This window comes from Papaver somniferum, unplaced genomic scaffold (assembly GCF_003573695.1).
Source record: "Papaver somniferum cultivar HN1 unplaced genomic scaffold, ASM357369v1 unplaced-scaffold_137, whole genome shotgun sequence".
Classification (NCBI taxonomy): Eukaryota; Viridiplantae; Streptophyta; class Magnoliopsida; order Ranunculales; family Papaveraceae; genus Papaver; species Papaver somniferum.
The window spans coordinates 19483547-19555635 of record NW_020622934.1 but is presented as its reverse complement, the minus strand read 5'-3'; the positions used below and the strand labels follow the sequence as shown (position 1 = coordinate 19555635).

Below are 72089 nucleotides of genomic sequence, written 5' to 3'. Positions count from 1 at the left end.
TCGTGTGATCGTCTATGGATACGAGATCGAGACAATACAACAACGAAGTTTACTTGATAATAGGTTCGGACTTAACCAAACACGACAGGATTGCTATCAAGTAAATAGGAATTAACGTTTTTGTAATTTACTTTAAATTATAATTATAATTGCGGAAAATAAAAGTAAATGACACAGCAAGATTTTGTTAACGAGGAAACTGCAAATGCAGAAAAACCCCGGGACCTTGTCCAGAATTGAATACTCTCGGGATTAAGCCGCTATACAAAATCTAAACCAACTTCGTATAGTTGAGACCAGGCAACTAAACCTATAGTTCACATAGTTCCATCTGTGTCCATGCGCCCCCAACTTGCAATAAGTTACGCACTTGGAACAATTCCTTTGGTTCGTATTCCAAACAGTAAAGGAATGACAAATCTGTTTGGTAAAAACTTTTTTCAATTAACGTGATATGAATTTGACAAAAGGCTCTTCCGTTTATCCCAATAAACTCCTTTGTCGGGTTCTTAGATCAATCTTTCAACAACTACCAAGGTAATTGTTTAGACTATGCAATCAATACTATTAATCACCAAGAAGTGTATTGATGTCGATCTACACAACTATTCAATCCAATCTATCAAAAGATAAACCGATTATAGTTGGATCCCCAGCCGATCAAGTTTTGTGCACACCAAAGATTATGAACTCAAATAAGAAATATTCTTTGTCTTCAAATCTTCTTAGATCTTCAATAAACACATGCACACAAACAACTTGAATCTCTTGTGAGCAATCACACGCAGAACGGAGTCTGTTAACAATGGATTATCACAAGACGTATTTAGATCTACAAATAATTCTAAAGATCTCTCGTCGAAACTTCGATCTAGTTTGAGTGAATCTTATATCAGAAGAGAAGATTTTCAAGCATAAACAAACTAGGTGCAAACAAAGTTCAACAACCGTTTATCAATCAATTCAATCGAAAACTAATAATAGTTTCCCACCAACGGTACTCGTAGAGATTCCCAATCCAAAAGAAGTCTTTAAAACGAGCGTTCGTAAGATATTTCGCCTAATTAGGCTACTGTACTCTCCGAATAGACGGCTCCACCAGTAACAACACAACAAGGTAGTTTTGCTGGGTCTGAGGATTAGTTTGCTCGAAATGCAAACTTCAATATTTATAGACCAAGGAAGTTTGGACACAAAGGAATTTCCAAAACCGAATATTCTCAAATATATGATATAAACAAAAAATCGGTTTTCATAATTCCTGGAAATGCTCTGTCCAAATGATGACCGAAATCTCAGTACAAAAGCTCCAATTAGAAAATGCACATTACTAATTATTAAATTTCTAAAGATATGCAATTAATTGCTGGAAATTAAAAATATATAAAACTAAAAACATTAATTAAAAGATTCTCAATTTATTTCGATAAAGGATTCTCCTTTAGTTATTAAGGAATATCTTTGAACAATAATAGGTAAGAATTTATGCACGTGTTCAAAGTATGTCGACATCTTAACTTTTTAAATACTCTTTCATATTTACAATCTGGGAACCGATTTTCCACACTTACAAACGAGTTTAAAATTGATTCATCTGTATTCCAAGAACTATGTGATTGATCAAAAACATTCAATCACCAAACATGGGTTTCACGGTTCTACCAAAACAAGTTTCGGTTCTACCTCCAAGTGGCTACTAGGATCGGTCACACTAGTTTCCATAAAATGTATAATTAAGTACCAGGATCAGTTACCACTTATTTATGGTACTTACTTGTGATCGGTTGCACAAGTTATGACCTGTTACACCAATTACTAAAACTTGTTAACCTACTACAAGGATCGATTACCATCTTGTGATTAGTCCGAACCAAGTTCTAGGATCGGTTGCCCAATGACTAGAGTTGGTCACACCAACTACAAATATCGATCATACCATCTCAGGTGATTACTTAAGATTGGTTTCACTAATAAAAGTCATACCGATACATAAGTCAGGCCTTGTGAATAGTTTCACCAAGAACATAAACAAGTCATGAGTGGTTATACTAAACACACGTATTAGTAATCCAAATATTTTCAATGAATAACAATACCAATAAGCCTAGCGATTTCCCTTTCGATTCACAAAACAAGTTTATGAATTTACTTCCTTTAAACGAATGTAAAACATTGTTTCCTAGGAAGAAATCTTCACCCATACCCATACACATAATCAAAATAGCATTCATGTGATTATGTCGATGTCTTATTGTTTGAGGGTGAAAACAGTTTCTGCTAATTTTGGTAATTTCGAGTGTGTGGGTGAGAAATGAGTCTAAACCCTAAACAATGTACGGCAAGGGAGTACTTTGATCCGAGAGATCAATCTGTACAAATACGGACTAAACCAAGAAATGGTCGTTCCATACTTTCTTCGATCACAAAGTGAAGGAGAAGGGTTGGTCTAGGTAGGAAAGCGAAGAGAGTGTTGAGACCAGAATAGTTGATTCGGGAAGAGTAGTTGTTTGACGACTTGTATCAGAAAGTGGAAAGCTAACAGATGGGAAAGCTAACAAGTGATTTCTGAGTGTTGTATTCTCCTGACCAAAACTTGTCTTTGGTGGAAATAGGTGAGACCTATTTATACAAGTCGCAACGAAACGTACCCTGGTCTCATAAGAAGTGGAAACGGTTGAATAAATGGAAGAAAATGGTAACGGGTAACGCCTGGAATTAATGTTTCCATAATGAAGGAAACGTTCCACCATTACTTCTTGTATTTACTAACCGCCTCACCCTTTTGACACTTTCCTGTAACGGGCGTAGTGTACTCCGCACGCTGTAAACCGCCAGACCAATACCCTGATGAGCATCCCCCAGTTTGTGACATGTTTTGATGTCTCGAGTGTTTTCGTGGAAAACGTGTAACATGTTGCTATGTGTGGCGGTGGCCAAAGGATTTTGCGTTTGTAACCAAGTTGGTGTCGTGACCAAAGAATAGGCATCGTAGCCAGGTTGGTGCCGTGACCAAGAGTTAGCATCGAATCCAAGACATTTCCACGAGTCGTTTGGTGGCAGGTTTGTACGGATGAGATCTACATCTCAGGAAGAAGGGTAGTCGTAGATTGTTTCAACCCTTCGTTTGGAAACCAGCGGCATGGTTGCAGCGCTTTCATGCTGTTGGCACGACCAAATTAGGGTTTTGGCGTCGTGGCCAAGAATTGGCGACGTGGCCAAGATATTACCACAAATCGTTTGGTGGCAAGTTTGTGTGGCTGAGATTCGTATCTCAGGAGGAAGGGTGGTCGTTGATTGTTGCAACCCTTCGGTTACAGCTAAGGGAATGGTTTAGGCGCGACCGAGCTAGGATTTTGGCGTAATTTAGGCGTGGCCAAAACTAGGGTTTTGGCATAGTTTAGGTGCGGCCAAAATTAGGGCTTGGCATTGGGCCAAAAGTTTCCATGCGTCCGATGGAAAGCTTGTACGTCTGAGATTTGCATCTCAGGAGGAAAAGTGGCCGTTGATTGTTGCAACCCTTCTGGCGGCCAGCGGCATGGCTTTAGCATATTTTAGGAGCGACCAAAATTAGGGTTTTGGTAAAACCGTGATGTTTGGCCTTGCTCCGGAAGTTTCCATGCATTAGGTGGCGAACTTGGACGGCTGAGATCTGCATCTCAGATGGAAGGGTAGCCGTTGATTATTGCAACCCTTCGTTTGGCAGCCAACGACATGTGGTAGGGCCGGCATGGCTTTGGCATATTTTAGGCGCGGCCAAAATTAGGGTTTTGGCAAAACCGTGATGTTTGGCCTTGGGCCGGAAGTTGCCATGCGTTAGGTGGCGAACTTGGACGGCTGAGATTTGCATCTCAAATGGAAGGGTAGCCGTTGATTGTTGCAACCCTTCGTTTGGCGGCCATCGGCATGTGGTAGGGACGGCATGGCTTTGGCATATTTTAGACGCGGACAAAATTAGGGTTTTGGCATCGTGGCCAAGAATTGACACCGTGGCCAAGAGATTTCCACAAATCGTTTGGTGGCAAGTTTGTATGGCTGAGATTCGTATCTCAGGAGGAAGGGTGTCCGTTGATTGTTGCAACCCTTCGTTTTCAGCTAGTGATATTGTTTAGGCGCGACCGAGCTAGGATTTTGGCGTAGTTTAGGCCCGGCCAAAACTAGGGTTTTGGCATATTTTAGGTGCTTCCAAAATTAGGGCTTGGCATTGAGCCAAAAGTTGCCATGCGTTCGATGGCAAGCTTATACGGCTGAGATTTGCATCTCAGGAGGTTGGGTGGTCGTTGATTGTTGCAACCCTTCTTTTGGAAGCCAACGGCATGTGGTAGGGCCGACATGGCTTTGGCATCTTTTAGGCGCGGCCAAAATTAGGATTTTAGCAAAACCGTGATGTTTGGCCTTGGGCCGGAAGTTGCCATGCGTTAGGTAGCGAACTTGGACGGCTGAGATCTGCATCTCAGATGGAAAGGTAGACGTTGATTGTTGCAACCCTTCGTTTGGAAGCCAACGGCATGTGGTAGGGCCGACATGGCTTTGGCATATTTTAGGCGCGTCCGAAATTAGGGTTTTGGCAAAACCGTGATGTTTGGCCTTGGGCCGGAAGTTTCCATGCGTTAGGTGGCGAACTTGGACGGTTGAGATCTACATCTCAGATGGAAGGGTAGTCTTTGATTGTTGCAACCCTTCGTTTGGCATCCAACGGCATGTGGTTGGGCCAGCATGGCTTTGGCATATTCTAGGCGCGACCAAAATTAGGGTTTTGGCAAAACTGTGATGTTTGGCCTTGGGCCGGAAGTTTCCATGCGTTAGGTGGCGAACTTGGACGACTGAGATCTGCATCTCAGATGGAAGGGTAGCCGTTGATTGTTGCAACCCTTCGTTTGGCAGCCAGCGGCATGTGGTAGGGCCGGCATGGCTTTGGCATATTTCAGGTGCAGCCAAAATTATGGTTTTGGCGTCGTGGCCAAGAGATTTCCACAAATCGTTTGGTGGCAAGTTTGTATGGTTGATATTCGTATCTCAGGAGGAAGGTCGGTCGTTGATTGTTGCAACCCTTCGTTTGCATCTAGTGCCATGGTTTAGGCGCGGTCGAGCTAGGATTTTGGCGTAGTTTAGGCGCGGCCAAAATTAGGGTTTTGGCATAGTTTAGGTGCGGCCAAAATTAGGGCTTGGTATTGGGACAAAAGTTACCATGCGTTCGGTGGCAAGCTTGTACGGCTGAGATTTGCATCTTAGGAGGAAGGGTGGTTTTTGATTGTTGCAACTCTTCTTTTGGCATCCAGTGGCATGTGGTAGGGCCGGCATGGCTTTGGCATCTTTTAGGCGCGGCCAAAATTAGGGTTTTGGAAAAACCGTGATGTTTGGCCTTGGGCCGGAAGTTGCCATGCGTTAGGTGGAGAACTTGGACGGCTGAGATCTGCATCTCAGATGGAAGGGTAGCTGTTGATTGTTGCAACCCTTTGTTTGGCATCCAGCGGCATGTGGTAGGGCTGGCATGGCTTTGGCATATTTTAGGCGCGGCCAAAATTAGGGTTTTGGCAAAACAGTGATGTTTGGCCTTGGGCCGGAAGTTGCCATGCGTTAGGTGGAGAACTTGGACGGCTGAGATCTGCATCTCAGATGGAAGGGTAGCCGTTGATTGTTGCAACCCTTCGTTTGGCAGCCAACGGCATGTGGTAGGGCTGGCATGGCTTTGGCGCGGAGATGTGGCTGGCATGGTATGCCATTGGCACCGTGGTGCGGATGGCATGGTTAACATGCCTTGGCGCGGAGATGTGGCTGGCATGGTTGGCATGCCTTGGCGCGGAGACGTGGCTGGCATGGTTGGCATGCCTTGGCGCGGAGATGTGGCTGGAATGGCATGCCATTGACAGCGTGGTGCGGCTGGCATGGATGGCATGCCTTGGCGCAGAGATTTGGCTGGCATGGTATTTCATTGGAACCATGGTGCGGTTGGCATGGTTGGCATGCCTTGGCGCGGAGATGTGGCTGGAATGGTATGCCATTGGCACCGTGGTGCGACTGGCATGGTTGACACGCCTTGGCGCGGAGATGTGGCTGGCATGGTTGTCGTGCCTTGGCGCGGAGATGTGGCTGGCACGGCATGCTATTTGTATTGTGGTGCGGCAACCATGCCTTGGCACGGAGATGTGGCTGGCATGGTATGTCATTGGCACTGTGGTGCGGCTGGCATGGTTGGCATGCCTTGGCGCAGAGATGTTGCCGGTCAGTATTGAAGGTTCTGCCGTGGAATATAACGTATAAAAAAAAAGGTACCCCAATAATTTTTACGTAGGCATGTTGAATGATTCAATAAATTTCCTAGTGGTCGTAGTGATGTCTTGTCAAATGTAATGTGATGAGTGCCAAATATTGTATATATTTGCACCTTTTTATTGGCATTTAAATCATCATTTGTGCAATAACGCTCCATTTTATCCCATATTCTGTGTTTTCGTTGTTTTCAAGAATAAATACTTTTCTCAATTAATTTTGCATTTTTAGGTACTAAATAAAGCCTGGTTAACTCACGGAGCGAAAAGAGCAAAGAAACGGCAAAGACTCCCGCAGAAAGGCAGCGAAGAATGATGTTTGCAAGAGCCGGATCAACTAGAAGTGGGATTGAAGAGGAATAATTGTCCTTAAAGAAGATATGGGCTTGGCATACCCAAGGCCCAAAACCCTTACTCAAATCCATTTCCTAAGACTAAATTCAAAACCCAAACCCGTTTCCCTTCTTAACCGTCAGATTGGATCCATTCCATCATCTAACGGTCGCTTCATCAGAGACATCGAGATTTGAAGTTCCTGTCTAACATCATAGGACCTAACTCCATCTTGGACCGTCAGTTTTGATGTATATCACATCCAACGGTCGCCCCAAACCCATTTCCATCGCGCCTTTGGATCAATCCATCATCTTCTCATTCTACGGATTCCCCTCACCAATCATCAAAACTTGATGATCACGCTCAACACCACAACATCCAAAGCTATTTCACCCAAAACAAACAACCCCTAAAACCCATCGGGTTCTTCTTCTTCATCCCATCTCTTCTCTGCAGAAACCCACGCCTCCGCCACCAACTCCTCCTGCCGCTTCTCCAACCACCACCAAAGCCATCAAATCCATCAACCACTATAACCCATCACTACCACCATCATTACCTACTTCCTCAACCATTTCATCAACCTAATTCACTAATTTTTCACGCCTCTTCTCAGAAACCCTAGGCGTGTGAGATTAGTAAATTAGGTTGAGAAATAACACGCAATTGGAGCAGCAGTTGGACGACAAGAAGCAATAGAAGCATGGGTGAAGATGATTAAGTGTTTTCAGAGATTAGGTAAGAGTTAATTTTATTTTTTATGAAACCCTAATTCTGAAATTGGGGATTTTTAGGGTTAGTTTGTGTAACTATAAATTGAGACCTTGGGTTGTTGTATAAGGCATGCCCGGGCTAGCCGGTGCACCAAGCTGTAGTAATATATTGTGTTCATCATGTTCTAATTACTTTTGCTAGGGTTGAGATGAAACCATTTATTTACTGTTAAGTTTGATTCATGTTTCTGATATTGTTCTTGTTGTGCTTTACTTGTTTAGGATAAATATAATCTGAGCTTTTCATCATTTTACTTTCACAGTGTATGTCATGCATCCATTGTAGTTAGAATACTTCTGTGATGAATGTGCTGCAATTCATGCCTCATTGTCTGTTATTGATCCCTTGACTAATTGTGCCCTGAAAAGACAGTTAGTGCTTTGGAAAGATACCCTAATTGCGATTAGAATATCCATCTTAGGAAAGGTTTAATTATCTAAATTATCAAATTGATTTGTGATTAGTTGTACTGTGAGAAGACAGCTAATACTAGGGATTAGTTAGTTGGCTTAGTTGATATTAATCCATCCATTGAGACCCTGGATAAACGGAAGACTTGCATCTTGTCCGGTGTCCATAAAAAGGGACAAGAACATTATTGAAACTGAACTGACTTAGCTGAGATTAGGTGGTGGTTTCGACTGCCCTAGTGTCCTTTAATATGCATTCTTGTTTTCTATTTTATGTTACATAACCAACATCTAGCCGTATCGGCAAACAAAACCCCCTATTTGTGTTACTTCTTGTTCTGAAATCAGTTGTAGTGAGACCATAGTTTCCAAGCTACACCCACCTTGTCCCTGTGGATCGACCTGTGCTTTCCCTGTGCTTTCAAGTCCTACCAAGTTTTTGGCGCCGTTGCCGGGGACTCGGTGGCGGCGCTGTTGTTATATTTCTTTGTTTTTATTTCATTGCTCTTTGATGTTTGTTCATTCTCATGTTAGCTTGCTGTTACTTGTATCTCTCATTAACTATCCATGCATTCTTGTATATATTGCACAGCATAGCATATCTTCTTAGCTTGCATCATCTTAGCTGTTCTTGCATACTTAGTTCTCTGTTCTGCATACTAACTTGTCTGCATATTGTTTTGCATTAACATGTTCATCTTAGCTTGTTCATCTTCATTGCTTTTGTGAGCTAGTTCTTAGCTAGTTCTTGCTGTGTAACTTAGTTTAGTTGTGTAACTTAGCTTGTATCTTAGTTTTTCTTAGCTGTTCTTGCACTTTCATCTTTGCATACATATTCTTTGCATACATATTCTTTGCATAACTCTCTTAGCATTTAGTTCTTCCATAACTTACATAACTTGCATTCATCTTGCATCTTGCATATCTTAGTTTGCATCTTAGCTTTTCTCACTTGCTTACTGTTAGTTGCATTCTCATTGCATTGCATTCTCTTTGCTGTTACTTGCATTTTCTTGGCATTCTCACTTGCAGGTGCAGCTGCAGCTGTTGCTGCTGTTGGAGGTGAAACTGCTAGGCTTGCAGCCTGCCTGGTGTTGTTGCCCTGGTACTGTTGCTGCCAGGTCCTGTTGAACAAAGTTGTTGGTGCTGAACCTGCTGAGCCTGCTGATCTGCTCCTGCTGCTGAGCCTTGATTGCTGCTGCTGTAAAGCCTTGCTGAACCTGCCTTGCCTGTGTTGCTGCCTTGATCCAGCTGGTGCTTCGGGGCCTGTTTCCAAGAGCTGGGCCTGATCTGCTAACCTCTTGCAGCTAGGCTGTGAGTTGCAGTTGCTGCTGGTCTATTGCTCCTGCTGCCCTGCCAGCCTTGCCTGCTAGGCCTGCTGAGTTGCCTTGACTGTAGCCTGAAACCCAAGGCCAACTGGGTTGTTGCTGTGTGAGCTGACCCAAAGCCTGTTGTTGGGATGTTGCTGAAGTTGAAGTTAGAACCAAGCCCAACTGGGCTTTTGCAACAAACACAAAGGGACCAAAGCCCAACTGGGCTTCCCTCCCAAAAGGTAAGCCTAAACCCATTAAGAGAACCCAAATTGTGGGCTTCCATTTTCTGTTGGGTTTGTAATTTTAATTATTTGTGGGCTTGTAGTTTTACATTGATGTGGGCTTGTGGTTTTAATTGATAACTGCTGTGGGCTTAGCAATTGAAAACTGCACTGTGGGCCTGTGGGCTTGCTTTAAATTGAAAATTGAACTTTTGAATAGTTTTTAAAAGCCCAGCTGGGCCTCAAAACCAAAGTCTCCAAACAAAAACAATGGGCTTCCCTTTCAAATTTGAAACCAAAAGTTTCAAAACCCATTGGAACAAAACTTTTTGAAACCCACTTCCAAACCCAACAGTGGGCTTACCAAAAATTTAAAGTTTTAAAAACAAATTTTGGGCTTCACCAACAGTGGGCCTACAAAATTCAAAGTTTTAAAACAACTCCCAAACCCAACAGCTAGGGCCTTGTCACCAAAACTCTTGCTCCACCAATGTGGGCTTGCTCCCAATCCTAAAACCAAAAATTTTGCTCCTAATTTAAAAAAAAAAAGAATACCCATCAATGTGGGTTTGCTTCCAATTTTAAAAACCAAAGTTTTCTTTTTATCTCCCAATTAAAACCAAAATTTTTCTCCCTCTTTAAAAACCAAAATTTTATCCCAAGCAAAACCAAATTTTCTTTTTAAAACCCAACAAAACCAAAATTTCCCAATTTTAACCAAAATGGGCCATTTGGGCTTTACCTTTAAAGCCTAAAAACCAAATTTTTGAAACCCATAACTGAAAAGTGTGGGCCTTATTTCTCTTTTTGAATTGTGTGATTGTTTGATAAACATAACATGTCTGGATTTTGGTCTTCCACTGGGAATAAATCTATTAGAGAAGCTTACGGGCAAGATTCACCTTATGAGCCTCCCACAGACCATGATGTCAATAGTTATAGGGATTATTATTATGGACCTTCTGTAGGTCATGAACCTTAATATGCAAACCCTAATGACTATTCACACATGTATCATCCACCATTGAGTGAAAATGAACATTTAGACAATATCCAACTCACACATTTGTCACTTGTGAATCAATTAGAGGCTCGGATCACTTCTTTAGAAATGCAAACACATTAGAAATCTGTAGCATCTAGTTCACATAGACGACCTGAAATCTATGCATGTACCTTATGTGGTAGTTTAGACCACCCGGATAAATATTGCTATATTTTGCATGATTATAGGCAATTTAGAGAATCCCATGAAAATCCAAATTATGAAATGCCCACAAATTGTGAGGTTGGTAGTCATTGGGACCATAATCAATCCTTTGAGGGTTGCAATCAATCTTTTATAAACCCTAATGACCATGCACACATGTACCGTTCACCACAATTTGAACATCAAGAATTTTGTACTCCCATGAATTTAGACTCCACCACAGAAGATTTCAGACTCAGTGAGCAAAACTTTGCTAGATCTACATCACGAATTCAGGCATATTTAGATCAGATTTTGCTTCACCTACAAAAGGAGGAAATTCATGAGGAAATGTATGTTGTCCCTAATGAAGTGTCTAGTCCCATTCATTTAAATGATGTTGAATATGAACCTAATTTAGAGGAACATGAATCGACTAATAACACCACCACTGTTAATGAGGACCAATATGCATGTTACCATGATGATGATTATGATGATAATGATGTTATGTTAGAAGAACATGAAATATTGTGGAACCTTTTGGTTCAATAACATATGGCTTCTCGCCCTCGACCTTCATGAATGTTGTTTCTTCTAATACTCATAGCAAATCATATGATTTTGATATTGATATGGTACTTGTACAATTGTTCTTCGAAGATGAGCATGACATAGGAATAGTTGAATCTTCAGTAGACACTAATGTTAATATGCATGAAAACAAATTTGATGTGTCTGATTCCTTGCCTAAGTCACAAAATGTTATTTCTTCCGATGTTGATTTGAGTACTACGGACAATCATGATACCGATTTAGGTCTTGATGTTTTGTTCGATGGATGTGAGCATGATTTACCAATTTCTGATTTAGGGGAAGTATGTGTTGGTACTATTGATCTTATCCATGATAAGAACTTAGAAGTGCCAACTTTCTTACCTAAATCGCATATTGAGATTATTCCACCCAACCTAGATTTGGTTTGTAACAAAACTTTTAAACCAACTTTTCTGAAAATTCCCAACCTAGAATTGGAACTGTGTGCCTCCCAAGTCCTTTTGGACTATTTTGCATCAAAATACAACATTTTTAAAGAGCCACAGTTGGAATTAATTTCTCTGACCATCCCGCAAAAAGTCCATTTTGAGTTAGACCTTGTGAATCCTGAACCCCTAAAATTAAAAGATTTTGTGCTTAAAAATAAACCTGTTGAAAAATATAGGTTTGTGGGTGATTCATCTGGTTTTTCACTCTCACTTTCATTTCAGTCCAATTTTTGTTGTTTGAAACTGTCTATGTTTCAACACTTTGTCTTTTGGGTTGATCCTCAACTCTTTAGACTGTATGTATATAGTGAATTGTTTGTATATAATATGGTAGGTAATGTTTAGTGGAATCATATGTTTCTTGTATATATTGTGCTAACCCAATGTGAATTCAGTTGAGTTACTGTTGGGTTTTGCCTTGAATAATGGAGTTCAAAACTTGCTTTCGCCAATATCCGGTAATCTCTTTCCTTTTTCTACGCTTAGCATCGTTCTCATGGTATGTGTTATAATCATGTTTATTTTTTGAAACATTGAGGACAATGTTTAGTTTAGGTTTGGGGGTGAAAAGTAGATACCTTGATAACATGCTATAATTGAGAACAAAACTCCTCCTTGTTTTTGAAAAAAATAAAAAATCAAATAAAAAAATTGAAAAATTGAAAAAAAAAACATAAAAATGGAGCTCATTTACCTTGAAATGTTGACTCTTGTGCATATATGTAAACATAAGGATTCTTAGTCTAGATATTTAGGCACCCTGATTCTAGCACAATTCACATAGTGATAAGAAACTTGCACGCGCACGATCTACCAATACATGTATAGCCTCAACCTTGAGGTGTTCTATCGGAAGTTTTAGTTGCCAATCACTTTAGAATACTGAACGAGACTTGACTAGCTTGTTCTTTGGTTGGTTGGGATAGAAGGTAGAGGTTACGTTAAGAAAAACAACCATCGAATTTAACTGGGTGCATCAAAAAAGGCTACCTCTTGCAAAGAGTCGTGTAATTTTTTGTTTCCTTTTGTATATGTATCAAAAGTGTTACCATGTTAAAAAAAAAAAAAAAAACGATGTATATATTCAGAAAAATATCAAAAAAATCAAAAAAAAATAAAAAAAATTCAAGTATTTATCAATTCCATCCTCTCTTGTTCCAAAAATAAAAGAGAGTAGTCAATGTAAATAAGAGTCATGTAAATAGTCATCTTTTGTGTTTTTGTGTTATAAGCAAGGAAGGGTGTATGCCATTGATGTACAACGCGAGTAATTGTGAAATACCTCCAAGTCATTCACAATTCTCGTAAAGTCCGGACAACTAGCTAGATTTCGACCTCGGTTCTTAGCCTGAGAAACTATCTCTTGGTGATTAGTAGTCATAACATCCAATCTTTATTTACACATGTGTAGATACACTTTACACTCTTATCACATGTCTTTATTTGTTATCAGTGCTAGGATTGTGCCTTTGATAGCTAGATTGACATCTTCATTTTGCTGTGAGCTTCTACTGTCTTGCACATGTCACATTTCATGGAATCTGAGCTTATATTTTGTCCTAGAACTTTGTAGGTACGTTCTAAGCAAACCTTCACGTGACTTCAACTCGTCCACTAGGGACACTTAGTGGTTTAAAAGGCTTATTGCATTCGCTAAATGCAATCGAGAGACCAGCGACAGTGGTATAGGTAGGATTTCCTTAGTTTTGTTTTACTTGAGGACAAGTAAAATTCAGGTTTGGGGGTATTTGATGAGTGTCAAATATTGTATATATTTGCACCTTTTTATTGGCATTTAACTCATCATTTGTGCAATAACGCTCCATTTTATCCCATATTCTGTGTTTTCGTTGTTTTCAAGAATAAATACTTTTCTCAATTAATTTTGCATTTTTAGGTACTAAATAAAGCCTGGTTAACTCACGGAGCGAAAAGAGCAAAGAAACGGCAAAGACTCCCGCAGAAAGGCAGCGAAGAATGATGTTTGCAAGAGCCGGATCAACTAGAAGTGGGCTTGAAGAGGAAGAATTGTCCTTAAAGAAGATATGGGCTTGGCATACCCAAGGCACAAAACCCTTACTCAAATCCATTTCCTAAGCCTAAATTCAAAACCCAAACCCGTTTCCCTTATTAACCGTCAGATTGGATCCATTCCATCATCTAACGGTCGCTTCATCAGAGTACATCGAGCTTTGAAGTTCCTGTCTAACATCATAGGACCTAACTCCATCTTGGACCGTCAGTTTTGATGTATATCACATCCAACGGTCGCCCCAAACCCATTTCCATCGCGCCGTTGGATCAATCCATCATCTTCTCATCCTACGGATTCCCCTCACCAATCATCAAAACTTGATGATCCCGCTCAACACCACAACACCCAAATCTATTTCACCCAAAACAAACAACCCCTAAAACCTATCGGGTTCTTCTTCTTCATCCCATCTCTTCTCTGCAGAAACCCACGCCTCCGCCACCAACTCCTCCTGCCGCTTCTCCAACCACCACCAAAGCCATCAAATCCATCAACCACTATAACCCATCACTACCACCATCATTACCTACTTCCTCAACCATTTCAGCAACCTAATTCACTAATTTTTCACGCCTCTTCTCAGAAACCCTAGGCGTGTGAGATTAGTAAATTAGGTTGAGAAATAACACGCAATTGGAGCAGCAGTTGGACGACAAGAAGCAATAGAAGCATGGGTGAAGATGATTGAGTGTTTTCAGAGATTAGGTAAGAGTTAATTTTATTTTTTATGAAACCCTAATTCTGAAATTCGGGATTTTTAGGGTTAGTTTTTGTAACTATAAATTGAGACCTTGGGTTGTTGTATAAGGCATGCCCGGGTTAGCCGGTGCACCAAGCTGTAGTAGTATATTGTGTTCATCATGTTCTAATTACTTTTGCTAGGGTTGAGATGAAACCATTAATTTACTGCTAAGTTTGATTCATGTTTCTGATATTGTTCTTGTTGTGCTTTACTTGTTTAGGATAAATATAATCTGAGCTTTTCATCATTTTACTTTCACAGTGTATGTCATGCATCCATTGTAGTTAGAATACTTCTGTGATGAATGTGCTGCAATTCATGCTTCATTGTCTGTTATTGATCCCTTGACTAATTGTGCCCTGAAAAGACAGTTAGTGCTTTGGAAAGATACCCTAATTGCGATTAGAATATCCATCTTAGTAAAGGTTTAATTATCTAAATTATCAAATTGATCTGTGATTAGTTGTACTGTGAGAAGACAGTTAATACTAGGGATTAGTTAGTTGGCTTAGTTGATACTAATCCATCCATTGAGACCCTGGATAAACGGCAGACTTGCATCTTGTCCGGTGTCCATAAAAAGGGACAAGAACATTATTGAAACTGAACTGACTTAGCTGAGATTAGGTGGTGGATTCGACTGCCCTAGTGTCTTTTAATATGCATTCTTGTTTTCTATTTTGTGTTACATAACCAACATCTAGCCGTATCGGCAAACAAAACCCCCTATTTGTGTTACTTCTTGTTCTGAAATCAGTTGTAGTGAGACCATAGTTTCCAAGCTACACCGACCTTGTCCCTGTGGATCGACCTGTGCTTGCCTTGTGTTACATTGTGACACTATGCACTTGCAGTTAGACATAGTCGTAGGTACTCTTTCAAGTCCTACCATAAGGTTTTACGATTTTAACCCTAAGCTAAAAATCACCATCAACACTTATATACGAAGCTCAAAAGATAAGCGTTATACTTCGTATTGTATTCCTTAACACTACGTCTAACTAGAGTATAATCATTCACAGCTTCGCAGTTATGTTTTCAATATGCATGACTTGAAAGATACGTTAGGAATGAAACAGTTCAAGTCAAAATATTACTAACCTTAAGAGGAATGATGATGTCGTCGTTGTAGCTGTTTACTTCTTCACATCCTTCAAGTCTTCGAGTAATACTTGTATGTCTCACATCCTAATAACTTTCTAGCAAACGTACCTATACGAAGTTGACTCTAGTAAATAATCTAGCGACTCTTTAAATGAGTTTTGGTTCACTAAAATATGACAACGAAACTTGACATACCAATGCTTGGTGGGTTCAACCGAGCTATGCTCTAACATGTACTTTGTCTGTCAATACAAACTTGTCTGCCAACTCTTTTTGACAACATCAAAGTAAATAACGGCCAAAGATTTCATGGGATAGGGGGCGCAACGTCAATGTTGAAAGATTACACACCTGGGAAAGTTTCTGGTAAGCATGCTGAAAAGTCTGACATGGAGAGGCAGCTACGGATTCTCCAAGAATGATCTCCTGCAGTGATTTAGTTTGAGTGAATGAAGCAATATAACAATAATGACTCGTATCAGTCATCGTATAAATTCCTAAACCACCATCTTTCATAGGCATGTGAAAAAGCGGGGGTCTAAGAACCACACCCAATATTTTGTTTAGGCAATCTATATGGACAAACTCCAATATATTTCCAAGAGAATCAACTAGACAGTCAGACTCAATCAAGGAAAATACGTCCAAGAGTTATATCTCAATTTCTCAAATCAATCTGCAATCGAACAGATGGATGGTACCAAAGACCAAAATCCAAGTGTCAATCAATTTTGATTGAACTACGCACAACCTGTGATATTTAAATTATACGAAATTATACCGCGGAAAAGAAATAACACAGACACCAAAAAAATTGTTAACGAGGAAACCACAAATGTAGAAAAACCCCGCGACCTAGTCCAGATTTGAACACCACACTGTATTAAGCCGCTACAGACACTAGCCTACTCCAAGTTAACTTCAAAATGGAATGTAGTTGATCCCTAACCAATCTCACATCGATCAAGGTACAGTCGCGTTTCTTACGCCTCTGAATCCCAGCAGGACTCTGCGCACTTAATTCCCTTAGCTGATCTCACCTATAACTAAGAGTTTCTACGACCCAAAGTCGAAGACTTGATAAACCAATCTGTCTCATACAGAAAAGTCTATTGAATAGATAAATCTGTCTCCCACAGAAATACCTACGAGTTTTGTCCCGTATTTTGATAAATCAAGGTGAACATGAACCAATTGATACACCGGACTTATACTCCCGAAGAACATCCTAGTAATATCAATCACCTCACAATAATCTTAATCGTATGGTAGCGAAATAAGATATTGTGGAATCACAAACGATGAGACGAAGTTGTTTGTGACTACTTTTTATCTTTCCTATCGGAGATTAAATCTCGAGCAAATCTTAGAGAAGATAGTACTCAATACGATATAATACAACAAGATCAGAACACGTAACTACAGAGAAAATAGTTGGGTTTGGCTTCACAATCCTAATGAAGTCTTCAAGTCGTTAACCTACAGGGTTTTGGAAAAAACCTAAGGTTAAAGGAGAATCGACTCTTGTCGCAACTAATATCACACATGAGGTATGGGGATTAGGTTTACCAGTTACTAGAGTTCTCCCTTATATGGTCTTCAAACCAAGGTTTGTAATCAATGTCACCTTGGTAACAAAACAATCAATATTCACCGTTAGATGAAAACCTGATTAGACTCAAGCTAATATCTTTCAACCATTAGATCGAACTTAGATTGTTACACACAACTGAAAAGTGACTTCATTTAGATATGAGTAACCATACCTAAACCTGTACACCTTTTTGGCTCAACAATAGTTAATCGAAGTTAGACATATGAACACTTTCATATCAACCTTATTCATCTTAACCATAACTAGTTCAAATGACTCAAATGAAACTAGTTCTAGAGTTGTTCAATCGTTTATATTCTCATAGAAGTATACAAGACGCAATTGAAGCAAAATCTATTTTGATTCACTTGAATCAATTCATGAACATTATAGCCATATTTTGCAAAAGATTCCATTCCTTAATATATAAATATATTAGTTCATGAATAAATCGATTTTAGAACATAACCTACTCAAGTATGCAAATGGGTACGCATACCTAAGTGGACGGACATGGTTTGGATTCACCGGTATGCGAACGGGTATGATATCTCCAAACTCAGTTGAATTCCCGGACTTGAACTTTACCGCCAGTACGCATACGGGTATGCATACTAAGTTCCTAGACTTTCAACTAACCAACCAGTACGCATACGGGTATGCATACTATGGTTCCCGGACTTGGAAGAACTTGCAACAGGTAGCATACAAGTACACATACTGTGCTATATCCAATCATGGTTAATTGTTCTAAACTCCCATTTAAATCTTTGAAATATTCTTAGAAGACGGCAACAGCTGTCTCACACAAACTATTAGCTTCAAAGCAATTTTCAAGTAGTCGAATGATCAGTACGAAACATTTCTAGTCTACATCAAATGACTGTTTCACACAAATCATGTAAGATGTTACCAGGCGATTTTCACATGATCATCTTTCGACTTTCGTCAAGAATATAAGATGAACTTGGTTAAAGCGAAAGCTTACCAACACATATTTCGAGAATTATGTAAGCGAGTTAAACTCACCTCGAAATATCATATGTGTATAATAGAAGTCTATATAGCTATACGACTTTTATCTCAAATAGGAGATGGGGTATATAGACTTTTGAGTGATAGATGAGTTCAAGTCTCCACATACCTTTTTTTGATGAAGTTCCACAAGCTCCCCTTAGTAGTTCTTCGTCTTCAATCGATGAACGCCGTGAAGTCTAATGCTCAACTATGTTTTCTATCCTAATCCGAGACATAGCTATAAGTAGACTATAAATCAAGAATTATAGTTTTGGACAACAAAACTTGACAAACAAGCTTGAGATAGCAACGCTTGCGAGTTCGACCGAGCAGTGCTCTAACAACATAGAAGATAAACGTTGCTGCAACAGGCCATAACCTCCCCTATCACCTGTGATTAGTTGATAGAGATGCTGAAAAAGATGAAGATCAAATCTAGAACAAGTCGCAGGTAAGGTAAAAGGGTTAGTAGTCCTCAAGGTAAAGTATAACCGTGAAACCCCAACACGATTATGAAGTAATAACAACTCGCTCTTTGGGTCTTGTAGTTTACGAATCGCCTGCATCAACTGAATAGTTTTATCGACTCTGTGCAAAACAATATTTTTGTTGAACTGAGCATCTAAACTAACTGGACTTTCTAACAACTTCACCCCTACTGCTGGCCTTCCTATATCGTCCAGAAAAACATCAACCGAGCTAGCACGCGGATATGAAGATGGCCAAAAGATATCCGTCTAGTAAATGTTCAAATACAAACCTCTATCTCTACCTTATGCTTAAATAAGTTTCAGCGCTTTTGCAACCTCAAGTGTATCTCCTATGATGGTATTATCATCAAGATACCAAGCATTCAAGTTAAGATTACACTGAAATGTTATTTTAAGCACTAATGGGTGTAAGGTTAATGCAAAAAGGAGAGGACCAAGGGGATCCCCTTGCGGAACCCCTTGGGGAGAGGAAAGCACGTGATCCCTGTAATAAAGCCTTGTCGTCTTGGCATAGCATAGCTCAACCCATCCAGAGATGGATGGTACTTATCTCTAATCTCTTTGATTGAAACGGTCATGTCGACTAAATTAAATACATTAGTGAAGTCAACAAGCATCATGGTGAGATCATTTCGTGCACCATTGGTCTCTACAAACCTGTTGACAGCGTGTAGAGTACTCTCTGCACCACCCCGTAAGCCCACACCAAACTGAAACACACCCAGTACGAAGCCATCTCTTTGCAAACTGAAGAAGCTGCCATCTTGGAGACTAGAGGCCTCCAAATAGTACCTACTGCAATAGGTCTTAAACCACTATTTGGTTTGAGTAAAGGAGTCAGGGGTGCACTGGCCAGATACTCTCCTAAAGCATGAGGGGAATTCCCTGCTAACAGACAGTTAACTACCCCTGTAATAACAGTCAGCAACTCCTCACTAACGACATCAGCAACACCCGAAAAGACATCTAATAAATGCTGAGCCCTTAGGCTATCTCTCCCACAAGATGTGCCTTTTGGGAAGCTCTTAACTGCAGCCAACACCACATCAGCACTTACGACAACCGGATCAACACCAATACACTCAAGAGGAATGAAAGGCTGAGGAACAGACAGATGCTTCTGAGTTAATTCAGCAAGATTGTCTTCATTAGCACGGACAATCCTATTGGAGGATAACACACTAATAGCAGCTTATAATTCAGCAATGTTGGATTTTTCATATTTCTTCTGTTTTAATTCAGCAATGTTTATTAGTATTATTTTGTTGTTTTTAACGGTTTTTAGGTAAAGCGACCAAATATCAGACGCTCCATATCCAAGTGACTGATCATAGACGACACTTAGGGGACTCGTTTGCATACTCCTTCATACAAAAGAGTGTTTGATAGAGTTTGGGAGGAAATATCCTTTTCCCCCACCCATTGTGATCAAATTTGGTGTTTTTTATGTACTTTTTTATTTTGAAAGAGTGTTTTTAAGTTCGAACTCTACCCATAACCCTTGCTCAAAAAATATAGCAGTAGTCTAATTGTTTCAAGTCCAAATATGAAAGTAATATCAGGGACACGGTAAGACCTGAGTTTAAGTTATCAAGCACACAAAGAATTATGTGGTTCAGTTTTAAAAACTACGTCCACATGGATGATATTAATTATTATGCTTTGGCAGATGGATTACAAGAGGGCAATGAATCTCTTGAGAACAAGATGAGTTATGTACGATCGGATGAAATAGCTGTTCAATATACCTTAAACTCTCAAGTATTTTACCCCTGTTACGGAATGCAAGTTCTCCTTTTAAAGGCCTATAACTATGTCGGGCACATATTGCAAGAATATAAAATACAACATCAACATTTGATGTTTGAGATATATGTATGCCCCGAGCAACTGTTTGAGAGATATGTCTGCCCCGAGCAACTGTTCGGTTTCGAGTGAGCTCGCTCCTCTCGCTCGTTAAATGCCAAGATTTATCATTTATAACTCAAGTTTTTATACCCCTAATGTTATAGTGCATCATCATATAAGCGCATGCATGAAGGATCTAAGAGTTGACTAACCATGAATCCAGCCTCGTACTATATTTCCATAAATATAGGTAATAAGCGCTCGATGTTATGTTATTAGTTGTACTTGGTCCATCTAATATTTAGAATTTACCTAAGCGTAACTTATCAAGCGTAGTTTCTTTCTATCACTCACATGTAACCACAATAAGTAAACACTTGTCAGTATGTAAATATTTCTTGCAAACAAAAGCTGACATATTTACAAAAATAAATGAATTAGCCCCCTTAAGATTAAATCCTGGTTTATCCACTCAGTGGATGTCTACCTGTAATAATGTTCAAATTTTAACAGAAATTTCATTTTTAATGTGTCAATTAACGTAGATAATGTTGTTGCCTTAACAAGTTTTGTTTCATATGACGAAAAATGTATAAATCATCTGAGGCTTGTATTTGCATAACACAAACATTGTTCGACGTATTCGGGGATGAGGCCGAAATATATATTTTTTCCTCATCTCCTTCTCTCTCTATATATAAATGCATAATTTCCTCATCCAAGTGGCAATCCCTCTCCCCCACCCGTTTCAGGGATTTTCAGGAGAAGACAATGAAATCTATAGGTAGAGCCACTGTATAGCCAATCCAACTGGCTTCTGAGCTTAAAGTTTTTACAAAATTGAGCTTCCAAGCTCTTTGTTGTTTAATTGCACCCCTTATCGAGATGTTTCTTCCTGATAGCAGGATTTTTGGTCCTTCCCCTGATGCAGAAAATCATATTCTATCCGTATGAATGAGTAATTGCAGTCTTTTACATATACAAAGGACCAAGAAATCACGTGAAATGGCATAGATGATAAAGATAAGACAGAAGAAGTTATCAGGGAGGAAGAAATGAAGAATTCTGGGGTTAAGATGAGTTAAAAGAATAGTAAAAGAGGAAGGAATCAGAGATGAGCAGAGAAAAAGAAGAAAAGATTTACTGATTTCATGATAGTCTCAACAGTACACCATACATCATATATATCAAAAAGGACGGACTTCATGTAAAAGTAAAATTATCATACGCTAAGAGCACCCGACTAATAACTAAGGGCATACAGACAGACAACCCATATCTTAGGGATATTACAAGTACCTACTATTCCAAATGATTCTTTTCCTCAAGAATCAAATCCGGATAATTCTGTTGCATGAAAGTCGTATCCTCCAAGTGGATTCTACTGCGGTTGAGTGAGTTCAATGCACCTGAGCAATAAATTGATGATTCTTCTTAACAGTGCGAGAGGCAAGCGCTTGCAGTGTTTGGACCTTCAGACAACCCTCTGCATCCAAGGTGGGTAGTGAAATTTGAGGCAGAGAGCATATACCTAGCTTGAGTTTAATTTGGGATACATGAAAAACAGGATAAATCCTAGAACCAGTAGGAGTTGCAATTTATAAGACAAAATACCTATCTTAGCTATCACCTGATACGAACCAAAGAATTTGGCTGCCAATTTAAGGTTTCGTCTCAGCTATATTGTAGTCTTTTCTATAGGGTTGTAGCCTAAGGTAAACCCAGTCACTTACTTGGAATGATTCTTCAACTGTATTCTTATCTGCTTGTTGTTTAATTCTGTGGTGAGCTTCATCCAAAGTGGATTTAAGGAGAATTTTGTGTTGAGCTTCGTCCAAGGTGGATTAAAGGAGAATTTCCATAGCTTGTCTCTTCTGCAGGTAGTCTTGAGCTGTAGCATTTGAAAGAAAAGAGTCCAAACTATGATGGGGATCAACCATACAAATCTTGGAAGTGAGTAAACTCGAGACTTGTATAATAAATTTGAACCAACACTCTGCTAGTGGCAACCAACTGACCTACTTGGTTGTTATATAGGTTTTCATATATCTCAGGTAGGATCTGCAGGTAGTCTTCAGTTGTAGCACTTGAGGATGTCTGATGAGAAAACAATCCAAACAGTGGTAGGGAGTAAACTTGAGACTTGTATGAAATTTAAAGTTGAACTACCACTCTGCTAGTGTCTACTAAGTGACTCACTTGAATAGCAGTCCAAACTATGGAGGGGAGTAAGCTCGAGACTTGTATAATAGTTTGAACCACCACTTTGCTAGTGTCAACCAAATGACTCACTTGATTGGTCTATAGCATGTCATATATCTCAGGTATGATTGTGGGTTGGTCTATAGCTATAGAGTTGAATCACCACTCCGCTAGTGTCAACCAACTAACCCACTAGCATTTGGGAATGTCTGATGAGAACACAGTCCAAACTGTGGTGGGGAGTAAGCTTGGAATGGAGTAAACTCGAGACTTATATGATAGTTAGAGTTGAACCACCACCCTGTTAGTGTCAAACAACTGACCTACTTGGTTGGTCTATAGCCTGTCATATATCTCAGGTAGGATAGTGGGTTGGTCTATCCTGTCATATATCTCAGATAGGATTATGGGTTGGTGGTTGGTCTATAGCATGTCATATATCTCAGGTAGGATAGAATAGTGAGTTGGTGGTTGGTCTATAGCTTTTCATATATCTCGGATATCCTCAAGTATGTCAATTAGGATTCTAAACAAGAATTGAAGTCCATGGGCCTAACTAACCTCGAAGACAGGCTTGCAAGGTTAGGGTTGCCTAAGGCTTATAAATTGCAGGAAATTAAACTTTTCATGCTATGTGGGGCTAATAATCTCAACATAAGGTTCCTTCCTGAGAGAATTCAAAAACTTGATGGTTGAGGTGAGAAACTTCAGACTACATGGATGTTATGTAGTCGGACTGTAAAATGGCAGAGATACCCCCTTCTAAAATTATGGAAATTCGAAGGGAGGCAAAAAAAAGAATATTTATTCGCCTTTTCGTCAAACATTGCAAATAGGGATCAGTACCAGTAAACTGGTACAGCGGTACCCATGAACAACCATGTTGTTGTGGTGCTGAAAAACCATTTGACTCATCCAAATTCCGAATTCCAAAGTATCAATATCAATATTTGTACATTTATGGTAGTTCATGTACACCAGAGTATCAATATCCAAACTCATGAGTATGCAAACACCATGGTAGTTCATGTTTCTCCATGGTCTATCCAAATTTCATGCCACAACGCATATCCTAAACTCTTGCCAAAAGAAAGTATAAACGTGAACAAAAGTAGCCCAAAAAGGTGTGCAAAGAAACAACTTCCATGGCTCTAAATATTCGTTCTACATGTACATTCTTGTGATGTTGTAGTATACTCCCTCCGTCCCTAATTAGATGAGCTATTTGGTTTTTAGTTTTGTCCAATAATAGATGAGTTATTTCACTACTCAAGGAGGTATTTTTAAAACTATCCTTTTAATTGATTATTGTTACTATATGAAATATGTATAATTTGATAGTCATGTTTATATTCGTTGCATAGGTGTTTTAAAATGCTTTTCAACGGTATAAAGTTTATAAAAAACCGTGGTATAGTTTAAGAGATAAGTCGTTTCTAAATTTTACTAATTATTACCCATAAGGATATAATTGTAAAAAAATACTTAAATATACTTAACTTTCCTCATTGCCTTAAAATTTGTGCAAACTACAAATAGCTCATCTAATTAGGATAGAGGGAATATAAAAGAACAGACACTCGGTTTATTTGTTTAGACTTGTTATATTCACTTCTCGAGACCAATGTAGTCAATATCGGCCGATATATCGGCGAAATATCGGATATCGCTCTGAAGCGATACATAAGCAGTATATCGGCGATACGATATCATCCCGACAATATCGGCCGATATGAGCCGATACAATATTTTTACGAAAATCCGGTATGGTTAAACTTGTCGTTTTAGGTAAAGATTAAAGGTATTTTAGGTTTTTCAAAGACGGGAAGGGATAAGTCCTTGTTTAATTACAATTTTAGGTAGTAAACTTTAAAGTTGTTGAAGTTACTCTCCTGTTTCTAGTTTGAACTTGTTTAATTATCATTTTAGGTGGTGAACTTTAAAGTTATTGAAGTTATTCTTTTGTATTTTTGATAAAATTGATGGTATCTATTATATCTTAACAAAAAATGTGTGAAGAAAATGTTTGCTATAAAATTATAGTCTCTAAATTTGGAACCGATATTATACCGATATTTCAACGATAATATCCCCGATATAAAGTCGTATCAGTATATCGATCCCGGCCGAGATAAACTGGTATCCGATATTAACTACATTGCTGGAGACTCAAAACCTTTTCCAAATCCTTACTTATTCTTCTTTTTCTTGGTTCCACTTTTTTTGCCTTTTCCTTACATGGTTTAGTAAAAAAAACACAACATCAAAATCTAAAACACTCAACCATTCCAACGAATCCAACCCCACAGAAACTTTTCTTGCATGTTTTCTTGCTATACCCATCACAGCTTCGTAACATCTATATACATTCATATATTATTTGGTTTATTTCATGGACTTCTTTTTCTTGTCTTTGTTTTTGGAATCTGGGTTTTCTCTCTGCAACAACTACAAATTCTTTGACTCTATTCTGGAGTGGTAAGTCTTAAAAGGTTCAAATATGATTTGGTTTTGCTTCTTAGAGTTTTTTAATGGGACCCATTAGAGGGCAGAAGAGGAAAAGGAAAATCGGAGAGAAGAAGGTCGATAGAAGTGGTAGTGGTGGTGGTTCTTCTTCAACTTCATCAGAGAAAGATGAACAACCTAAAGATTGGTGGGATGAGTTTTCTAAAAGGATTACTGGTATGGGTTTTTCAGTTAATGTTGTTATTTTACCATTTGCTGTATGTATTCATGGGTTGTTGTTTTGATTTATGCATTTTGAATGTTGTTCTTGGTTGTTGTGTTTTAGGTATTCTATTTCTGCTCTAAAGTGATTTCACGTAAACATAGTTATACTGAGTAACCATATTAGAGTCTATTGAGTAATGGATATATTGTGATTGATATTCATGGTTATTTGTTGAACATTCGTGTTATAGTATAACTGTGACTTGTATTAGCTTGTATCCGTCGATTTATGAAAAAGAAGCCATGATAGCTTTAGGACTTCGCTCAGATTGTTGTTACCAGGAGGTTTGTGTAGGGGTGAGACATTAATGATTTTGTTGCAAGCAATGATTCATTTTGACTTCCCGCATTCCCTTGGGGTGTTCGGCTTTACAGTTTAAGCTCTCTGTATCACTTTTGAGTTGGAAAAAATACCACATTTTAGGTTAACTTGTGTTTTGTGTTGCAAGCATATCACTAAGAAACAACCGTTTTTGGTCATGTTAGCTCATAGCTGGATGAATGTCATTATTTCCTGACCACACATTTGGAGAAGTATAGGTGAGATAGATGGTGTTGTCTCTTAACACGGAATAGGAATTACAGATAATCTACAGGTAGTTACCCCACCAATAGTTCATAGTGCCAGTGTTAAGACCCACTGTAGGTTTCCTCCACGACTTGACCTCTTCATTGAAGTCTACTTCAGATCTGCAGTAGGTTTGAGACATCCAAGCTTCTGACATTCTAAAAGTACAATGGAGGACAAGGTTTCCTAGCAGTAGCTTGTGGGTAGCACAGAGGATACAGATTTAATATCTCTCACACTAAGCTTGAGAATTGGAATAAGCTATTCTAAGACATGAATAATCAACATTCTTTGGAAAGGGTTAAGAAGTTTAATTTTCATAGCTATTTTGTTCTTCCAGTGATATCAGTTTCAGCAGATGCCTTAATTTTTTTTCTATCTTTGATTTGAATTTTCTCTTAGAGACTTGTTACCAAATGTTATTCATGTTATTCCAGATAAATTTAAAAATGCTGATTTCCTAGGTTCCCACTTCTTGCTTTCCAGCATATGTAGTAAAACTAGTGCACCTTTTGACAATTTTGTACAGTTAACATGCTGGAAAATGGATTTAATTTAGGGTGTAGTTACTTATTTCAGCTTGTGCACAGAATGCTGAACTTTCTCAGGATACTAATTGGTGGCCGTACTGGATACCAACGCTGTCAATCTCCCGAGACAAATATGAACCTCTAGCCCATACTGTGGATACTACAACCTTATGCCAATTTATCGCATAACAATGTCATCTAGCAACTCTAGCCTGATTGAATGGTGACTTGGGCGATGATTGGATAAATCATCCTTACCCTTACCCTAGTCACATTAGCTTATTGAGGTTGTTCTCCTCCAGGGATCATATGACCATGATTGCCTCTGTGTGGTCATTACTCCTTTTTCTTCCTACTTGGCGTTTATTTTCACCTTCTTCCGAACTAAAATGATAAATTTTTGAATTGTGATAATGTAGTGTGGCTGAGTAAATAATAGGAGCATATCATATCACTCTTGTGGCACCATAGATTCAGTATCAGTGGTATGTACCGTTTGTGCATAATGAACATTTGAATGACCTACATTATCTTTGCTGATCCTTTGCTCAATTTCCACTATTTTACATGATGGTCCAATTTCAAAACCTAATGCAATCTAATTTTTGTCCACTGATATCTTCCTCCGGCTCGAAGACCTATCTAGATGGTAAATTGAGATTTTTTAGTTACTTCAAAAACCAATAGGTTCCACTCATCTGACATACAAGTGCATTGATGTTTCTTCAAAATATATGGAACAGTTTTCAGAATTTTCCCACTATCTAAGTGGTATCCTGGAAGCCTAATCCTAATATTAATTTGCTGTGAATCAAATTACAATTTGTGCCAAGAAAAGAGGTCTACTTAGTTGGGAATTGGTTTAACAATACTAGTAGTGCAGTATATGTCACCTCAAGTTTGAAGCATCATGTTTACTAGAGTAGAGATAGTGTTGTGGATTGTTTTAATTTAATAGTCTCTTCAGGCGAGTACAATTTTTTTTGAGGAGTTTGATTAGTTCAAGAGTGCTCAACAGTCTAAATTCCAGTATCCATGAAATCCTAAGGGGACGAAGCATCTAAAAATTGTGTATCCTTGTAGAACCTCACTGAACTGTTAGCAAGTTCTGTTTAGTGACTAATAATTTCTTCATTTCTTGAGACAGATATGTCTTCTTATTACAGAATTAATACCAAATAGCATGACACTAATTACTTGGGTTTCTCTGAATAGAGAAAAAATTATATTGAAGGCTCAGACAGTTCATACTAAGACTGGTTACTAACATTTACCCCCCTTTTGCAGGGCCTTTGTCTCGATCGAAGAGTTCGAAATTTTTTGACTCTGTTTTCAAGATCTCAATAAAAACCTTCAACTACGTTTACTCACTTGTAAAGGAGGATATGATAAAATCGTCACCATTCTCAGCTACAAATGGTAAGTCTTTGAGTTTAAACGACCAAGTAGCGGTCCCTCTAAGAAGGTTAGGCTCAGGTGAGTCATTAGTAATTATAGGTGAGACATTTGGGATAAACCAATCTAGTGTTTCACAAATAAACTCGCGTTTTATTGAGTCTATGGAAAAAAGAGGACTCCTTCACCTAAAATGGCCCTCTACAGAAGCAGAATTGGCAGAGGTAAAATCCAAGTTTGAGAAAATGCGAGGCCTTCCCAATTGTTGTGGTGCAATTGATACTACCCATATTGCAATGTGTTTTCCTACAGTGGATAGCTCAAACGATGTTTGGTATGATAACGAAAAAAATTACAGCATGATTCTACAAGCCATTGTAGACCCAGAAGTGAGGTTTAGAGACATAGTCACTGGATGGCCAGGAAGTGTAAACGAATCGTCAGCTCTCTGAAGTTCAGGCTTCTTCAGTCTTTTTGAGAAAGGGAATAGACTAAGTGGGAATAAAATACAGCTCTGCAAAGGTTCAGAATTGAGAGAATATATAATCGGGGACGTGGGTTTTCCTCTATTACCCTGGCTTGTCACACCTTATCCAGGTAAACATCTGTCAAAGTCTAAGTCGGAATTCAATAAGCGGCATTTTGCAACCAGACTGGTCGCACAGAGAGCGCTAGAGAGGCTAAAGGAAATGTGGGGGATCCTTCAAGGTACAATATGGAGGGATACAAATAGGCTGCCGCGAATAATTCTTGCTTGTTGCTTGCTTCATAACATTGTGATCGATATGGAAGACGAAGTACAAGATGAAATGCCTTTAACTCACCACCATGATCCAGGTTATAAGCAACAGATATGTGATTCTGTCGACAAGAAAGCCTCCATGTTGAGAGATAAACACTCTCTTTATCTATCCGGAAATTTACCACCTTAAATACTGAAACAAATTTGTTTCGACTCGTGCCCATGTCTGTCATTTGTGTTTTTTCATGCACGAGGAGTTCAATCTCAATTGTTAGGATATGTTTTGGTTGGAACGTCAATATTATGACTGTTTTTCTCAGCAGTAATGTCCATCGGAGAGTTTAATTCTAATTTCAATTGCGCCATTACAACACAGAATAACAGAAGGTTCGAAAAGGAACATATTTCATTGATATTTGTTCATAATCATATGCATCAAACAGATCCCAGATCTGATAATAAGAACTACATACGAACACCAAATGGAAAGTAAGTACAGATACATCTAGGATTAGATAAAACAGTAGCTTGATTACGAGATTAGGCACTGAAATTACATATATTGTAGAACGGATCCAGTAATCTAATTGCTGGTAAACTATGTAACGGCTTTGGTACCTTCATAAACAGTATGCTTAGCTAATTCACCAGGGAGCACAAGACGAACAGAAGTCTGAATCTCACGGGAAGTGACAGTAGGTTTCTTATTCTACCTAGCTAATTTTGAAGATTCATTAGCTAATTTCTCAAAGATATCATTAATAAAACTGTTCATAATACCCATAGCTTTACTTGAAATACCAATATCAGGATGAACTTGTTTCAAAACTTTGAAGATGTAGATCTTGTAAGTTTCAACTGATTTCTTCATCTTTTTCTTTCTTTTACCATCTCCAGCTCCACTTTCCTTTGTTGGTAGTTTCTTCTCTGCTCTAGGATTCTTTTCTGCTGCTACTGATTTCTTCTCCTCTGCTGGTTTCTTCTCTGCTGGCTTTTTCTCTGCTGGTTTCTTCTCTTCTGGCTTCTTCTCTGCTGGTTTCTTCTCTGCTGCTTTTGGTGCCATAGCTGGAAGTTGGATTCTTCTTGTGAGAGATTAATTGGTGAGGGTGAGAAGCTGTTCAAACTTCAGTGAATGGGGTAAGTTATGAAGATTAAGGGGAAGAAGTTTATATAGGAGGATACAAATTGATTCTATTGGTGGAAATTGATTCAGGAGGATTGATGACTTGGATTTATTTTGCACCCGTCTAGATGAACACTTCATGCGGATTGATGACTTGGATAGAGTGTGTGCAGTTTAAATTGACTTGTAACGGACGGTGTAGATGGTTCAATAATTTATTAAAAAGGGAGTCTCGTCTCGGGTAAAGAGAAAGGATAAAGTAGGAAAGCAATAATTTTCACGAGGATCGATGAGTTGGATATGCCGTGTGACGTCTATATGGGAAATGTAATGGACGGTCTGTATCCTCCAACACTCAAAAATCAAAAAGAAATCGTTATTGGGAGGAAAGGAAAAGCTCCTAGTAGGCCTATTCCTATGCACATACCAAAAAAATGATGTTTGGTATACCAGTTGGTATGGCAAACTAACTGCGCCAATATGAGGAACCCGATAAGCGGTAGACATTTTAGCGAGCGATAATCATAGTGTCGCCAACGGTTATGACTTTATCGCTGACGCTATTCTCTCTCCCGCGCGATTTAAATAATAACGTTGGCGATACTATGATTATCGACCAATAGTTATTCTGCAACGACTATTTTTCCCCTGTGATTCCTATATATACGTCCTTTTACTTCTCCCGATAATTCACACCTACTTCTACTGATATTTCACCTATATTATGAATTTTAAATTTCATAATCATCAATGTCGAGATCCAATGAAGAAAGGGATATTATTATGAATCGGTTCAGATTACAGCAAGAAAGGTATCGTATGAGGTTGCAAGAAACTGAGGAAGAGGAAGCTGAAGATAATAAACTAATCGAAATTTTGATGCTTGTATATACGGGACAAATACCAAGAGTTCCAGAGCCCAAAGAAGTATTATCAAGAAGATATACGTATCGAGGGAGGGAATTTTACCACCAAAAGCTGATGCACGATAATTTTCTTCCAAATTATGTGTACTCTGATCAAAATTTTCAAGGTCGATTTCGCATGCCTCGTCATCTGGTGAAAAATATTATTGAAGAGCTTTGTCGAGTAGAACCTCAATTCAATTATCAGTTTGATGCACTGAATATTAGAGGTCATAGTCCTGAACAATAAGTTACTTCGGCTTTAAGGATTCTAGGTTATGGCACTCCAGCGGATGCGAACGATGAGTTCCTTCGTATGGGTAAAACAACTTCTTACACTCATCTTTCGTTGTTCTGTGAAGTAATGATTAATCATTTTGGTCCAACATATTTACGAAAACCAACCGACGAATATGTTAGACAAATATTGATTGAAAATGAGGACAGGGAATTCCCAGGAATGCCAGGCAGTCTCGATTGTATGCATTAGGTATGGCAAGGATGCCCTGTATATTGGGACGGTCAATATAAAGGTCATTATGCAAAACCAACAGTTATCCTTGAAGCCGCTGCTTCTTATGATTGTTGGATATGGCACGCTTTTTTTGGTCTTCCGGGTTCACAAAATGATACTAATATTTTGCACAAGTCGACTCTGTTTGAAGATTTGAAGTATGGAATTTCTCCATCTGTCCGTTTCATGATCAACGACCATCAGTACATTCATGGCTATTATATTCCGGATGGTATTTACCCAAAATGGTCCACCTTGGTTCAATGCTACCGTCAGCCTCCTGCTGGTGCATTGGGCCGTTCATACCAGCATTTTAACGATGCCCAAATGGCACTCAGGAAGGATGTGGAATGCGCTTTTGGAATTTTGAAGAGGAAGTTCGCTACCATTTGTGGCCCATATCGTGGGTTAAGTCCTCGTGAAATGCATAAGACTATGCTCACTTGCATAATTCTTCATAACATGGTAATTCAGGCAAACCGTCGTTATTCGGATTGTATTAACTATGAAGATGACGATTTGAGGCCGAAGATTCAACTAGAAAGAGGCCGCCTTGCAAGGGATTATCGTCAAATGACTACCTACATTTAGAACCGAAATTTGTTTGACCAATTAAGAGATGATCTGAGATTGAATCTTTGGGCAGAGCATGGAAGACAATGATTTTTTTCTTTTTTTTTAGTTATTTATTTTTAATTCTTTAGGTTATTTATATTTCTTGAATCTTTTAAGTTATGTTATTTATTTTTCCTAAGTTATGTATTTGTTATTTATTATTAAATGGAATGCAAAACTTAATAAAAAAAACATTTTTGATTAATAAACTTCAACATTTCATTTCAAATTAACAACAAACCAAATTAAAACTTAAACCAAAACATTAAAACTTAAACTGCTACATTAAAACTTAAACTCATACATTAATCATCTAGAGGAACTACTACATCAAACTCATCATCAGTTCCATCATCATCATCATCATTGTGTTGGTTGTTAGTAAATCCAACTTGTTGTTCACTCTGTGCTTGAATCCTGTCAAATTCGATTTGCCATACATGTTTTTGTTGGGTGTTCATAATTGAAGTGTTAGCTTGAAGAATGTTATGCTTGTCATAGTCAAACCCAAATTTTGCTTGGGAAAGACGACTTTTCTTACTCTCCCGGTTTTGAAATTTCCCATCAACTGATCTTTGCTTCTCGATGGTCTTTTCATGTTCCATAAACTCCGCCATGTTAAATCCTCCGGAACTCCCTCCTTCTAGAGCTAATTTTTTAGCCAGTTTTGCAGTGTTCCTCCCTGGAAGTTTTCCCTTATTATTACCATCAACATAATTATTCAAAACTTTGTTGGCATTTGAGCTTGTTGTGGAATCTGGTGAAGAATTTGATGGATCTGGTGAAAATGGTAAAGAATTTTGTGTTGAGGGAAAAGAATTATATGGTGACCTTTCAGGTACTTGTTGATTATTTGACAAGTATTCTGGATTATATTTGTTCAACCCCTTCAAAATATAATAACAACTTTCATAAGCGAGTTGTTTACCATGTTTTCGTTACCAATCTGTACGAATCTCTCTTTCAAAATCAACATCAGTCCGACTACTATCCTTGCCTTTTCTCTTGGCTTGCATTATTAATGCAACATAAGCGGCCACTTCCCGGTTGATTACAATGAAGTGTTCACGACCATTGATGTTCATGGTTTGTTCTTCATATTTCTTAAATATGTTATCCCACATGGTGTTACCATGTTGTTGTGCACCATCGATACAATCTTGGGTAAAAAAACACATAATTTCGACAAATACATTCACCTTTTATCATGGTGTATTTTGCACCACGGACGCGGTTTTTTTTTAACCTTTGCCTTGACTTTGAGATTGTGAATCCATTTTACAAGAAAATATAGATAGTTTTATATTTGAAAAATATTGAGAAATTGAGAAATTCTATAGAGATTTAGAAATTCTAGTGTGAGTTAAAATGAGTTTGAAATTAGGTATTTTTAAAGGGGGAAAATTGTATCCGTTAGATGAGGAACTGATAAGCGTTAATCATACCATCCAACGACAGCTTGACTAACGCTAGCGATTGTTTGACCAGCGAGCGCAGAAAATACCATCGAGTGATGGAATCTCTATCGCTCGATGGAAACTCTGTCGTGTACGCCTATATGCCAGGACTGGCATATAGACATATGAGTTTGGCAGTTTGGCGTACCCATAGTGGGTGCATATATGTCAAATATCATGTTTTGGCATGTGCATAGGAATAGGCCGTAGGCGTGAAGATGGGCTAGAGCTCCTAGTAGGCGTTTCAAAAGAAAATCTAAAGTGAAAACTACGGTCACACCCATTTTTTAGATTTTTTACACTGTCAAACCCACCGTCCCAAAAGTTCACGAGCGCACCCGTTTCTTCGTGAAAAAATTATTAGCAAACCCATTTTTTAAAAAATTGTGTTTTCTTCGTGAAAGGTTATTCTTCTTTCTTCTTCTTTTTCCATGTTCTTAATCTTTTGGTGATTTGTGTGAGATGAGTTTAAGAATTGGGTAAATACAATTTGTTGATAAGTTGTATAAACAATGAAGGAGATGATGTTATTATGAATCATGAAGGAGAAAATTAGGAGTCGAAGTGATAATCAGGGAGAAACAATTTTTGATGATAAATTTGTAGCGGTTTGGAGGTTATTAGAGGATAAATTGAAGGGTTCTTGATGAATTTTTGAATCTGAGAGTAGAATAGAGATTAGAGATCGAGTTTTTGTTGCTGCTGTAGGTGACTTGTGAGTTAGGGTTTGAGACTGTTTCTGAAATAGAAGAAGAAATTGATGATGGTTACCTGGAATTAGAAGTTGAAGATGGTGATGATGCTGTCGAGATAAGGAGAAGAACAAAAGAAGATATTTTGAAACCGAGATAGGAATTAGGTCGAATATGGATAGAGATGGGGCTAAGATAGGAGGGTTGATTTTTTGGTTGGGGTCTGGTGATGAAATTGGAGGAAGCCGAGATGAATCGGTGGTAGTATTGAGTCTGTAGAAGACGAGAAGGAAGTGCTTATGGTCTGTGTGATTTTGGACGTAAAGAATATTACAGAAAAGTTGTGTTTTCATGGTGGTAATTGAAATAGAAATGATTGCAGTTGAGGGAACAATGATATGATGGATCTGATAGGTGCTGGTGGTAGTTGATGCTGATACTTAGAGTAATTGTAGAGATAGGTTCAACTATGGTGAAGATTTAGGTTGTGTATGAAGCTGAAATGGGTTGGAACATGATGAGTTGAGGTTATTTAAGAGGGGATTTAAATGTATGTTAGGGCAGGTGGAATTGTGGTTTTAGTAAGATGGTGATGGTGGTTATGGTCAAGAGGATGGCTGTATGAAGCTAAGAAGTGAAAATGGGTGTGCAAGTGAATAAGAATGGTAATGGACTGAAAGGTTATTGACATGGTTTTGAAGCTGCAGGACACAATGTCTTGATACTGAAATGAATGGGTTGTGTGTTTGAGCTAATGGTGTTGTTGTAGATGTTGCAATGAGTAGTCTATGTTAGATTATGAGTTGTAGGTGGTGCTGAAAAAGATGAGCTGGAGATGTTAGATTTGGTTGCTGCTACAGAAGGAAATGGAGTTGTGAATAGTGATTCAATTTTTAAAATGTTTGCATAACCTGTTATGCATCTACAAAAGTTGTTTCATAACTTGTTATGCAGTCCAGAAAATGGTTGCATAACACGTTATGCAATCCAGAAAATGGTTGCATAACACGTTATGCAGTAACATTTTTGTTAGTATTGAGACCTACGGAAATTTTTTTTTTGCATAACTTGTCATGCACCTACAATAATATCTGGTTATGCAGTCTAGAAAATGGATGCATAAAGCATTATGCAACCATATTTTTGTAAGCACTGAATTAACAAAAATTGATGCATAATCTTTTATGCATCCAGGGAAATGGATGCATAACATGTTATACATAAATTAATAGATGCATGAACCAAAATATTGTTGCATAATGTTTTATGCATCTATTGTTGTGTCTGCATAATGTGTTATGCATCGTTTTTAGTGGCTGCATATTGGTTATGTTCCAAATTTTCGAAAATTTTGCTTAAAAGAACAATCGCCTCCGACTTTTTCGCAAAAAACTTAAATTTGGTATTGTTGTTTGTACTTGTGTAGCTCTCTTAAAAATATTTCCAGCGATATAAAATTTGTAAAATTCCAAGACACGGTTTTTTAGATATGTTATATCCAAGTTGCGTTGCCAATTATACCCCTGAAAAATTAGGATGCATAACCCGTTATGCAGACGTTTTTCAAAATTTCATATAATTATGGGTGTCACGGAAACTAAAAATAATCTTGGCCATAAGAATATTATTTCTTTGGGCTTGTGCCTAATTTCCCCAAATCTAAAACAGTGCTTCTCTACATACCGAGAAATAAAACCAGGTAAAAACCGCCTCTCGCGGTGTTTTTTTATTTTTTTATTTTTTATATGTGGGTCCTAGTGGACACAGCCCCTCGGGAGACGTGCAGGGAGTGGTTTGTATGTGGCGGTTTTTCAGTTTAGTTTTTCCTCTCGGTCTGTAAAGACTTTTTGAATCTAAAAACGATGCCTACTGGCCAATTGTCGATATAGTTTTTCTCTTTTTTTTTTCCTTTTTTGTTTTTCTGTGCCAAAAATAAAAAAAAGTAATTATTAACCTCAGACACTTTCATTGTCCAACATTAAATGACTCTCAATGGTATTAGGTGGTTGCTCGAACTAAACTCAAGTGATACCAAATTATTTCCTGAATTTAGTTAGTTTATCAACAGGTTTAATGTAAACCTGAGGAACAAGATTACATCCCCGTTGGGATATTGTTTTACCTATCAATGGCATCTGGTAGAATGATTTCATTCTCCCAAGAAATGACTGGTGAAGATTTGTTGATGTATTCGGTCCCTTTTATGTTAGTTTCAAGAACAATATGTGCAGTTTGTAAATCAATACCCCGGGTGACTGCATCGAAGAACGCCAAACACTCTGCATGTTTAGAGTTATTTATTCCTGCTGTTGATGGTGGTTATTATCTTAAGGTTAAAGTCATAAAACCTTGCATCTGATGTGACGTCACTCTGTAAGGAAACAAAGCCATGAGTGCTAACCTCTCCGCTGGCATATTTATTGAGCCGTTCAATATATCGACATGAAATTTATCCATACTTGAGAATGTAGCAACCATCCCAGATGTTCTGTAAATTTCGGCACCTTGCCTATATTCACTTAATATAAGTTCCTTTGAATGCCTTCTATACTATGTTCCCTTGCTGAACCCTTAATGTTGATATGGCATGATGATTTGTGTTCATCCGCAGCATAGTAGCACGAATTTCCAAATATCAAGGATAAGGTCTTTGCATAAGGTATTCAATCAGAAAAGCATGCTTCTCTCTGGAAATGAATTAAAAGAACTCTGTGTCAACATATAGAATTCAATCAATTGCCCTGACTAACTTGTAGAAGTTATGGTTTCGCGCCTCGCGCAGTATATTGCTTGACGAAAGTAAGCCTAAGCAAACTAGGAAATTAATCCTCCATGGATTAGTAGGTGCAAAACCCTGCCCAGAATCAGAAAAAACAGGGAGCCGCGGCAGCAAAGGGAGGCGTGGCTATGCCTTAGGCCAGCTGGCGCCACTTTCCATTGGCCACGCCCCCTCCTAAATCGGCCCTATTTCCTTCGACCAATCAGGTCGCTTTAAACTCGCAACGCGCACATAAGTTGTGGCTGGGCCCATACTTTCCGACCCCACTTTCCATCGACCAATCAGGTCGCTCTAAAGCTACCACACTCTCGCCAGAAGTGTAGCCACGCCCATGCTTGGCCGACCCTCTTTTAATCGACCAATCAGGTCGCTCTAAAGCCGCCACACTCTCACCAGAAGTGTATCCTCTCCTTATGTTTGACCGACCCTCTTTTTCTTGGCTAATAAAGTCGCTCTAAACTTTCCACCATACATAAAAGGCCAAACGCACCCTGCCGCGCCACAATACTAACTGACAAGCCAAACGCACCCTGCCACAACAACATATTGATCGGCATGCCAACATGCCACTCTGCCGCGATAACATTCCAACATGCCACTTCGTGGGAACCTGCCATAAATAACACCCTATGTGCTAACTTACCTCATGTTCGTGGCCAACGCCATGAAAAGCTTAAGATTAGGGATTTTTGGTCAAAAGCACGCCTATGCATTAACCAAAGCCCTAATTTCCATTCGTGGCACATATTATGCCACTTCGACCCCGCAACATGCCACGAGCCATGTGGGACCCAGGAAGTCCTAGTGTTGGCGCCACATCATAGACACCCACGACAATCCCTACTTTTGTGGCTGTTTCCACAGTATGGCCTTGTCATAGTTCCTTTGGCATAGCCATGGCACAGTTTTCACAAAAGTATCGCCATGTTGTATGCCACACGCACTAATTAGGGTTTCGACATGCCAAACCCTAATTTGGGCAAAGTTTCTACGCCAAACAAAGCCAAATAACGTTTCCCAGAGCAGTGATATTGATGTGGCAACAAGGCTAATGTTTCCACATGCGGGTCCAACACCACGGCGCCAAACCCTAGATTGGCCATGCTATAGGTGTGGCCATGCCACAACGCCACTGGCATGCCGCTATGCCACGGCTACACCATTGGCATGCCGCTATGCTATGGCTACGCCACTATGCCAATGGCGCCACTCTGCTATACAACAAGATGCTTCCATAATCAATGGCCATCCTTCCTCATGAGATGCAATCTCGGCCATCCAAGTTCGCCACCGACTGACAGACTTGTGGAAAGTTTCAGGCGACCAGCTACCTAAATATAGTGGCCATGGCCATGCCAGGCGCCACTTGCACCACCGTGCCACTGTCATGCACGAGACATGCCAGCCATGCCACATTGCCACTGGTGAATACCAAAATGCCACCGCACCATCACCAGGCACCAACACAAGATAGCCATAATCAACGACTACCCTCCTTCATGAGATGCGATCTCAGCCATCGAAGTTCGCCACCGAACTGACAAACCTGTGGCAAGTTTTAGGCGACCATCCAAAACGAGCCTAATAGCGTTACATGCTATTTTCCTGCGGTAAGTCCCTTGACTTTGACTTCCCGCACGTAGCGAAGTGCTACATGTTTTCCACGAAAATACTCGAGAAATCAAACACACCACAAACTGGGGGATGCTCATCATGGTATTGGTCTAGCGGTTTACAGTGTGCGGCGTGCAATGCGCCCTTTACAAGAAAGTGTCATGATGTGGTACAATTAGTGGTGGTAAAAAGTAACGATGTAAACGAATTCATTTCCTTCATCATGGAAGCATAATGTCTGACGGTTACACGAATTCACTTTCATCATCATGGAAGCATAACGTCTGACGGTTACACGTTACTATTTTCTTACACTACTCAATCGTTTCACTTCTTATGAGACCAGGGTACATTTCAATATGACTTGTATAAATAGGCTTCACCTATTTTCACCAAACGACAAGTTTGGGTCGGCAACAACACAATATCTAGAAATCACCTGGTAGCTTTCCGTTCTGCTAGCCAGTTCTACTTTCAGATACAAGTCATAGACAACCATACCTTCAGAATCAACTATTCTGATCTCAACACTCTCTTCGCTTCCCTCCCTAAAACCAACCCTTCTTCTTCACTTTGTGACCGAAGTAAGCCTGGAACGACCATTTCTTGGTTTAGGCCAGGATTGTACAGATTGATCTCTCGAATCAAAAGTACTCCCGTGCATTGCATTGTTTAGGGTTTAGATTCTTTTCTCATCCACATACCCAAAATTACCAAAATCAGCTGAAACAGTTTTCACCCACAAACAATTGGCAACCACAGTGGGAGGTTAACCTCTCGGTTGCAATACCAATTTCCGATTTCACTTTTTCAATCCCGATCTCAAGATAGTAGAACTCAGGTCCGGATCAGCAACAAACCCTGAAAACACTAGCGCTGAGATTACTCTTGGTATTAACGTTTCTTCTAGTGGCATTAATACGCCACCTATCAACACCAGCGGCATGGAGAACGCTCATTCAGGTTTTACACCTTCGGTCACTAGAGCTAGAGCCGCTGCTGCGGAAAATGTTCCTTCAGGAATTACACCTCCAGTCACCAGAGCCAGGGCCGCTACTGCCCCCCTCGACGTTTCGTCAAACGTGACATCTCCAAACGTCACCAGATCCGCTGCTACTCCACCATCAGTACGAGAGACTGGGGGATCCAGAGTGAGACAACCTCATATTACCATTGATGATTTGATGGAAAGACAAGAAGTTCTTGATAGGGCTCAGACGGAAATGGCTTCGACTCAGAAAGAGGTGCTTCTTTTTCTCAAGACACTAACGGAGCGACTACCACTGGAACCACGCCAACCAGAGCCAATGAGGAACACCTTCAATACTCCTGGCACCGATGCCTCAGCAAGGCGCACCTTTGTAGATGAAGAGATTCGTTCAGGGGCTCCGACGGAGAGGAATCAACTATCCAATTTTGTCACACGAGAAGATTTGGAAAAACTTCTTCGAAACCGAGACAAAAGTGATTCTGCAGACATGCATCAACATCAACCCCGTATCCTCCTGAAATACAAAGAATTCCTCTTCCTAGAGGGTACTCTTCTCCTCAATTCTCCTTGTGTGACGGTACCGGTAATGCGCGTGAACATGTCTCTCGATTTTTGGAATCCTTGGGCGAGCACAAATACAACCATGTTCTCTGTTTGAGGAAGTTTTCGAAGTCACTTACCGGAAGAGCATAAACCTGGTACAACATCATTGCACCAAACAGCATACGCAACTGGGGTGACATGGTTACGGATTTATACAAGAAGTACTTCTTCGTGTTTGAGAAAATTACCTTCTCAGATTTAGGGAGGATGTTCCAACGAAACAATGAACATCCAAATGATTATGTCAAAAGATTCAGGATTCAAGCGCTGGACTGTCACGACCCAAATGTGACCGAACAACAATTAGTAGATTGTTGCATCAATGGTATGGTTCCCATCTACCGTGCCTTACTGAAGAATCTACGAATTCAGACGTTCTCTGAACTCCATGAGGCTGCTAAACGGTCGGCCACAACAGCACCGACATTGTTGGAAAGAACCAGGCCATCCAAGGTTGAAGACGCACGCGAATCTCGAGGAAATATACGCCTTATCAACAAGCAATATAACACTGGCCCCTCTGTGAGCATGGTAATTGAAAGAGGAAAAAGGAAGGCTCTGACGGCAGAACAACAATCCAAGTGTACAATGCCAGCACATCAGGCGGCTCCACCAAAAAATACCACAACTAAGGTTCTTGCGCAGCATTAAGAATCCGGGGAAAAGGCCATGGGTTTCCCGTTCCCAATCGAAGAGGTAATTGAACTCTTGGAAGCATGGATCGAAGATGATGCCATCAGGATACCTCCTATCAGGCGCCCACCAACTGAATAGGAAATGGAAAATCCTAAGTATAGCCACTACCACAGATTTGTCCATCACCCGACCAGTGACTGCAATAAGTTAAAGCGTATCTTCAAAGAAAATGTGGAGGCAGGGGAACTTCAACTGGGCAATGAGGGAGTTCACAGAGATCCTCTTCCAGTCAGGAGTTGCATGCTCTCTGGGGACTCTGTTCATAAAACCATGCAATCCATCATGGAGCGTGTATGCGAGGTTCTCTATTTCTCCAAGGCGCAGCGTCAAGATATATTTGCATCCCTCAATCGAGTTGTGTCGGGCAAACGAATTTTTCCTACTGAAGAAACCACGCTAGAACCCCAAACTCTCTCGGGAAGCGGTGCTGGAAAATACAATTGGAGACTGCTGACCACGGTTTATCTGAGGGACGCCGAGCTTGATAACACATTGATCGACGCAGCCTATTACTTCAACATCGTTACCATCAAAACTCTGAGAGCTGCGGGAATTTCAAAGCAGGAGGTTACCCACTCCCCAATGGTGGTCAAAAACTTGGAAGGAGAAGCAATAGACGCATATGGCTACATCAACATTGAAATTAAGGTAAGAGACGTTCTAACACATGGCAAATTCCACATTGTCAAAGAAATCACAAATTACGACATGATTCTGGGGCGCTCATGGGTGCATGGCAACAAAGCGAAATTGGGAGTATCCCCTCTGCCGATGTTGATACCCGAAAGAATTTCCAACAAGCCGTCCAACTTTGAAGATTACATGTTTCTATATCAACAACTTACCAATGTAACTCAATTACCTGGAGAAAGACTGTCGACATTCATCTGCAGATTACGAACACAAGTAAGTCTGGTTAAACAACCCTTTTTGTACCCCGTCACTTCTCCTCTCGGCCAGGCATGGAGACTCGGTCTAGTTATCAACCCAGGCGTCATTAAGATATGTGAATGGGACGCTGGGCCTTTCAAGTGCTTTGTCAAAAATTTGGAATCTGCCGCAGTCAAAGATGACGAGCTCAAAAATCAAGTGGTTACACAATGCCCAAACCCGTTTCAAATTGGAGATATTGTAGTCAAGGCGACCTCGTTTCAAGTTGGAAATATAAAAGTGAAGATGGCCACTCAACCCGATTATCCTAAAGAAAAGGAAGACGAGCCATATCTGGTGGAAGATGTTATCTTGGGTGGTTGCTGCAAACTCATCAATGCCGACATGTTGGAAGGTGTGATGATTCACTCGCGATGGCTCAAACCCTTCAATACCTAAAACGCTGTGCTACCTTCTCCTCCAGCGTTCTCCTTTCAGTGTTTCCTTTAGCAATTTCCCCTTTCATGCAATGTTTGTAACTTCTCTAAAAATGATTGCACCGCTTGCATTCATGATTAGAGTTCTCAATTTCAATTAAAGAACATCTTTCCTTAAAAAAAAAAAAGTTTTCCTGAACCATCTTAAAGGAAAAATACCAAGTGAACCCAAACTCTCACAGAATCATTACCCGTCGATTGAAAACCAGAGAAATCAAACCCCCACAAAAATATCTTATTCAAAAAAAAATACTGAAGAAAAGAATAATGCAAGAAAGAATATCATCAAGTAACGGCGCAGACAATTTCCTTCAAGAATCTCTAGCCACTGCTTCACCTGATGGTTTTTCTCTATTTCTCTCATGACGTGTTATCCAGTTTGTGGCATCTCACACTTCTACGCACCCAGGCGGCATGCCACATAAGCCCTGGATAATTTGCAAGGGAAAATCCAATAAAAGGTTGGTCAAATCCTTAATTGTTGCTACTGTTTTCCCACGTTTTGAGTTAGTGTTGCCAGCGACATGCGAGGTGTTGCTATGAAAGTGGCTAAACGAGAAGAACATAACACGCCTATTAGCTCTCTTTCCGCTGGATTGTTATGGGGATGAAAGAACTGGTTCTTCGCAAAAAGGGTTTTAGGGTTCTTCCGGGAGATTTTATTCGTTCAATCAAAAATATGAAATTATCAAAGCAGGAATGTTACTCGGTGAGACATGGCTTCAGTCGCACAAAACAAAAGAAAAAAAAACATCTACAAGCTACGAAAAGATGGATGAAATCGCAAAATGGTAAACCCAGTTTTCAATGACAAAACACCTTGGCCAATGACGCCCCCATCAGAGCTTTTTCAAGCGCTTTCCCCAACACCTTCTCCGAAAGCAAACATTCCATCAAGAAGCTATCTCAGCAGCAGCTTCAACATCCCATTCAGAAGTCGTTTCAGCTTCAACATTCTATCCAGAAGCCGTTTCAGCAGCAGCTTCAACATCCCATCCAGAATCTGTTACGGCAGCAGTTCCAGCATATGTCCCCACATCTTCTCCAACGACCCCAACATATGCTTCCACCGTTTCACCATCTTCCTCGACAGCATCCTCAGCGGTCGCTTCGATTTCCTCAACAGCAGTTTCAACATCCACTTCAGAAGTTGCTTCAGTCTCGCAAACCACAGCCTCTTTAGAATACTCCGGTTCATCCACTTCAGAATCGAGGATTACGATACCTTTGTGGACACGGTAATTAAACCGACTCTCTTCTGTAAGTTTCTTAGACTCAGTCCTTCGCCGTTTCAATAGAGATACCAATCGTTCAGCCCTAGCACTGGGTTGTGGAGAAGCTTCATCACTTTGATATTTCCCGACTTGCTGGGATGCTTCATCATGTCTCCACTTCTCCTCCATGTCAATCAAAGCCATGAAAGCCTGGGAACGCACCCGCACGATGCGTAGATGGGTGAGAGACATGCCTTGTATAATCCGGCCGGCTGCACGGAACAAAGGGTTGACTTGGTTTAATATCTCCTCATGTGAATAAAACCTGGGTTCGTCGACTTCAAAAATCTTCTCCGAAGAGTCAGAGGTATGATCATCACCGGAAGATCCCATTGTGCACTATAAAAAAAATAAAAAATTATTTTCTACATTATGTCTGCATCGACAATCTACATGATGAAGAACACAAAATGGAGAACTATAAGAAAATACACGAGACAATACCTGTGAAGAGGGGTGGGTGCGATTCTATGATGATCTATACGAAAGAAAAAATAATTGGCTCACCTGGACTGCTGATGGAAAGAGGCTTGCCACTACAGAGATAAAGTCAATGATACGAAAATAAAAGGGCGGACAACGCCTTTTACATACTTTGTATTTTGAAGTTTGAGTAGAAGAAGGTTTCTTCTTTCGGGTTATGCACGGAAGAAGGAAAGCGGACCCGCAATGACCGGCCAGGCACTCTCCCTGACATTCCGTGACCTAACCAAAAGAACGCCTTCTTCACCGCTTAAAGCAGCACAATCTCCTCGCGCTCCACCAGACAAGCAGCGGCATCTCCGCCTGCTCCACAGTCTAGCAAGCAATGCCATGACTCCAGCACCCCGTGATCAAAGCCGCACTATCTCTGCCCATTCTTCAAAAACACCAGCTCCATCTTCACTGTTTGATAGCCAAAGTTCAAAGTGATGTTTCCACCATTCCACGGACACAGCCAAAGTGGCGCCATCTTAGCCGTCCAAAGCAGCACCGTCTCCACTAGCCAAAGCGGCGCCATCTTCACTAGCCGAAGCAGCGCCATCTCTGCCGTTCAAAGCAGCGTCATCTCCGCACGCTCTTTGACCTAACTAGCCAACGCCTGTTCCGCGGACCAAATCGTAGTGCCATCCCTGCTAGCCAAAGTTTCACCGCGACGCCAATACCCTATGGTCGAGTCAGAATTACGCAGAGCCGCCAACACAGGGGTCACGGATTCCTCATGCCTTCTGCTAAAGATTAGTTGAATTTACTAGGAAATCTCTTCACGTCTTGCCCTTTCGATTTTACTCTTGTCTGTCACCATCTCATGCTTACCCCGTAACAATGCCACTGCTACCTGTTAAGCAGGGGACTTAATGTTGATGGTGGTTTTTAGCTTAGGGTTAAAATTGTAAAACCTTGCATCTGATGTGACGTCACTCTGTAAGAAAACAAAGCCGTGAGTGCTAACCTCTCCGCTGGCATATTTATTGAGCCGTCCAATATATCTACCTGAAATTTATCCATACTGGCGAATGTACCAACCATCCCAGATGTTCTGTAAATTTCGGCGCCTTACCTATATTCACTTAATATAAGTTCCTTTGAATGCCTTCTATGTTATGTTCCCCGGCTGAACCCTTAATGTTGATATGGTATGACGATTTGTGTTCACTCGCAGCAGAGCACCATGAATTTCCAAATATCAAGGATAAGGTATTTGCATATGGTATGCAATCAGAAAAGCATGCTTCTCTCTGGCAATAAACTTAAAAGAACTTTGTATCAACACATAGAATTCAACCAATTGCCCTGACTAACTTGCAGAAGTTAGGGTTTCGCGCCTCGCACAATATATCATGCCTTGCTTAACGAAAGTAAGCCTAGGAAAACTAGGAAATTAATCCGCCATGGATTAGTAGGTGCAAAACCCTGCCCAGAATCAGAAAAAACAGGGAGCCGCAACAGCAAAGGAAGGAGTGGCCTTGCCTTAGGCCAGCTGGCGCCACTTTCCATTGGCCACGCCCCGTCCTAAACCGGCCCTATTTCCTTCGACCAATCAGGTCGCTTTAAACTCGCCACGCGCACATAAGTTGTGGATGGGCCCATACTTGCCGGCCCCACTTCCCATCGACCAATCAGGTCGCTTTAAAGCTTCCACACTCTCGCTAGAAGTGTTGCCACGCCCATGCTTGGCCGACCCTCTTTTAATCGACCAATCAGGTCGCTCTAAATCCGCCACACTCTCACCAGAAGTGTAGTTGCGCCTTATGTTTGGCAAGCCAAACACACCTTGCCACAAAAACATATTGATCGGCATGCCAACATGCCACTCTATCGCGGTAACATGCCAACATGCCACTCTGCCGCGGTAACATTCCAACATGCCACTTCGTGGCAACCTGCCATAAATAGCGCCCTATGTGCTAACTTACCTCTTGTTCGTGGCCAACGCCATGAAAAGCTTAAGATTAGGGTTTTTTGGTCAAAAGCACGCATATGCATTAACCAAATCCCTAATTTCCAACCGTGGCACAAATTATGCCACTTCGACCCCGCAACATGCCACGAGCCATGTGGGATCCAAGAATCCCTAGAGTTGGTGCCACATCATAGCCACCCACGGCAATCCCTGCTCCTGTGGCCGTTTCCACACTCTCGCCTTTCCATAGTTCCTTTGGCATATCCATGGCGCCATTTGCACAAAAGTATCGTCATGCCGCATGCCACATGCACTAATTAGGGTTTTGACATGCCAAACCCTAATTTGGGCAAAGTTGCTACGCCAACCAAAGCCAAATAACGTTTCCCAGAGCAGTGGGATTGATGTGGCAACAGGGCCAATGTTGCCACATGTGGGTACAACACCACGGCGCCAAACCCAAGCCTTGGACATGCTACAGGCGTGGCCATGCCACAACGCCACTGGCATGCCGCTATGCCACGGCTACTAGCATGCCGCTATGGCACGACCACTAGCATGCCTCTATGCCTCGCCTACGAGCATGCGCTATGCCACGGCTACTAGCATGCTTCTATGCCACGGCTACACCATTGGCATACCGCTGTGCCATGGATACGCCACTGGCGTGCCACTAGCATGCACTATGACAATGGCGCCACTACGCTATACAACAAGATGAGGCCATAATCAATGGCCATCCTTTCTCATGAGATGCAATCTCGTCCATCCAAGTTCGCCACCGAACTGACAGACTTGTGGTAAGTTTCAGGCGACCAGCTGCCTAAATCTAGTGTCCATGGCTACGCCAGGCGCCACTTGCACCACCGTGCCACTGGCATGCATGAGACATGCCACATTTCCACTGGCGTATGCCAAAACACCACCGCAACATCATCAGGCACCAACACAAGATAGACATAATTAACGACTACCCTCCTTCATGAGATGCGATCTCAGCCATCGAAGTTCGCCACCGAACTGAAAAACCTGTGACAAGTTTTAGGCGACCAGCCAAAACGAGCCTAATAGCGTTTCATGCTATTTTCCTGCAATAAGTCACTTGACTTTGAATTTCCGCACATAGCGAAGTTCTACATGTTTTCCACGAAAACACTCGAGACATCAAACACGTCACAAACTGGGGGATGCTCATCAGGGTATTGGTCTGGCGGTTTACAGTGTGCGGCGTGCAATGCGCCCGTTACAAGAAAGTGTCATGAAGTGGGACAATTGTGGTGGTAAAATGTAACGGTGTAAACGAATTCATTTCCTTCATCATGAAAGCATAATGTCTGACGGTTACATGAATTCACTTCCTTCATCATGGAAGCATAACGTCTGACGGTTACACGTTATTATTTTCTTCCACTACTCAATCATTTCACTTCTTATGAGACCAGGGTACCTTTCAATATGACTTGTATAAATATGCTTCACCTATTTTCACCAAACGACAAGTTTGGGTCGGCAACAACACAATATCTAGAAATCACCTGGTAGCTTTCCATTCTGCTAGCCAGTTCTATTTTCAGATACAAGTCATAGACAACCATACCTTCATAATCAACTATTCTGGTTTCAACACTCTCTTCGCTTCCCTCTTTAAGACCAACCCTTCTTCTTCACTTTGTGACCGAAGTAAGCCTGGAACGACCATTTCTTGGTTTAGGCCAGGATTGTACAGATTGATCTCTCGAATCAAAACTCCTGTGCAGTGCATTGTTTAGGATTTAGATTCGTTTCTCATCCACACACCCAAAATTACCAAAATCAGCAGAAACAGTTTTCACCCACAAACACCTGCATAGTATTTTGATTGACACCCCCACCAATTTCCTGCAAAATCACGCAAAATAAGTCCAATTCCTGTTAGACGCGTATTAACATCAAATGATGTATCACAATAAATTGTAAAGCATGGATGTGCAAGTGGTTTCCACTTTGGTATATTGGACCTAAGCATATGCTCATTACTGCAGCTAAATATATGTTTGGAGTTAAGTTTATCAATATAACCCAAAAAACTCAGAGCTTTTCTATCATTAATCATTGGACCATCCTTCTTATGTTGGAATTACACTTTATATCTCTTATTCCAGATAGTCCATGAGACTATCATGGCAGTGTTTAACCAAATAGCTTGAATAGTCTGTCGTTGTACATGTATCATCTAGCTTTCGGACACGACTAAAATATCATTCCTATCCCATGTTAAAATACTTGCACCTCCAGGGATTTTCATTTATACAGTGATAGACACATTTTTGTGACCGAATTGTCCTCAATTTTCAGTATTGTTGGTACTCGATTTTCTACTTATTATGGTGTTTTATGTGTTTGTAGGTATTTTTGGAAAATAAACATTTTTGGAAAATTCGGCTCGAAAAGTTGGTATAGGCACCCGGAGGACATATGTTATTCGGACTCTCAGTTTTGGATAAGGGGCACCTAACTGATAAGGGGCACCTCAGGGAGCCAACTGCTAATCGCACCACATTACTGGTTAAGGGGGCTCCATCTTCTTCCTTGATTTGAAAAGAAAAACTGGCGGGAAATTTGGTTTCAACGGTAAAGGAATTATTATCTTTAAGATAAGAATATCTTCTTGCCTTACAAACATGAAGTTTTGAAGAAAAATGAAGTTATCTTGTATTAAACAAGAAAGATATCCTTAGAAGATTTTATCTTGGATTTTATTCTGCGAATTAAAGAAGATATGGGTTTAGTAAAGACATATATAGAATAAAGAGAAGGAAAAATTCCTAAAGATATTTTTAATTAAAAAGAAGAAGATTATGGAGTTATGGAAGAATATATTTGAGTGATGTCTATTTGTGTGTATAAATAGAGAGCCAGAGAGCACATTTGGGAGGAGTTTTGGGAGAGAAAAGAAAATCACTGCTTTAATAATTTTCTCACATTTTTATCATTTGTAAACCACTTTTTGATCCATGAATAAACATTTTAAGTGTGTTTTCGACGTGATGAGCTAATCCCCAACACTGGGACGACGGAGGAAGACGAGTGTCATACATGGGTAAAATTATTTAATTCTTTTTAAGACTTTTGCATTAATTTTAATTGAAATATGATTTGAATTAATTGGTTGTCTTTTAATTTGATGAAGTATGCTTAGCTTAAATATTTTGATACATCATGCTTAGGATTTACAACTAATCTTTTGAGAATCTACCTTGGAAAAATCAGAGTCCATGTTAATTTTATTTATTGAGATTTAATTGTTGAGAATAAATAAATCGAACCCTATGTTATGAATTCGACGAAATCCTAGTCCCAGTAACTCTCTTCATCTTGTGACAATATTTTGTATATATTATTCTTTTATTTTAGTTTTAATTCTTAAAATCAATCTCATCAAGTCCGAGTAACCGACAACCTTCTTACCATCATATAAAATTCGATCAATTTTTGGCGCCGCCGATGCGGGCTTGTTTATAGACTTGTTTTAGATTTTATTTTTATTATTTTTGTTCTTTTTTACGCCTTTTGGTATTTCTTGTTTGTTTTCAGAATTGGAGATGAGATAAAGAAAAAGGGAGAAAGTGCTGAAAACAAAAGTGAAACCAAAGAAGGAAAGAAAAGAGGAATCCAAAAGGAGTGAAGAAGAATATTTTTTGTATATAGATATTTTATTTTATTTTATTTTTAGAAACTGTAAATAGAGAATTAACTTTTGTAATTTTTTATTTTTGGACCTTTTGAACTTTATTTTTGGAACATTGGACATTATTATTTTTAAAACCCTAAGGAAGGGTTTATTTAAATAAAACTTCTGCAGGGAAGGACGACAGTTACGATACTGTCTCGGCCCCTCAAGTTCGTACACTGACATTGGAGTCGGTGGCCTGAGTCAACTTCAACGGTTCATCGCCCGTCTAGTACGGGATGTAAGACTCTATCCACCCACGAATCCCCTGTCAGTGGGTTTTATTTTATGTTAAGAATGTCGAACTGGTATTATAATAGCCAATACAACGAATATCTGACTGAACAAAATGGACATTACTACTTTGACCATAGTGTGAATAGTGATTGGGAACATCAACCTATTGAAAGTTGCTCATACCATGGTGAGCCCAATTACTATTCGCACACCCCCAGGTTATACGAGCAAAATGATCTTCCTATTTCTCTAGAAGAGTCTCTCAAGAGTTTCAATGAGTCAACACAGAAGTTTCAATTATTTATGAAGGAGACTTATAATATTCCGCTTCCAGAAGAATCCGTAGAGCAGTCAACTAAGATGTCTCTAGAAGAGTCCCTCAAGCAACTTACTGAGAATACAAATAAGAATGTGGAAAAATTTGCTCAAGATAGTCTTAAATTCCAATATAGTGTTCCCAATACCACCCTTGAAAATAAGGATAGTTTTTATTCACATAATCAAGATGACGAGGTTAGAATTGGTAACACTACTTGTTTAGATGAGGTTCGATCATTTTCATATAATGATGATTATGATGAGGATAGTATTGATGAAGAATCTGAAATATGTAGGCATAGTGATCAGTAATTTGTTACTCCGGTTGAGCTTTATAATGATAATATTATTTCTAGTACAAATCCAAATAATTTTAATAATTATTCACCTATTCAAAAGGACGAGTATTTGACTAGAAATCTCGTTTTATACGATGTAGTTTTTCCTTTTCACGAAGCTAACGAAGGTTTAGAGGAACGAGTTTATTTTGAGTCTAGCGATTTAGAAACAATAGTCTTAGACAAAGAAAGTGAACTCGTAGAGATGAATGAGGATGAACCTGACTTAGAAGAATCAATTGACCATTTCCAGGAATCTGATGACCTAGAAATTAGGGAAGTTGTGACTAGTCTTTCTAGAGACACTGAAAACTCTAAGTTTGGGGGTGATTATCATTCTCTGTGTGCTTTAACTCTTAGAAAGGTCCCTCACTTGGGACTTGATATATGTGCCTCAACCATTCTGTCAGACTACCGTCATACTAGCTCTCCCGAACCTAATAATGTCCAGGAAGAAGTTCAGTTGTTAGAAACCCATCCTCTGGTTGATGTGGTTTACCTAGGCTATGATACCCAGATTGATTTTGTTTTCCCACCAAAAACTTTTATTACAATTGTGGGAACGTTTGAATTTGAAATGTGTCAGTTATTGAGTTCTGAGACTAAACCTAATTACTTTAGGAGATTAGGGTCGACACATTTGTTTAAGGAACACCACCACTCTCATTGTGGTCAGATGTGTGAGTCAAATCTGATTGACTTAGAGGATCCCCAGTTATTCAGGTTATTATTATGTGCTTCTAAGTTTTTATTTGAGTTTTTCCAGACTCTAGAACCTGAACATTCGGATCTAACTTATGAGGAAATGCAACCCATGGAAATATTTTATCTAGACCCTGTTATAGAACCTGAACATGAACCACAGCTAGATGTAATTGTCTTAAACAGGAAACTAGACAAGGTTTTGCTTTATTTGTTAATTTTATTGGCATGTTGCAGATTCCTTTTACTTGTGATAGCTCTATTTGGTTTTGGTGATCCGCAGTTATTCCGGCTATTACTTTATGATTCTATCAGGTGACTGATCCTTTCTTGGTCTGGATGAAGACGTTAAACTTAGCACTTCTTGGGAGGTAACCCAATCTCATGCAATACGGTAATATCTTTCCTTAACTCTTTTGCTTCAAATGGTAACAGTTTCTCCTTGTTCATATGCTTTTAATTTTATCTTTAGAACATTGAGGACAATGTTATATTTGAGTTTGGGGGTATGTGAGAAACTTTTTAGTTGCAATAAATAAACTCCAGAGCCTAGAAATTTATGTTTATTAAGGATGGCACTAACCAATCTAAGTGGATGGAAGCATCTTGGTTATAGGAGTTGAGGAACCAATCTGATTAGATGGAAACATCTAAAGAGTCTATATATAAAAGCACAGATCTCAGGTGTTAGAATTTTTAAAAACAAAACATGGTAGTTTCGCCATATCTCGTTGAATTCTTTTCACCTTCTGTTTTTATTTTCTTATAAGTGATTGGGTGAAATAGAGTGATTGAGATACAAAGAAAAAAAAAACTAGACCATCAGACAAACCGGAATAAATTCAATAAAATCGACCACTGGAGCCCTTGTATATGCCAGTTGTGTTGACCTAGAGTTAGGATTATCACCCGCTGGTTCCCTTGTATATGCCAGCTGTGTTGATATTAGTCAGACCGGAATCTCAGTCCATTAGGATAAGTTCACCTTAGTCAACATCAAAACCATCTATGTTTTTCTCTACATCCATCTTCTAAATCTTTCCATGTGATTGGTTGACTCCGATTATGATGTACAGAAACTATCTGAGTAGAGCTCTGTCACTTATATGAATTTTAGTATGCTTGAGTGCAAACTCGTGTACAAAAATTGGAATTTCGCATCAGGGTACTTCCTCCTGTAGTCAATGAGAGTATGCCAACCAAGGAGATTCTTTAGTGCCTTCCAAGGTTTTGCGTAGATAGCTAGGGTCCGGAGTAAAGTTTTTGTGGGTACACCTCTGGTAAACCCTCCGGAGACAACACTCCGCCGCTAGGTCCACCTAGCGGTTTAACGGCTTGCTGCACGTGCTAAGTGTAGTCATTTTTATTTTTCTAGATTAGATTTTCTCGAGGACTAGCAAATAATAAGTTTGGGGGAATTCAATAGACATATTTTTGTGACCGAATTGTCCTCAATTTTCAGTATTGTTGGTACTCGATTTTCTACTTATTATGGTGTTTTATGTGTTTGTAGGTATTTTTGGAAAATAAACATTTTTGGAAAATTCGGCTCGAAAAGTTGGTATAGGCACCCGGAGGACACATGTTATTCGGACTCTCAGTTTTGGATAAGGGACACCTAACTGATAAGGGGCCCCCCAGTGAGCCAACTGCAAATCGCACCACATTACTGGTTAAGGGGGCTCCATCTTCTTCCTTGATTTGAAAAGAAAAATTGGCGGGAACTTTGGTTTTAACGGTAAAGGGTTTATTATCTTTAAGATAAGAATATCTTCTTTCCTTACAAACATGAAGTTTTGAAGAAAAAGGAAGTTATCTTGTATTAAACAAGAAAGATATCCTTAGAAGATTTTATCTTGGATTTTATTCTGCGAATTAAAGAAGATATGGGTTTAGTAAAGACATATATAGAATAAAGAGAAGGAAAAATTCCTGAAGATATTTTTAATTAAAAAGAAGAAGATTTTGGAGTTATGGAAGAATATATTTGAGTGATGTGTATTTGTGTGTATAAATAGAGAGCTAGAGAGCACATTTGGGGGGAGTTTTGGGAGAGAAAAGAAAATCACTGCTTTGATAATTTTCTCACATTTTCATCATTTGTAAACCACTTTTTGAGCCATGAATAAATATTTTAAGTGTGTTTCCGACGTGATGAGTTGATCCCCAACACTGGGACGGCCGAGGAAGACGAGTGTCATACATGGGTAAAATTATTTAATTCTTTTTAAGACTTTTGCATTAATTTTAATTGAAATATGATTTGAATTAATTGGTTGTCATTTAATTTGATGAAGTATGCTTAGCTTAAATGTTTTGATACATCATGCTTAGGATTTACAACTAATCTTTTGAGAATCTACCTTGGCAAAATCAAAGTCCATATTAATTTTATTTATTGGGCTTTAATTGTTGAGAATAAATAAATCGAACCCTATGTTATGAATTCGACGAAATCCTAGTCCCAGTAACTCTCTTCATCTTGTGACAATATCTCGTATATATTTTTCTTTTATTTTAGTTTATTAATTCTTAAAATCAATCTCATCAAGTCCGAGTGAACGACAACCTTCTTACCATTATATAAAATTCGATCATACAACTCTTGAAAAAGGGAAGTAGAACAGAATATGCATCAAACTTTCATCAAATTGATTGCAGAGTGGACATAAACGTTTTATGTATCTGCAATTCCTTGAGAGTTTGTCTTCTATGGGTAGAATATCAGACAAACATTTCCACCAGAAGTGCTTAACCCTAGGCCACATCTGAATACTCCAAAACTACTTCCAGATGATATTAGAGTTTTGGATTTTTTGAGAAACCTGCATATTACCCAAACTGTTCTCATGCAGTTTATTGCATGGAGGCTTTAGAGTGAACGTTCTATTTCTTGTTAAAGACCAGATGAGTTTATCTTCTGCAACTGCCAGAATCCTCATATTCAATATCAATTCTACCGTAGCTGGATCAAAGAGATGATGAAGCAAAACAGCATTGCACTGCCTGTTATCTTAAATGAAAAGATCTTGAACCCATATATACTGCACACTATCTTCAACACCCTTTTTTTGGGTCGGTGGTGTGTTCATGCCAGATACCCACACATCAATCCATATTTTTATTTTATTCCCTATCCCTAATATCTACCTTCTGTGAAGCTTTATAAAAGGAATCTTTTTCCAAAGACCCTTCCAAGCCCAAGAACAATTCGTCTTAATAACTGCATGGAGTAAAATGGTACCTGGGATATGTTTGCATCGCTTTGACCCGTTTCTCATCTGGGTTAGAGCACATTCTCCAAACGGCCCTGACTAGAAAAGCTTGAGTTATAATTTTTTAAATCTCTAATACCTTGACCACCAAGGTTTTTATGTAGCCCTAATTTTTTATATGAAGTAATACAAGTTCCCCTGTGTTCCTTAAAACCCCACCAAAACCCATGCTGAAGAGTATCAATTTGCTTGATAATATCCACTGGGATATGCAAACAACTCATGGAATAGGCTGGGATTGTATTAGTGACAGTCTTTATCATTATGGATTTACTGCATTGAGACATTGTTTCACCATTCCAGTTGGATAACCAGTTTTTAACTCTTTGTCCACCAAACCATTAAAACACTGTATATTATTCTTGCCAATAATAAGAAGGATACTCAAGTATCTTTCATTTGAATTTATATTGGGAACCTTTAATATTAGATTGAGTAATCTGCAGAATATTTGAGGCACATGTACACTATCATAAACACTTGATTTGTTAAAATTAACTATTTGTCCAGATGCAACTCCAAAATCTTCAACGATTTTAATAATATTGTTCCAATTATGAAGATTATCATTTATGAACAACAGGAAATCGTCCGCGAAGAATAAATGGGAGATTGATGGGGCACCTGGAGCAATCTTGATACTCTCTATCTGTTTTTTTCAGCACGAAGAAGTTATTGAGAAAACGCTTCCATAACAATGATAAAGAGATAAGGTGACAAAGGGTCACCTTGTCTGACCCCATAGTTGGTTTATATGAGTTACATGGAGATCCATTTAGAAGAATATATATTTTTGTAGTGCTAACACATTGCATAATGAGGTTACACCAATCTGGGAAAAACCCCATTTTAAACATAACATCCTTGAGAAAAGACGACTCATCAAAGGATTTCATGTCTAGCTTTAAAGCTAGATGCTTAGAAACCCCTTCTTATTATTCATGGTATGTACAATTTCCTGAGCCAGGTGAATATTATCTATAATCTGTCTTCCTAGGACATAAGCAGACTGAAGCTAAGAAATGATTTTTCCCATAACCTTATTCAATCTTTGAGATAATTTTATATGAGGTATTCCAGAGTGCAATGGGTCTCAGATGGAACTGCTTATTCTTAGTTTTAGGAATTAAGGACCATTGAAAGGGTGATGTTGACTTTAAATCAAAAGCTCTGATACTCATATTACTGTTCCAAAAGGAATGTCTTGTTAGGTTTATAAGACTTATAAGGTTAGAAAAAGGTTTTCTAGCTTTTTTGTTAAGAGTACTAACAACCTTTATTTTCATGTACAACCTGTGATATTTCAATTATAAAGATAAAAAAATATAATGCGGAAAAGAAATAACACATACACCAAAAAAATCTGTTATCTAAGAAACTGCAGATGCAAAAAAACCACGGGACCTAGTCCAGATTGAACACGAAACTATATTAAGCTACTACAGACACTAGCCTACTATCAGAACTTCAGAATGGAATGTAGTTGAGACCGAATCTACTGTCACAATGATTCAATTACAATCACGCTCCTTATGCCTCTTGAATTCTAGCGGGAGCCTACGTAATTGATTCCCTTAGCTGACGTCCTTTACAGCCTGTTGATGGTGGATTTTCAACAAAGGTCAAAATCGTAAAATCATGATACTGCATGTTTTTGACACGGTTTCAGGAACGCATGTGACGATTCATATTTTATGAGCCATGATGAATATGTTTCTTGAAAGGCATCCACTAGCTGAGCGTTCGATACCTCGCATTTCATCATGCCCTCTATGTAGAATAACATAATTGGGCGGTTCTCCGTATGATTGAGAACTTAACGCCTTTAGGACGTCGGTGATACTCATTGTTCCCTGACTACATAGAGAGACCCCCCTATACACAAAAGAATGATCGGGAGGTTCTCCGTAAGATTGAGAGCATTAACGCCTTCAGGACGCCGGTGACACTCACTGTTCCCTGACTATGTAGAGAGACCATGTATAGATTCAGGCGGTTCTCCATACATGATTGTTAAGATGGAAAAACGCCTTCAGGACGTCGGCAACACTCGCTGTTCCCTGACTATGAACCTTTCAAAATGGGTATGACGCTTTAACTGGCTAATATCCCTTCTGTAACAAATTAATTCTACCGTGACATTCACCATTGAATTCCTAGAAGATAATCTATTCTATCTCATTACTCCGATTTCATGATCGAATCCATGGCTGATCTCATGGAATGGTAATAGATAATCTCGTTACTCCGATTTCATAATCGAATCCACGGCTGATCTCATGGAATGGTAATAGATAATTTTATTACTCCGATTATGTAGTCGAATCCATGATCCTATGGGATGGTAATGCTCATTTTATTATTCCGAATCCATGGTCGAATCCACGGCTGATTCTATGGATTGATAATAAATAACTATTCACCTTTATTACTCAGTTTCATGAATCATTCTCCATTTAATTTCATAAATTAATAATAAATACTCAACAACCGGGCATTTGGACCATCACTGAGTAATCCCCAAGAAAATGGTGCAAGTGTACTCGACAATGATGCACGAAGCACCCGAATGCACGAACGAGCATTCAAAAATATAGACAAACGAGGAATCCTACACAAAATAGGAGAGAGAAAACAATAATATTAAAATAATAAAGAGGCGCACAGGGACCGGGACCACCGGCCAGCCATCCATGCCCTAGCTGTGGCCGGTCCACATGCCTCTTCCATTATTTTTGCTTATTTTATTATTTTCATGAACTCATGAAAACTCCTTCATTCTAGCAACTTTCCTTGTTTGAGCAAAACTCATGGTTTCTCCATATTTTCACGGTTTCATGAAAAATAATAAAAATAGGGAAAGGTGTCGCAAGGCCGGGCTACCTGGCCGGCCGGCCATGCCCTAGCCATGGAGGGTCCCACACCTTACAATCCTTAATCTTTCATAATTATTATTTCCCTCATCTCATGAAACTCCTCAGTTTGAGCAAAAATCATGGTTTCTTCATATTTTCTCAAATATTGCTCAAACCATGAAAAGGCCAAAAATTCAAATGGTCACATAACCGACTAGGCTATTCACGAAAAATATTAAAATATCATTATTTTAATATTCTCAAAAATTTATGAAATGAGCAAAGTTCTACTTATTTTAAAAATGGTCACATAACCGACTAGTCAAATTCTCATTATTTTAATATTCTCAAAAATATCATGATTTTGCTCATTCGAGCAAAATCAAGAATTTCAGTCAAAGATCAAACTCTTCTGAAAATTCAACATATTGCTCAAACGCACACCAGAAAATACCGAAACTCTCGGGACTGAGACATAGGCATTGTGGTGACACCAGCATGTCCCCTTGACCGACCAAGGGAGGCCTAAACCTTGCAAAGATCTGGTCCCACATGTTTTCACGATTTTAACCTAATTTGCGCAATTGCTCATATCGGGTCCAAACTCTTTCCAACCAACTTGGAGTTTGCTCAAACGGACATCAGCTGGTCCCACAACCACCAAGGTCCGGTCTCATACCCTCTTGGTCAGTCCCTCACTTTTCCATAATTAGGTTTTATCACCTAATGCTCAAACGAGCACTATTTCAATAAATGATGAAACCGGCATTTAATTATCATTCTTTCACCAACTGGCCAACTAAGGACCCTGGTGCATGCTCACTCGAGCCCTTGGGCGCCACATGAACGTCCATCATCCCATGTGGTCGGTACCTCTATCACTTATGACCTATTTTCAGTGATCCATCAATTGACGAACAATTGATCAAAAATTAGGGTTTCGAATAAACGCTCCACAAATCATCATTCTGAGCAAGATTCAAACACTAATAAATTTATGCTGATTCAAAAATCAAAATCTGGATTAATCATATAATATTTGGTAGGCTATCAATATTTTAATTAATATTTTAATTAATATTTTAATTAATATTTTATTGGGTCACGTTACCAGTAAATTATCCGTCGAATTGAGCAATACTTGCTCAGTTGCTCGAATATTGATCCAACTATCAATATTCATTGATTTTTCGAACTGAGCAATGCTTGCTCAGTTGCTCGAATATTGATCCAACTATCAATATTCAGTAATTCGTCAAATCGAGCAATACTTGCTCAGTTGCTCGAATTTAACAGTATTTGCTCAGACGAGTGTTGATGGTGGATTTTAGTTCAGGGCTAAAATTGTAAAACAAAATTTAATGTGCTGACATCCTGCAAAGGGTAAAGGCGTTTGATAAGGGATAAGTGCATAAAACCTACTCGCTTTATTTATTTGAAGCAATTCAATATATACATGAAATTTACCCAGAATGGTGCGTGCAACAGCAATCCCAAATATTCTGTGAATTTTGTTAGCATTATCAATTAATGCATGATTTTCCTAGTATTTTCCGTGTTATGTTCTCAGCCGAGCTCTCATCATTGGCATGACATGACGATTAAGTGTTCATTCTCAGCAGAGTAGCATGAATCTCCCGAAGTGCCAATATTGAGATACGCATGAAATACCCACACATGCTACATCACTCTCTGACAAAGAGAATTTCGAATCGACGCGCTTTTAATTAAAGACAACTCGATCGAACATGTTTAAATTCCTTAAGGAAAATCTAGACTGTCCATATCAGTCTCAGAAACGATCATGGCTACACAAGTTGGCAGCGCAATTTAACAAGCCTAGCCAAATCTTGGCGGGAATAGGCAATTATCGTGATGACCACCGGCGGGCCCACTTATTCCCTAGCTGGTCGAACGTCACCATACATCTCCCAGCGCCGTCAAACGCCAACCCTAAGTAGGGTGTCCGCGCTGCTTGGGAGAAGCTCGAACGAGCTTAAACTGTCTCAAAATCATCGCAACCGTCCAACTTCGCATGATTGCTTGGACGGGTTAGATGATCCCATGAGCAATTGGGTAAACGTTGACATGCACACCGGCGGGCCCACTTCCTCATTGCTCGAACGACTTGCCCATGGTGGGACCATTGAGTAGTGAAACGCTCGCCCAAACCATGGAAAGAGTGATGTTTCCAAACCCTAAGTTGGGTCGCGGAAATACACTAGCGTCTTAAATCGATCACGACCATCCAACTTAGCCAGCCTATTTGGATGGCTTGGATCGCATCTAGGACCATAAGGAAGGTGCACATGCGTTCACTGTCAGCCCAACATTGGCCCCACATGATTGATCTCCCCAAAGGAGGCCAACATCGTGCCAAACCGCTTGGTCAAAGTCGCGTGGGCGTGGCTGTTTCAAAACCCTAATTAAGGTTTGCGGCAGCACACATCTGTCGTAAATTGATCGTGACCATCCATCTTCACCAGCATAAACGGAAGGTGTAGATATAGACTCAATAGGTCCCAAGGATGTCAACGTGATCATCGTGGGCCCACCTTTGCGTGTGACGGGTCAGCCTATGCAGACTAGGGCACGACGCCTCGAAACGCATGCCCCAAAGGTGGCATGCCACACGGCTTTAAAACCCTTTGCGGCAATATATTTCTGTCGCAAATCGATCACAACCACTCATCTTTGTCGGTCAAGTTGAGTGGCCTAGATCGAATCTTTGTGGGACCGAGAGGTGTAGGCATGAACGCCAGTGAGCCGTCTCCACATATGCCCGATCGGCCCACTCAAAAATAGCGCCAATGCTTGGATTCGATCAAGCCAAAGAGGGATGTTTGCGCACCTCTAGAAACCCTAAATTCTTTCAACGACAGCAAACATGTTCCGTAAATCATCTCGTCCGTCCAACTTTGCCAGCTTGGTCGGACGGCTTGGATTAAAAACTAGGCGATCAATAGAGTGCCTCAATGATCAACGTCCACCACTCTATCACAGTGAGTGATCGACCAGATGATGGCCCGCCGTGCGGCCTCCAAACGATTACTTGAAGATGGTTGTACGTGCTGCCATTTTAAGACGCTTAATCCACGACTTATTCAATCAAGCTTTAAAACAACGATGCTTCGTGTATATCGATTGTTTTGAGCTGCTTGCTTAAAAGCGATGCATTACATGCATCGAGCATGCATGATATTTCATGAATATCAATTCCATAAATAACTTAGTTATTTAACCTAATAGCACCGTATGATATTTATTGCGACGGGTCCCACGACTTGACCCACTCATTCGAGACATCAAACATGTCACAAACTGGGGGATACTTACTGGGGTATTGGTCTGGCGGTTTACAGTGTGTGTCGTGCAACGCGCCCATTACGAGAACGTGTCAGGAAAGGTGGACGGTTAACAGTGATGAGGGAAGTGGGCAAAGGCGTGATCGTGTGACAATCACCTACACGACCCCACTACTCCATCACTCAACTTCCTCCACTTTCTACGAGACGAGGATTGCGCTCAAATGACTTGTATAAATAGGTTCTTAAACCTATTTTCAAATACACAGAAAACCAAGTGTTGTATCATAGTATCCAGAAAACACCCAGAACTGATAGCTTACACTATGCAAGCCAGTTCGACATTCTGATACAAGTCATAAATAGCCAACACCTTCATAATATCAACACCTTCTTCGCTTCCCTCCCTAAGATCAACCACATCTTCTTCATTTTGTGACTGAAGCAAGTCTTGAACGGCCATTTCTTGGTTTAGGCCAGAATTGTACAGATTGATCTCTCGAATCTAAAAGTACTACCGTGCAGTGCATTTGTTTAGGGATTTGATTCGTTTCTCATACACACACACCCCAAATTTACCAAAACCAGCAGAAACAGTTTTCACCCATAAACAACGAGCAATATCAACATAAGAACACGTATGTTCGATCCATGAATCACTGAGCATTCATCACTCATACTCAATTCAGCAAAAATTAGGCTCATTGTCTAATCAGTCAACAACTGACTAATTAAAACACGTCTTCTTTGCAGATTTCACAAATCATGTGACATCAATCATGTCACATGGGGGGATATCAATTAGGGTTTTGGTCTGGCGGCCTACGGCACGTGGATTCATCCACGATGAGAAATGTGAGTACGTCATGCAAACGGTTGAAGGAGTTAGCAAAGTAGTGGGTGGACGGTTAACCAAGTCTCCGCACGACCTGGAACTGGTTTCACCACGATCTCCCACTTTCCCACTCTTTCACTCAAGAAACCGTCACACTTACAGGGATCAAGGTTTTTTACTATTCTGAAAATATAAATAAGTCTCTGAATCCATGATTGAAAAAAAAAAATCGTCTACATAGAATTTTTCGAGAAATTACTCTCAAGAATTCATCAATATACCAGAACTTATTCGAACTCATCAGTTCACAGAAAACTTACAGAAACCTTCAAGACATTTACAATCCTTGATCATCATTGATCCCACACAATTCTCAGCTTCCCTCCTACATATCAACCCATCTCCCTCTTTGAGACCAAATTGACTCTGGAACTACCATTGACTTGGTTTCGGCCGAAGTGCTAGAGATTGATCTCTCAAATCTAAGCACTCCCTTTGCAGTGCATCTGTGTGAGGTTGAACAGTTTGCTCGGTTGAGGAGTCTCGACAACACGCTTGTCTCTTCAATTCCCTGAAAAACTAGCAAATCGTTTTTCCCATCTACAGATTGGCGACCACAGTGGGAGATTAATCTCTCGGTTGCAATCTCAAATTTTCACAAGATGGTTGGTCTTAGGTCTAACTCAACTACTTCAAATGCCAGTCAGAATCTTTCGAATGGAAATGTTCCTCCTACCAATACTCCATCCAATGGAACGGTCGGTGCGGAAATCCCGACCTTGATCGAGCTGGCACGAGTACAGGAGATTCATACAATGAACATGAACCTGATGAAAGAGACATTGAACAACATTTTAAATTTCCTCGTCAGACTGACATCAGATTTGAGCGGTGCCCCTGCTCAATAAATTCCGACGTTGATGGCTAATCCCTCAACCGATGATCATCCTCGAGCCAACAACTTCACTACTTATGAAAAGCCGGTGGAACAGGAGGTCACACATTTAATTGAGAATATATGTGAACTCCTGCATTTCTCCAGAGATTAGCGTATGAACACGTTTGTCGCACTCAACAAAATATCAACTGACGCGCGAATAGTTCCATCATCTCTAGTGGTTGAACAAGTGTCCATGGTATCTGAACCTTCGATCAATAATATCACCTTCACTGAGGAAGACCGAATGGCGGAGGAAGGACATAACCGAGCCCTGTTCGTGACTGCTTCTATTAAGGATTCCTAATTCGGGAGAGTTCTCATCGATACAGGTGCTTCTACAAATCTCATCACTATGAAGACTCTCAAGGAGACCAAAATTCCGCAAAGAAAGATCGTTCATCATCCCATATTGATGACAGGTTTTGATGGATGCCAGAGTCACACATATGGGTATATCTATGTGGATATGAAAGTGAGGCCAATTAAATCCACTGCCAAGTTTCATGTGATCAAGAAAGACCCTGATTATCACATTATACTCTGGAGACCGTGGCTTCATGACAATAAGGTTGTCCCTTCGACATACCATCAATGTATGAAAGCTTTGCTCAACAACAAAATTGTCCGTATTGCAGCTTCAGTGTCTCCTTATGCTCCGGTTTATGATGCTGAGTTCCTGCAACCTCCAAAGAGCATCCCCGAACCTCCAAGCAAAATCTATGGAACTCAACTCCCAAGTTGGAAATCTATTGAGAAAACTGACAAACTATCATCAACAGATGTTAAATCCATCAAACTGTCTACCAGACCGCTCAAGCGTCGTCAGGGTCAAGGTACAACTCATAAAAAATCCAATTTTTTTACTGATTATGATGCGGAAGGGAGAGTCATTTATCTCCGGCGAAAAGATTAGCAATTAACAGGGGAGGTCGATGAAAAGTCTCCCCACCCTGAAGAATCATACCAGACAGAGCAATCGCCCGATGAAGAAATTCGAGATGCACCATGACAGCTGCAAGATGGCACGGATTCCAAAAATGACGATCTTGAGACTATCAACATCGGAACAGACGAAAACCCGAGGCAGGTTTTAATCAGTTCGGCTCTCTGATCTGAGGAACGAGAAAGATTGATAGGTCTGTTGAAAGAGTATCAAGATATCTTCGCCTGGACATACGAATAGATGCCTGGCCTAGATGACAAACTGGTCACTCATCATCTACACATCACTCCCGGATCCAAACCTGTCAAGCAACCGCCAAGGAAGTTCATACACGAGGTTGAGGAACAAATCAAAGTGCAGATCCAGAAATTACTAACAGCATGATTCATCAAACCCGTTCAACATCCAATGTGGCTGGCGAATATTTTCCCAGTCAAGAAGAAAAATGGTTAGATCCGATGCTGTGTGGATTTCAGGAACCTGAACAAGTGTTGCCCGAAGGATGACTTTCCATTGCTAAACATTGATATGCTTGTTGATGCAACCAGTGGTCATGACATGTTCTCATTCATGGATGGTTACAGCGGATACAACCAGATAAAAATGTACGAGCATGATGCTAACAAGACCGCGTTCCGAACTCCCATTGGAAACTTTCACTACACAGTGATGCTTTTGTCCTGAAGAATGCAGGAGCCACTTATTAGCGAGCCATGACTGCAATATTCCATGACATGATGCACAAGCAAGTAGAAGACTACGTTGATGATGTGGTGCTGAAACCGAAGACTTGAGCATCCCACCTAGATATTCTGAGGCTGGTCTTTGAAAGATGCAGAGAATACAAACTAAAGATAAATCCTCTGAAGTGCGCTTTTGGTGTATCTTCTGGAAAGTTCCTTGGATTTCTGGTTACTGCAGAAGGAATCAAGGTCGATCCAGACAATACGAAAGCCATTACTACCATGCCTCCTCCAATAACTGTGAAGGAGATCCATAATTTCATGGGCAAGGTAAACTACATTCGGCATTTCATTCCCGGACTGGATCAACTCATTGTTTCATTCACTCCTCTGCTGAAGAAAGTAACAAGTTTTACATGGACAACCGTTCAACAAGAAGCGTTCCAGAAAATACAACAGATATTACTATCACCTGCTGTCATGAAATATCCGGTGCAAGGACGACCACTAATAATTTACACAGCTTCCAGTGATGTTACTATTGGAGCACTCCTCGCTAAAGAAGATGAAGAAGGCACCGAACGACCGATCTATTATTTCAGTCGTACAATGAGGGATGCTCAACTCCGATACCCAAAGGCTGAAAGAGTGTGCCTAGCATTGGTTCACACAATTCAGAGATTCAGGCATATCTTTTGTCAAACAGAGTTGTGATGGTAGCCAAAGCTGATCCTATAAAGTTCTTACCGTCGAAGCCTTCTTTGATTGGAAGACCGGCAAAGTGGCTACTTTAGATGTCAGAGTTTGACATAGCATGTGTCCCGCCTAAATAAATCAAGGAATAAGCAGTTGCAGATTTACTTGCTGCTGTCCCTGGAGAAGACATCACGATGCTACATGAAGAAGTGCCCGGTGAATTTCCAGAAATCTCAATCATTCAGGAAGAAACATGGCTATTGTATTGTGATGGATCCGCCACTCCAAGCAATGATACTGGCGGTGCGGGAATTGTACTAGTATCTCCATCCGGTGAAGTATTCTCACATTCATTCAAGCTGGATTTCCACTGCACCAAAAATTCGGCAGAATATGAAGCTGTCCTCCTGGGATTATCTTTGGACAAGCAAGCAGGAGCGATGTACCTAGAGATAAGAGGAGACTCAAAGTTGTTGGTCAATCAAATGAATGGTGTGTAATCTCTCAAAGAAGTAACACTCGCTCCATATAGGGCTGAAGCACAAAGACTAATAGCTCATTTCTCTGATGCAACAATTGTGCATAAAGGTCGCACCAACAACAGACACGTTGACTGCCTAGCGACTCTTGCGTCCAAGCTGCAGTTTGAAGGGTCGTAGAAATCCATCACTGTGCAAAGACATTATGTATCATCTACCTAGCATACTCAAGTTGAAGACGCTCAATCAAGCGACTGGCAGGCACCCATCATTCATAAATTGAGCAGTTCTCTCACAGAAGGTAAAATCGGTCTCAAGGAGTTGAAGAACTTTTTTCTGCTGCATGGAGCATTATATTATCGTAATCCTGATGGATTCTTGTCACGATGCCTTAGATATGAAACCTACGATTAAAGGAGAATCGACTCTAGCAAACCAACTAGTATCACACAGGAGGTGTGGGGATTAGTTTTGCACAGTTGCTAGACGTCTCCTTATATAGTTTTCAAATCAGGGTTTGCAATCTAAGTTACCTTGGTAACAAAGCATTCAATAATCACCGTTAGATGAAAAACCTGATTTATCCAAGCTAATATCTGTCAACAGTTAGATCGAAACTTAGCTTGTCACACACAAATGAAATGTATTCATTTAGGTTTGAGTAAACGTATACACTGGTTGGTTCACAAATGGTTGATCAATGGTTATCCATATGAGTGCTTTCATATTAATCGTATTCATCTTTCTCATAAATAGTTCAAATGACTCATAAGAACTAGTTCAAGAGTTGTTCAATTGCTTAGGTCTTTATACATAGACACAATCGAAACAAAATCGGTTTGATTCATTTGAATCAATTAATGAACAATATAGCCATGGTTTGCAAAGATTGCATTCCTTATCATTTATTGTTTTAAGTCCATAAACTACCGATTTGAGAAATAACCAGCTTGGGTACACGTACGGGTATACGTACCTTAGCTACCGGATTTTAAGTTGGTTTTAGTTTCCAAACTCAGCAGAATTTTTCGTGTGAAAAGTTCCGCCAGTACGCGTACCTAAGGTGACTGGTTTTCAGTTTGTAAAATCCAAACTCAGCAGAAATTCACGGACGTGAACTTCCGCCAGTACGCGTACCCAACCTGTCTCCTTCACCAATACCGCATGCACACATATGCACCCACTTGGTTTCCGGCACATGGATTTATACACTAATGTGCGAACACACTATATTCTTATATCCATAGATGGTTACATATTCTCGACACTACATTTCAATCATTGAAACATTCTTCTATAATGTTATAATAGTCGTTAGACATAAAGAATCGGCTATCGTCATCAAAGCTATTTTCAAGACTGAAACGTCATCATGACTTTCGTCATGGGTAAAGATGAAAATGGTTAAAGCAAAAGCTTACCAACACGTATTTCAAGAAAAAGATAGGCGAGTAAACTCAGCTCGAAATAGCAAATGTGTATGTATGAAAACTATCATACTTATACGACTTTTGTCTCAAGAGTAGGAGATAGAGTAGATAGACTTTTGAGTGACAAGATGAGTTCAAGTCTCCATATATCTTTTAGTCGGATGAAGTTCCACTAGTTCCTTGGGTAGTTCTTCGTCTTTGCAAGATTATCGCCATGGATTCTGGAGCTCAACTATTCCTAACTATCCTAGACCGAGACTTAGTCATAAGTATACTAGAAATCAAGACATATAGTTTTGATAACCAATATTGAAAAACATACTTGAGATAGCAACGCATGCGAGTTCGACCGTGCAATGCTCTAACAATCTTCCCCTTTGTAAATTTTAGTGAGAAAACTATCAATACATATGGATTACAAAATAAATAAAACTTTGTAGCTTCTCGTCCACATGCTTGATCTCCTTGGTGCTTCAACATTACTTGAAAACTTCGTGTTTTCCAAGTACTCCCATGATTCCATAGATGTTCAATTCAGCATCATAGTTGTTGAAGTTCCGTAGTCATAACAATGAGAAAACAAAAGCTCTCGATCATTGTTATACAGTGTCATAGTATTATTACACAGCGTCAAAGTTCTTATATCACAACTTCGACAACAATATTATGGTGATATGTATCAGTCCCCCTTAGTCAATACTTTCGTCTCAACATGAAAACCACTCCCCCTTACATAATGAACCGTAAAGCACGTAAATCATATGTATTTGTAGTGTGAACTACATATTAATTCTCCCCCTTTTTGTCAATAAAATTGGCAAAGGTATGAAAACAGGATCCTAATGAAATTTCCACGAAGACGCTTCAAGACCAAAGAAAAGTACATATCAACTTGTTTAGATGCAATCATAAAGCCGAGTCTAAATGCATTCATCAAGGAGTTTATAAAGATACAAGATAACCCCTAAATAATTCCACAGTCGCACTCCCCACAAAGATATGGAAATTAAGCGCAAGTTCAAAAGCACTCTCCCCCATTTGATGTCATTCCCAAGAGAACAACAAGAGCGATCTTACTTTGGCAAGAAAAGAAGGATTTTATTGGACACTAAAAACCATAAAGAAATGATTTTCTATATCCAAAATTCTAAATTTAAACTAACCACAAGAGAACCCATGATTAATTTAATCAGAATACACAATCAAATTAAACACAAAAATGATCAACTTAATTGAAAAAGCTCGACATAAGAGAACTTACGGAGCTACGACTATGTTAACCATAAAACAATGATTAGCACAATCGTCTTATGCTCATCACAAGAAAAACTTATGGAGCATTGCAGTGTACACATAAAATATGGATCAGGGAATGATCAATACTGCGGCATATACAAAGATTCATTCTATCTTCATCACTATTTGCATAACGACTCATAATAGACATAATCTTTGTCAGCAAAAGATTTTAACCCATCTTCCATCAAAAATTGACATAATAGGCTTAACTTTTGTTTGTCAAAAGTTCATCGATCTTGTATCAATACTTGCATATCGACATATAAAAGAGATAACTTTTGACATCATATGGGACAATAATAGTTCACGGACGCAAACACACATATCCCATACCATATTGCAATATATAAAACCATAAAGATTAATACTGCAAAAAATCATCTTTCAAACAATTTTTAGAATTTAAATAAATAAACCTAAACAATAAAGATGAAAACGTTGGTCATAGCTATGTGTACTCACAATAATGGCTATTCCAAACCCTAGTTATCCTTCTTAGAAAAAAAACGAATAAGAAGTTTCCTAGGCATTAATATCTTTGAGAAATTCAGCATCGTTCCCGAACTCCTTGTCGTCAACAGCCATTGGAACATAAGGTTCGTGGAGGAAGGAGTCAATACCAACAAACCGTCTTGGCTGAAGATGTCGAATCAGGGCCTTCTGAATTTCCAAAGATCTTAAGACACAAGCCTTTATTTGTCGAATCTCCTTTCTTGCCTCTTTCAACTCATCAAGAACATCAGAGAACTTCTGAGAGTTAGAAGGAACTGCCCTTGGCTTCCTCACATTCCTTCTTTTTGTTTTCAAGGATGGAGACACAGGAGATTTTTCTTTTTCCTTGGTGATTGATGGCTTAACAATCATATTGATATCTTTTCCATCTGAATACATGGTGCTTGGAGTTTCCATGGTATGGTTTTTTGTGAGAGGAATTTACGATCACACTTCAACAAGCAGTCTTGAGATATAAAAAGTATCAGAGAAGGAAAAAGAATGTGGGGTTTCAAAACCTAAAAAGGTTTGTGTATGCACAGCTCACAACCCTATTAAGAGTGGAATTGTTGCAAATAACCCTCTTCTTTTGGCAGACAGGTCCTTTCCAATATCAACAATGATATGAAGAAATTCCAAAGCCAAATAACACAAAGCTAAAAACAAAAGAAAAAAAATTATTTTTTATTTTTAAATCCTGATGAGTGCAAGATCTTGTTTCTTTTGAACAGGCACATGAGACAAGGTGCACAAAAACAACACAATCAGGTTGTGTTGTGGTGAACAATGATTTGTCCACCATGTCCCTTTTGAACGGAATCAATGGAACTCTGCTTTTGAACGGAATCAATGGAACAATGATATATCTATCTTTGGAAACTAGTCTCTTCGAAGAGGACAAGATCTTACATACTTTAGCTGTTTTTTCCGCGAGTTTAAGCTTATTGGCTAGACGATCTTCTCTTCGTTGGAGCTTGTTGACATATCTCATCTTATGTTTGTACTTGAAAGAACAATAGGATCATGTCAACGCAAAAAATGGTCAATTTTTGATTCTTCCATCTTGATTGGGCTCTCTTCTAAAAGATAATCAAGATTGATGTATGTATTGCTACAATTATCAAAATCAATATTTTCAGATAGAAGAGCAACACTTGATTTCTTGTCTTCATCAGAATCATAATTTTCAGATATATCGTCAAGTGTTGCAGCAAGACCTTTGTTCCCAGTGTATTTTCTACGATTTGGGTACTCGTTTTCAAAATGACCAAATCCTTTACACTTAAAGCACGTAGGCATATCCTTGTCATCAGTTTCATTCATGTCCCTGTTTTTAGAAGGAATATGATTATGAGGTTTGACTGATGCTTTTGGCTTATCACTGGAGAACCGTTTACTTCTCTTCAGCAGAAGATCTCTAAACTGTCTTGTGATCATCAAGACTGATTTGTCAAGATCTTCATCTGATGAATCTTTCTCAGGGTGATCATCTTCAGAGATATACACATTTTTACTTTTATCAAGTAATTTTGTGTCTTTTAGTGCTTTGAACGCAACATCCTTAGATTTGGACGAGTGTTCGTGATCAAAGATCTTAATCTTCCCAACCAGCATATTTCTGTAGAGGTTATCAAGGTTATTTCCCTCAACGATGGCATGCTTCTTAGAATCGTATCTTGATGGCAGCGATCTGAGAATTTTCATCACAATGTCCTTTTCAGGAATAGTCTTACCCAATGCAAAAGATGCATTACCAATTTCATACACTTTGTGATTAAACTCATCAAATGAATCCTCATCTGCCATACGAAGGTTTTCCCTATCGGAATTAAGGTTTTGAAGCCTAGATTCCTTTTCACTGGTATTTCCTTCGAATACGGTTTCTAAGATATCCCACGCATCTTTAGACATAGTGCAATTTGACACATGGTGCTGAAGATTTGGGGTAATGGCATGTATGATGGCATTCAAACCGTCAGAGTTTTACTTTGCAGCAAGTATCTCAGCAGCATCGTATTCGCCAATATTTTTTGGAACATTAACGTTACCTACTGTAACAACGGGAGCATCATAGCCATTAAAAACATATACCCATGATTGAAAATCACGCGATTAAAGAAAAGCTCGCATAGCAATTTTCCACCATAAGTAATTAGAGCCATCGAAGACTGGTGGTACGTAATAGAGATAGCACCTCTGTCCATAGAGTCAGATTGCTACAAAAACAAACTTTTGAGGTCTTAAACGTTTTTTCCTGCTCTGATACCAATTGAAAAAGCGGGGGTCTAACAACCACACCCAATTATTTCGATTAGCAATCTGTATGGACAAACTTCAATATACTTTTATGAGAATCAACTAGACAGTTAGACTCAATCAATAGAAAAGTATATCAAAGAGTTTTATATCTCTATCTCTTGATTTAAATCTTATTCAAGCAATCTAGGAGTCTCGATTAAATACAAGAGAGATAAACTTGAATGGTACCAAAGACCAATAACAAAGGATCAATCAATTTCCAATCAACAACCAAAGGTTGGATCTCACAATTGATCGATACAACGCACAACCTGTGATATTTCAATTATATAACAAAATATAATGCGGAATAGAAATAACACAGACACCCGAAATTTTTTTAAAGAGGAAACCGCAAATGCAGAAAAACCCCGGGGCCTAGTCAAGATTGAATACCATACTGTATTAAGCCGCTACAGATACTAGCCTACTACAAACTAACTTCGATATGGACTGTAGTTGAACCCTAATCAATCTCACACTGATTCAAGGTACAGTTGCGCTCCTTACATCTCTGATCCCAGTAGGATACTACGTGTTAGAGAATTTCCCGGTTGAACCCACCAAGCGTTGGTATGTCAAGTTTGGTTGTCATATTTTAGTGAATCAAAACTCATGTTAAGAGTCGTTTGATTATGTACTAGAGTCAACTTCGTATAGATTAGCTTGAAAGTATTAGGAATGAGACATTACAAGTAATGTGAAGTCTTGAAGATGTGAAGAAGCAAGGAGCTACAACGACAACAATCATCCTTCCACTTGAGGTTAGTGATATTTGAATTGAACTATTTTCATTCCCTAACGTATCTTTCAAGTCGTGCATATTGAAAACATAACTGCGAAGTATATTTGAACTCTAGATAGACATAGTATTAAGGAATACAATACGAGGTTTATTGCTTAACCATTAAACTTTGTAGATAAGACATCGCCATAATCATTTGAATGCTATTGTGATTATGTATGGGTATGAGGTGAGGATTTCATCTTAGGGAACAACGTTTACATGTGTTTTAAGGAAGTAAGTTCATAAACTTGTTTGTGGATCGAAAAGGAAATTGCCAGGTGTTATTGGTTTTTCTATTCATTGCATATCTTATGAACAACTAATATATGTGATAGAGTATAACCGCTCACAACTTGTTGTGTTCTTGGTAGAACTATTCACAAAGGCCTGACTTATGTATTGTTATAACTTTTATTAGTAAAACCGATCTTAAGTAATCACCTGTGGTATGATCGGATTTTGTATGTCTGGCCAATTAAAAGTAAAGGGGAACCGATCCTTGTAAGGGGTGCAGTACATCAAAGGGAACCAATCCTTGTATGGGGTGCAGCAAGGTTTATAGCAGAAAGGGGAACAGATCCTATTTGATTTTTTATCAAAAAATTAAAAAAAAAAACTCATGTGTGAAAAAAATAATTTTTTTTTGCGTGAGTTAATAATAAATTTATTTTTTGCTCAAACGAGCATTTGTTTAATGAAACGAGGGTCTTTTCTATTTTTGCAAGAGTCCACATATTCCAAATAAAATTTTGAAAGTGCACAAATAAATTTTATCATGGAGTACAGGTCTTTTCAAAATTCCTCTAACTCTAAGGATCATTATTTATTACTTCTACTACGAACGAACCTACGTTCCTAAAAGTGTTTGCGAAAGTTCATACTTTTAAAATAAATTCTGGTTT

At 39.4% G+C, this 72089-nt stretch overlaps 2 pseudogenes; one reads left to right on the top strand and one right to left on the bottom strand.

The window, feature by feature from the left end:
- The first annotated feature begins 25119 nt into the window (after positions 1–25119).
- Positions 25120–28743, top strand: LOC113334506 (annotated as a pseudogene).
- A 324-nt stretch (positions 28744–29067) lies between these two features.
- On the bottom strand, positions 29068–29682 carry LOC113334493 (annotated as a pseudogene).
- Between the last annotated feature and the right edge of the window lie 42407 nt (positions 29683–72089).